Raw genomic sequence first — 72,089 nt, forward strand, 5'->3', positions numbered from 1 at the left:
GGCTAGGAATAAAATTCTATGTTGACAGATATATTCCCTCTCTGTGAGATAAAATTCTCACTTCTGGCATGAATTGATGCCAAATAGTGCTGGCAAAAAAACTGTTGTTGTTAGTCTAAATGTCATTTATTTGTAAGAAAAATATATTTTTTCCCTGGCAGTTTTTTAGGTGATCTGTTTATAATTGATGATCTGGGGTGTAATTAAGTATCTAGTTGTGGATTTACATTTTTTCCCCTTTATTTTGCTTGTATTTGGAGAATAATTTCAGTTCTGGAAAGTTGTCACTAATTACCTCTCCAAACACCCCTTTTTCTGCCATTTCCTCCAGTCTGTTCTGGAATTCTTACTAGACCAATATTGGAGCATTCTGAACTAACCCACAATGTTTCTTAACTGATCTTCATACCTTTATATCCTTAACTGTCTATGATACCACATTCCAGTTTATTAATTTCCATTATGACCAGATCCAGTCTTCAGTTTATCCCACCTATTACATTATTTTTCATTTTAAAAATCATACTTTTATTTTCAAGAATTTAAACCTATTTTTTGTTTCATTTTTCTTTTTCACTGTTTTGTTTCATAAATTGTCATTCTTTTTGAAAGGAAGCATGTATACCTGCATTTCTTTGGAAATCCACAGCATAATTATTTAAAAAAATATTTTATTTATTTATTTGAGAGAGAAAGAGGGTGAGAGAGAGCATGAGCAGGGGGAAGACAGAAGGAGAGGGAGAGAGAGAGAAGCAGACTCCCCACTGAGCAGGGAGCCCCAACACAGGGCTTGATCCCAGGACCCTGGGGTTATGACTTGAGCCGAAGGCAGTCGTTTAACCAACTGAGCTACCCAGAAGCCCCTCCACAGCATATTCATTTTAAAGTTTTTGTCAGACTGTTCTACATGGAGTGAATGAATGAATTTCCAATTGTTTATTCTTCGTTATTTTTAGCATTAGTTTTTTTTCATATTCTGAAATTTGCATTTGCAGATTAATTTTAATTTAGATGGACCCTTCTATTCCTTTCTCTCTGCCAGTTTTCCTCTTTGCCCACCTCTCCCTGTGCTTGCACGTCTTACCCTTCCCTCTACCCAGCACACTGGACCGCCAACCGAGGACAGCAGGTTTTTAAAGGCAGTTCAGAGTGCACAGTGACATTAAAGGTTTGCAGATCCAGCCTCTGATTCAGCAGCAGTCTGCCTTAGCTCCAGACTGGAAGCTGTGCCTGCTCCCTTTGCAGCCTTCAGCCTGCAGAACTCCTCAAACCGGAACCCCATATAATCAGTCATTGGTAGCAGAAATTTTCCGCTTCCCAGCGTTAAGTCCTTGGCAACAAGCAGTGAGCCCGAATCCAGCCCCTGCTTACGGGGGGCCCTTGTTTCCTCTGCCCTGGAGGGGCCATCCTCACCACCCTTTTCGCTTCTGGACTCTGAGCTCAGAAAGCCTACCTTCAGTCTGGGATGCTAGATTACCCTATTGTATTTATCTTCCATTTCTGGTCTGAAAGAGTGTTTACCTTTATTTGGAATGAACAAGTTTCCTTCTCTCTTTTTAAAAAGTTCACTCACCGATGCTCTATTTTTGAAAAAATAAAACTTTTGACCTAGAATTTGTCACTCTTTCTTTAAAATAACCCTGTGAGGTAGATAGGCAGGGCTGGGAAAGTCTGAAATTATTAAAGGTGCTGTATTTTATTAATTTTTCAAGTAAGATATTACAGAAATCTGAGTAGTTTCCCATTATTTCAAAGCAAGTTTGACGAAGCATGAGGGCCAGAGCTCAGGTCTTTGTGTCCGCCTTTCAAACCGTGTTTTTTCTGCTGCATCTTTTCCATTTGTTTTGTTTTTGTTTTGCTCTCACTTTCTGCTATTTATAAAAATAAAATGAGGTAAGTGTTTATTTGAAAATAAATCTAATGTTTCTACTTTGAGAATGTATTGAATTACCACAGGCTTAAGACAGCTTGTACTCGCGTCTGATGGCTTAAACGGCTACAGATCCATTTTCTTCAGTCTCAAGGTCAGCCCTTAGAAAAAGCTGAAGCTCGTCACCCCAGTACTTCAGTTCACTGGATCACCACAGGAAACAACCTGAATGACTCCCTGACCCTTTTCCACAGCAGCCCTCAGAACGAGTATACGACAGGCTGTACTCTTGCTCATTCATTCATTCGATGAATAATTAATGAAAGCCCATTATGTGACTCTCTCCAGTTTGCCAGGGAGGACCCAGGGCTCTCTGTCCAGTCTGGCATTTTTCTCAGACAAAAACGTCCCAGTTGGGATAGTAGAGGATACAGTTCCCCTAAATAGTGTCTGTACTGGTCCTGGTGCAGTGACTGCCTGAGGGACTCAAACAGGCAAAACCTCCTGCCTCTCTCTCCCATCTCCAGCCACGTTTGTGCCACCATGAAAACTCCCCCACTATAAACGGAGAAGTCAAGTGGTTCTTAGCCAAACGATGGTTGGTTACTGCTTTTTCTACTCAAAGAGTGTAATGGGCATTCAGAGACTAATAAATTGTGTGTGTGAGCAGAAACTAACCCCTGCCACGAAGATCAAGAAATCAAGAGTGCCCAGTGATGGGACTGCTGCCGTGAGCCATGTCAACCCTCCAGCAGTGTCTCTAAGCCCTTTCCCTGCTTCAGCACTTGGTCTCTCATCTCTCTTTACTGGGTCCATGAAAGGGGAAAACCCTCAAAACAAACACATTGATCATTTCTCTAGTGGGTTTGGGGACTCTGGAAGAGAGATTATTTCTCAAAGTGTAGAAAATTTGGCATTCCATATTTAAGATGCAACAAATATACCCATATGTCAAGCCTTTCAGAGTAAGATAAGTACCAGGGCTCTTAGATTTTTCCAAGGTCCCCAGAAGGGTTAAAAAGTAAAGAAATGCCAACATAGTTTGAAATATCGTGATCTCTAAAATACAAAAATTGCAGGGTGAGCATCTTCCCTCCAACTCTTGAGTGTTAGGTCTTGGATTCCATATGTTTATATTTCTTTGAATATTTTGTTAATATCAGGAGTCTAAATGTGAAACACTTTTGGCACTTGGGCTTTCTATGCATGCGTGCACACGCACATACACATGCACACACACACACATGCACACACACACACACACACACACACTATGCACAAGGCCTCAGTTTTTAATGGCACATTTTAGGATAAAAGCAATGAAGTATTTTTTTTTTTCATTCTCTCCTCTTTTTGGAGCAAGAAATTATTTTTAGTAATTATTTACCCAAACATTAAGGTTGATTTAGAGCACAAAAGTATCCATACATGAATATTCATATGTAAAAAAAGGTATGTTACTTTATATACAAAATTTCCCATTGACTATTGGATTTTGGTATTCAAATTTCTAACCAAAGGGGGAGAAATGTGGATATCACTTTGGGTAGGGAAGATAAGGAAATCCTAGGAAAATAAGAAGCTAGGCAAGGCTAGTTGCAAAAGTGCAAAAGGTTCTCTTCAGAAACCAAGGCTCCCTCAAATGGGTGCAGACGTAGGCAGAATGTGTGTACTCCCCTGACCCTTCTTTAAAGGACAATGTCAGGTTCATTGGCATGGGGAGACCTTTCCAATTACAAGTGCATCCATACCATCTCTCCCACTTAATTTCTCAGGACAGTATTTGTGAAGAAGTATTGCCTGAAATAGTCTGCATGTGTGCCTGCTGATTTTGTAACCTTCAACAGATTAAAAGGCTTTGGAAACAACTCAGAATTGCCTCTGGTAATAGTCATGACTCCTAGCATCAGTTCATTTCCTCTTATACTTGTTTGTTGATGATCCATGTCAAAAATTTGGCAGAAAATATTGACCATACAGACAACTGCAAGCTGCCTTTTTTTTTTTTTTATTTTTTTATTTTACAAACTACTTGAGTTGATTCTAATGAAATGGGTGGAGAAGAAATAATCCAAGAAATGTTGCATCTATATTTACCTCTTGAGGTATGAACTGGTAAACAAGTAAAACAGCTTATGATGACATGCTGTCTTTCAGAGGCCACCAGGCCCACACCTGATTCATATCAAGGATGTCCAGGGATTTAGGATCTAGGCTGTTCACAACTTTAAAAGCATATAAGCAAAATCCAGTTTGGCTTTTTTTATTTTAAATGAAGCTTTGAAATGGCTGCATTAGCCAACATTACAACCAAGATCGATAGAAGGCAACTATTTTAGGGTAGTATGAAAAGTTTCATTGAAAGATGGCATGGGATAGAAACTCACATGGGAAGATCCTCGGGAACCCTGAAAGATACCTTTCATGATGATTCCACCTGGAAGAGATCTGTTCTTACGCTTAACCATGATTGCGCATTGTGTCTACCACTTGACTTGCACTTATTATCTTCTCAAACATATTACTCATACATCATATTACTAATTAAATCATGAGCCTGGAGGCTATAACACATGGTCCTGAATATGAAATTTTTCTATGTATGAGTTTAATGTTTGTTACTATTTTACCTGCAGAATAAGAGCAACTCAGACCCTAGAAGACCAAAGAAGGTTAGATCTTGTTGAGACCTTAGATATTGTGCAGTCAGGTGTCCTTCAAACTCTTTAAGTACCTGAACTTGAAGAAATATAGCTCAGGTGTGTAATGTACAAAAGAGATGTAAAAATGAACTGGAAGGGCAGTGCCTAGTAGACTGGATTTCAGTGCACCTTCCATTGCCTATGTCTTTCTCATTCTGACCATTTTTAAAGAACCTCTAGGACCCCATGAAGTAGTGTCTAAAATACACTGCTTTCTTTAATTGAAAGATAAAAAGAATTATAAGTCTGGTTGTCTTCAAAATTTTGAGATCACATATTCTTAACAGTAAAAACATTTGGGCATATGTCTCAGTGTGTATTTATATAGTATTATGGTATGCTTATAAAACATATACCCAAAATAAAAATGTATAAATAATTGACTTGAAAATATGAAAGTTACATTTTCCCCTTCCTACCGAAGTACATCATCTTGTTAGCCTTTATTTCCCATATGAAGAACACAGCCTACATCTGTCAGGGTTGACATTCCCAAAACTGCAATAAAACAAGTATTCATGGGTGCCTGGGTGGCTCAGTCTGTTAAGCATCTGACTCTTGATTTCTGCTCAGGTCAGGATCTTAGCATATTTGGATCGAGTCCTCCATGGGACTCTGTGCTCAGCCAGAGTCTGCTTGGGATTCTCTCTCTCCTTCTTCTTCTGCCCCTGCCTCCAATTCTGTGCACATGCTCCCTCTCTCATCACTCTCTAAAATAAATAAATAAAATCTTGAAAAAAAAAAAAAAAAAAAACAAGGATTCAAAATCTGGTCATTGACTTAGTGGTCCAGTGTTCTATTTACTCTTCAAATGTTCCACCAGTTCAGAGTTTGTCACTCTAGAACTGTGTTACCGAGTAATGTAAAATTTTCCTTAAAACAACAAAGTCCTTATCTTTCTCGTTATTGTGCAACAACAAAAAAACTAATTTACAAGCCAAATATGATCCAAACTACACAATAAATAAACACTGGAGATGCTGGCATGAATTGATTATGATGGATTTCGGTGCTTTGATACAACAGAATTATCAATTATATCAACTAGGAAAGATTTCGTATGTATATAACAGCAAACAAGATTTGTAAAGGTTTAGAAAAATAAGAGTTCATTTTTCTCACATAATCTACAGATAGGCAATTACTGCATTGATTTGGGGTTTCGACAATGTCAAGGATGCTGCATCAGGAAATCTTGTTGGTTTTTCCTTTATGGTTATAAGATACCTACTGTGGTTACTTTTATTTTTAATAACATTATTTCAACCACTGACTGATTTATGAACTTCCTTGTTTTAATAGTGCTAGCAATATACAAAACAAAAAAAAATTGTCTTGACAAAAAGTTATTTTCTGTGTATTTACAACTTTACCTTTTCTGCTAAATAATTGATTTGAGCTGATGCACACGAGACAGGCCCCACTGACACTTTTACTATTTCAAATGATTGATCAAATTTATTATTAACTCAAGACCGAACAGCCTGAGAAATGGCACTGTTGAGATAGGAGTGTTGAAGACATACTCCTCCTTGTTCACAATATGCTATTGGGAATACTCTCAGCATAGAATTTTTTTTTAAAGTATTTTTAGGGTCTGATGCTCTCTTTTGATGTCAGTAAGAAACTAAATAAATGTTCCAGAACCAGTGCATGGCTGTATATAGATAGGTTGGATAGGCATTGGAAAGAAGGGAAGGATGAAGAACATGGGAGTTCTCGGGAGCAACACCTCTGTAGGTAGGAAGTAAGAGGGGGAAGGTCATGGAGATAATTAGGGACCAGATCATGTGAAAACCACAAGCAATTTAAAAGACTTTGAATTTTATTCTCAGTGGAGTAAAGAGACTTTGAAGGGTTTTAAACATGTCAATAACATGACCTAAGATACATTTGGAGAAGTTAAGTAAATTGTCTAAGTTCACACAGCTTATGAGTTGGTGAAGTTGTGATTCAAACTCAGGTCTGTTCTACTCCAAAGTCTGAACTTTTAACAATCCATGCTCTAGAGTATTGCTTTACTTTTTTTTTTTAATTTTTTATTTTTTATAAACATATATTTTTATCCCTAGGGGTATAGGTCTGATGTTATTATCTAAATCAAATTCTAAACTCAAAGCTTGGGTTTGTGTCCAAGTTGATTTTTGCTTAAAGAGTCTGTTACACCGGCAACAACATATTTTGACTCCCTGAAGTATATTATTTTTTTTTCTTTTTTTTTTTTTTTAAAGATTTTATTTATTTATTTGACAGAGAGAGATTACAAGCAGGCAGAGAGAGAGAGGAGGAAGCAGGCTCCCTGCTGAGCAGAGAGCCCGATGCGGGACTCGATCCCAGGACCCCGAGATCATGACCTGAGCCGAAGGCAGCGGCTTAACCCACTGAGCCACCCAGGCGCCCACCCCTGAAGTATATTATGAAATATGAAGATACAGAAAAGAAAGATAAAATGGAAAACGATCCTCTATTAGAAAAAAGATATCAAAAGCTTCACTACATTGGAGACATTTAAGCAAAATGACATTCAAGAGGAATTCAGACAGTGATTTATGTTAGTTGAATCTATACACTATGAATTAGAATGTGAATTTTTACATCAAAATAATTCTGATTTTTCTTTCAAAATTTTGTCTGAAATAAAAATTAAGCTGAACATACTGCATACCTAATTTCTTTATGAATTTTTCATATATCTCTCTTCTAGATTGCTTCAAGGCATGTGATTAGTTAGGTTGAAATCCATGTGAAAGGCTCCTGTTGTATTTTCCTCCTGATTGGAAAAAAAACCTCATGAGATAAATTATCCCATGTTCATTCTACAGTTTGTAGTCTTGAGAAGACTAGATAGTTCAAAGCAAGCCTCATTCTGTTCTGAGATTCTTCCATTACTTATTTATTTATTCTGAGGTCATATTATTGCATTCTTCTTTTCCTCTATCTTCTGAGGGAGCTAAGATAAAATAGTTTTATGGAGGAAAGTAACTATCTTGAAAAAAGTTGCACATTTATTTATTCAGTCAAATGATTTCTTGTATTGATGATCCCCAATTTTCAGTGCCTCTTTATTTTTTCTGTGACATAAAGGAAATAACACTTCCTAAGTGGATAAGATAGTACATCAAGGTTATATAAGCCATTGTTTTATGTTTCCTTTAAAAAGTGACAAATTTGCTTAATAACTGCTGAATTTATACTTCCTCCTATCCTGACCTGCATTTGGCCAATACTTTATGTCAGTATTTGTATTTTGCCTTGAGAACCATGCCAGTCTAGGAAAGAACAAAGATATTTTATTGTCATAAGAGTTTTCATTTAGTGTATTGGGGACAATTCTTCATGCCAGTAAAGACAATTCTACAGTATTGTAATTTTGAACAACTTCAAAATATCTCATTGTATGAATGTTTAAATTCACTTAGATAAATCCCTATTGTTACACATTTAAGCTGTTTTCTATTTTTCATTATGATTTAAAAATGTTGTAAAGAACACAATTGTAACTAACTTCATTAACAAATATTCAACAATTTATTTTCTCACACACAGTTGAAGCAATCTTTTCCAAAGACAAACTACTTATATTTAAAACTCCTTAAAGCTTTGGAAGGACACCTTAGCTGTTTGAGAGAAAGAGCAAAACCCTGAAAAAAGAGAGAACTTTGGTGCTTTTTGTCCCTTCTTGCTTCAGTGACCACAGTCCCCCTTCTCTTGCCATTCTAGTTACAATGATGTCCTGTCTGTTCCTTGTATTCATCATGTCTCTTCCTACCACAGGATCTTTGCACCTATTACTTCTCTGATTGAACCTTGCTTTCTTCACTCTTCTGGTTAACATGGGTTCATCATTCAGCTTTCAGCTTAAATGGCCCTACCAGAGAAAATCCATTGTTGATATCTTAACATTAAATACCCCTGTTAACACATTCATACCTCCCTTACATAGCACTTGCTACAGTTGCCACACGTTTGTATAATTTTTGATATATCTCCACCACTAAACTACCTTTTTGAGGGCAGGGACTTACTGAAATCCAGCAGCTTGCAAATTGACTGACACAAGTGTATGTGTTGTGTGAGTGTGTGTGTTTGTGCATATAAATATTTATCAAATATATATTATGTTCCAGGTCCTACATTAACTGATATATCTACATGAATTTTCTTAAGCGTGTTCTTATAATACATTTTTAGAAGTGGAAGCTATTTAGTCAAAGGCTGTGCACATTTTTATAGTTTTAATACACGTCAATTTGTTTTCAGGAAATGTGCCCAGTTGAAATCCTAAGACCAGTGTGTCAGGGTGATAACACTTTTCCTTGAGTGCCCAAAGTACTTATAATTGTCATCTGCTATGATTTTCATTTTTTTCTAGTAAGAAAGAGTATTTATATTTATTAATCATTTGTTCCTACTCTGTGATTTCTTAGATTTAAACCCTTAAACAACATCTTACAAATAGAAACATATATTCCTGTTCCACAATTTTCTTGGAGATCTTTCTTGGAGATCTGCAATACTTTTTCAAATTTTGTGTTTTTATCTGGATAAAACTATAAAAAAAGAAATGATACAGGTATATTCTAGCCACCTGTAGAACCACCATAAAATCAAGTCTTACCAAGTAATTTTAGTACAAGTGCTTGTACTATGATTAAAAAAAAAAAAAAGGAACCACTTAACACAACTTTACTTATAAATAGTGAGAAGAGAACAAAAGCAGACTTAATAATGAAGTGATGTTTTCATACCAAATGAAGGCCAAATGATGCCATGCTGTGCTTTATGAATACTAATGCCATAGTTATTTCAAAAGAGAACATTTCTGGAAGAACTCAAAAAACTTGCATAAGTACTATAGCATATTCTAAGAAGACATTTAGTTTCTGCAAAACAACATCAACTTTTATATTTAATTATTATGTTTGGCTTGAATTTTAGGTTTTTATAGGTATTTCATTGTCATTTAATTTAAAAATTCAGCTTTGTTAACATAGTATAAATAAGATTTCTATACTGAGTTTTATATTTGCTCTTATTTGCCAATATAGAATTAATTTTAATTAACATCAGGAGTCTTTTTATAAAAATGTTTTACTTTATTTTTTTAAGGATTTATGTATTTACTAGTGAGAGAGCACACACATGTACGTGCATGTGTGCGGGGCAGGGGGAGGAGCAGAGGAGGAGGGAGAGTGAAACTTAAGCAGACTCCCTACTGAAGGGGGAGTCCCATGTGTGGCTTGATCTCAGGACTCCGATTTCAGACCTGAGCTGAAACCAAGGGTCAGATACTTAACCAACTGCACTACCCAGGTGCCTCTAAAAATATTTTCCTTTTTAAAAAATGGCTTTATATTATTCAACAGTGTGACACACCATCATAGACCAATATGGTTTCAGTTGAAATCTACAACTCGCACTCACCTAAAGAACTGTGAAGAAGAAATAACTGCTGTGGTTAAGATGACCATAAAATGTATCTCTCAAACCACCAGCACACTACAGGTATAGTTACTTATGGAGATGTTAAATTACTCTGATGTACAGCTGGAACTACTGTAACATTGTGTGTCAACTACACCCAAATTAAAAAATTAACTACAACAAAAGAATCACTAGCACACTTTAGAGAGTGAAAGGAAATGCTGTTAAACGTCATGCCAGGACAATACATGTAAAACTCATCAGTCCTGTGCAGACTGTGTTGTTTGGTTACTCTAACTATATATTTGGCTTTGTAGTAACTTTTTGTCATATGATAAACTAAGGCAGGGAGAAATGTGAACTTAGCTAGTCCAGACCACCAGGCACAATCATTACAGAATTTTGGCCTTGAGATTTGGCTCACTGAATTAAAGGAAGAGAAGCAACAGGAGCATCTTCTGGAATAGTTATATCTAGAAATAACTAGAAAGCATGAAATGAATCATTATTGTAAAACCGAGTAAGCTGAGAAAAGAACAGGCAAAACTTGGTGTGAATTTTTTAAATAAATTAGACTCCAAGCACAGTTTACCAATCCCATTCCTTTCCCTATAAACAGGAATTGCTCAGATAGAACACACAGCAGACTAACTCATCTTCAGTTTGACTTTAAAATGTCAACTGTAAGTGATGGTAACTTCTAAATTCTTATCTCCGGACTCAACCCTCCCCTGAACTCTGGGATTGCATATACAACTTCCTACCTGTGTAGAAGACATCTCAAAATTAGTATATACTATTGTAGTCTGCTCGAACTTCATTAACACAGTATCATAGACTGAGTGGTTAAACAACAGAAAGTTATCCTCACAGTTCTGTGGGATGGGAAGCCCAAGAGCACGGTGTTGGCCAATTCAGTTCCTAGTGAGATCATTCTGGGCTTGCTACCTTCTTGTTGTTGTCTCCATGTGGTGGCATGAGACTGAGAGAGACAGAGAGACAGAAAAAGGACAGAGAGAAGAAGAATATGTGAGAGTTGGGGCACGTGGGTGGTTCAGTGGGTTAAAGCCTCTGCCTTTGGCTCAGGTCATAATCTCAGGGTCCTGGGATTGAGCCCCGCATCAGGCTCTCTGCTCGGCAGGGAGCCTTCTTCCTCCTCTCTCTGCCTGCCTCTCTGCCTACTTGTGATCTGTCTCTGCCAAAGAAATAAATAAAATCTTTTAAAAAATTGTTAAAAAAAAATAAAGAATATGTGAGAGCAAATAGTCTGCTACCTCTTCTTAGAAGTATGCCTAGTCCTACAGCACACAAGGTCCACATCCTTATAACCTCATCTAATCCCAATTCTATCCAAAAGGCCCATTTCCAAATACCATCATGTTGGGGGTTAGAGCTTCAAAATATGAATTTAAGGGGTACACGAACACTTTGTACATAGCATAAGCCGAACTTTTTAGATACCCTCCAACTTAAACAGGCTTCTCTCTGAGGCTTCCTCATTTCAATAAATGACACTTCATTTACAGATTGTTCAGATCCAACACTTGGAGTCCTTCTCGATCCCTCATTTTCTTCCACACGCACCAATCTAAAATTGCTTTTAGTGCTTACTACAAAAAATGCTTGTTCTGGATTATAATGTCCTCTGAGATCTGGGGTCTGGATAACTCTCTGATGTTCTCACCATTTCTAGCCATACTTTCTAGTTGCATTACATTTTATACTATATATATACATTTTATACTACATTAGTAGCATTACATTTTATACTATAACCAAAATTTCCATAATTGTTTCACTGTATTTAAGTGGATTTAATAGTCATATCCAAATATTTTTCTGTGTTTTCTCTAGTCATCTATTGATTGGCCAAATTCCATCATCCTGACAGTATCATTATGCTGTGAGCTCTTGCATATTTAGAAATGTAGGCTTTTGCCCTTATTCTTTTTTTTTTTTTTTTTTTTTTTTTTTTTTAAGGCTTCATTTATTTGACAGAGAGAGAGTAGGCTGAGAGAGAGGAGGAAGCAGGCTCCCGGCTGAGCAGAGAGTCTGATTCGGGGCTCGATCCCAGGACCCAGGGACCATGACCCGAGTTAAAGGCAGAGGCTTTAACCCACTGAGCCACCCAGGCACCCCTTTTGCCTTTGTTCTTAAGCAATGACTTGGCTCTACTTCATCTCTATCCGTGATGTATATCCCTGGACTCAGAGATACTCTCTCAAGCCATCCCTCCCCAGATCTTGCTGGCCACGTACAGGGAAATGATCAGGCCTGTTTACTTTAGCAGAATTCTGAAATTTGCACTAGCCCTCTAGAGGTATGTTTTCTACTTGGCATTCTCCTTTACATAGATCCAAATTTCAAATTGCAATCATTATCATTAGGTTTTGTGGCTGTCTCCTAGCTCACTGGAGATGGGTTAATAATTATTTTGTTCTTTGCAATGTTTGGCTGCTTTTAGAGAGAAGGAGGAATAGAAGTGCCTTTACTTTTTCATCTTTAACTGGAAGTTTGATTCAAAAGTTTTATAAATCAAAATATAAATCAAGACATCAAGACACTCATAGTGTAGTAAGAAGAAACCATTCTTTAAAAAAGCAATGCCTGCTTTGTATGCTATAGGGTGTAAGTAGGCAATAGCTTACCTATTTAATGTCTTCACCAGCTCTGATAAAAATTGTTTTTTAAGCAAAAATATACATTGAAGCAAAAGTTATGTTATATTACATTTAAAATTAGATGAGTTTGTTTTTATTTGCTAGGAATTTTTAAATTGAAATCAAAATAATTAAATGCTACTAAATACTCATAATAATGACAAAATTCTTAAGTTTGGCATTACCAGGCTTATGAGGATGTAGAACACAGGAAACTCTCATGTCACCATAGGCATGAATGCTACTCCCAGTATAGACACTAAAAAGTATTATTTTTATGTATAGAAAAAAACTAGTAAAAGGATTTTCATTATAACATTACTGGTAATCATTAAATTTTGGCAAACAACTAAATATACCTTAACCAAAAAATGGATAAATTGTAGTAGTAAATTAAACATTAGTGTATTAGATGTCAATAAAATGAACGAACTAAAACCACATGTATTAACACGGATTAATCTCAAAAATATAAATGAGTTAAATAGCAAGCTGAGGAAGGATAGGTATAGTGGGCTTTCATTTGCATAAAGTTTAAAAATGACATAAAACAATACTCAGTCTCTTATCAGGTATAGTTGGATCAGGAAATTAGAAGCCACATACATTGTAAGTATCAAGAATTTTGATACAAAAGCTTAGAGGCATACAAAAGAATTGAAAGGGTCAGGAGAATATAATTAGGAAATTCCCTGGTGACAATCTCAGTTGTAACAACAGAGCTGAGCTGGTAGTTTTCAAGAGGTTATTTACAAAGCATTGAAAGTCTCAGGAACCAAGGGAAGGTCCTGACTATCCCAGCAGGCACACCAATTCTCAAGAAGCCATTACTTGACGTTGCAATTGCCGACAACACTAAAGAAGGTGAGCTTGCCGGAAAGCTGTTGTAATCTTGTTTGCAATCTACCCAGTGTCTGTCTGAAAGCACCTCCAGAAAATCCTATCCCCCTTTCTTTTCTACCTTCCAAATATCACCAGAGTGCCACTCACTGGTAAACTATAACCCAAAGCCATGGGGAAAAGGGAACTCTAAAATATCTCTCTTTGTTTCTCCTCTGCATTGCAGAGTCCTCTAAAGACCTTGGAAGACCTTGGAAGGGATAGCAATGATGCCATATTGACAATGGTTCAGCCAAATATTCGTCCTGGATATGAATGATTATAATAACTTTAAGCTTGGGGATGATAAGCACTATATGCAGGAGATTGATTACTTGGGATCAGAAGATAGTCAAACCAAAAGCCAGGCAAGGTTAAGTGGAGAAGCTACCAGTCTTAACAAAGAATCTGATAGCAATAGCAGTTTCTAATGAATAGAGTTGTTAACTGAACAACCAGTTATTTCAAGCACATGTGTAAACACTGTAAATTGACTGGTTCACTTATCACCTAAGCCTAATTGGATTTGTTTTATGCTCTGAGTTGAGCCAAGTAAAAAAAGTTTTTGAATTGCCCAGATTCTCTGATAAAGAAAGGTACACAATCCTCTGTAGTCTGAACGGCTTTGCAACAATGACTCTATCCATAAGGTTTAAGATGATTTAACTTGCTTAAGAGGAGAGGGAGAGTAAACATGTAACTGAAAGGTCCAGTGTGTGCCCAGTGGGAGAACCACGTGGGGAACTTGCAGGCAGATATGCAGACTTTAGATTGAGTTTGAACAGGAAAGCCTGACACCTTCCAACTTCAAACTGATCAAAAGACTGAACTGATTTCACTTTTTCAAGTTTCTCGCGTATATACATATGCTTTTCTCAACTGAGGGGAAAGTTAAAAACAAGGAAATTTAAGGATCAGTGTAGTGCTGTCAGGCTGTGTGAAAATCCTATGAAGTCTTCCTTTCAATCACAAAAGAATATTTTTTACCTTTTTCTATCCTAGGTCAATTTCATCCAAATTTCTTCCTCCCAACCTGTTCTTGCTCGCCATAATTATCTCTGCTGTCTCACAGTGGTTTTATCTTGGCCTCTGACATTGAATACTTTCTTTCAAAAAGATAATATCTAGTTTCCTACAACTATAAAAACATTTAAAATCATTTTATATTTTAAACTTTTAAAACATGGATGTGTTTAACATGCTTAAAAAGACAGGTGCTTAAAATGTTTATGTTATAAATATGTACTGTTATTTATAAGTATATATCTATAAGATATTTAAGTATAAGTTTATAAGTATCTTCCAAAGATACTTCCAAGAGTATCTTTGTATTTCTAAGATCTAACTCATTAACATCTAAGAGCTACAAGTGACTAAATTATAGCATAAAAATGTTCAGAAGTGAAAATATAGCAATGATGTAACTGTTGCACTAATGCGAATGTCAAATAGATAGCAATGCAAAAAAGAAAAAAAAATCTGTTCAAAAGCTAGAAGTCAGCCATGTAAGGTGGATAAAAAACTGGAAATCTTTAATAGAAGGCAAGAGGAGCGAATCATCGAAAGGAGCAGATCACAGCTACAGATGCCAACAGAAGAGCCAGGAATGAGAAAACAAAAAGTGAGGGAGGAATTCCTATGGCTGTCCAACAGCAAACATATGCCCATTTTTCCTTGATCAGTTGAAAACGGTCACAGAAATTATGGAACTAGACAGTTGCCATGTTTTTTTTATTTTGTTTTTTGTTTTGTTTTGTTTTCAAAAGAGTTTGTGATTGTAGTTTGCAGCAAATGAGAAACAGACAGGGAAAAAGATCTAGCTGTGGATTTTTCCTCAGAGTTGACAGTCAACATCTGGGGAGATTAAGAGATGTAAACCAGCTTATCTAATTAAAACCTTCAATAACTTGCACAGTTTACTTAGTAATAACTAAGCTGGGATTTAAGTTTAAAAAGTGTTCTCACGTTAAAACCCTTCTAAACAAAGTACTTGAACATGGGCACTTGACTAGAATATCATAATGAACAATTAAAGTGCAATGTGTGTGTTTATTTATTAAAAAGCATGTTCTCTCTCTATTCCATTGAAAACCAACAGAGAAAGATGCTGTAGGCCCAGTTGAACTAAACAGATTGACATGAGACACAATATATATTAATAGTATAAGCTTAAATCCACTTTAAAATTGGACGTGCTCAACCTCACAAAAGTTCCCAGCTGCCTCAGTGTCCCCATATACTTCGAGTATTCCCCAGCGATGACACAAGGAGATGGGAAGTAAATATTATCTTAATTAACAATAGCCATGTTCTATCTAAGGCAATTCAGAATGATTTTTTTTTAATTTTTATTTAATTCTAGTTAGTTAACATACAATGCAATATTAGTTTCAGGTGTAGAATTCAATGATTGATCACTTACGTGCTCGTCATAGCACGTGCCCTCCTTAATACCCATCCCCCCTCTAGCCCATTCCCCACCTCCACCCATCAACCAGAATAAATTTTATTTAAGAAAAGAATAAACTTTATATTGCTTTTTGATATTCAAACAGACCTATCTGTTTTGAAGATAGAACTCAAAAGGTAAGCTCAGGTCATACATTTAATGTGGCTCTTTTGAACTGTGGTTCAAGAGTCAGATGTTCCAGGGACACTTTTTCTCTTATCATCTGTAGTCTGCGATGTTATAATAAAGGAAACAAGGGCGCCCCAAAGTTAGATGGCTCCTGTGATTCATTCCTTAGTCTGCAGCCTCCTCAGTGCCCGTGGTGTCAGATAAGCTGCAAGAAGGCTGGTTAGGTTCAGCTCTGAAGTAGGAACACAACGGCCAGAACACGAGTGGTTATGCTGAAAACAGTCTGACCCAGAGAGCATGTCAATCTCTCAGACAATCTACCTAATTTTTCAGTCAGAGAGGGGTGTTACAGAGTTGTGGGAGCTTTAAAGTTCATCTGTGCTAACTGAACTTCCAAGTTATTTTTTTCCATTTAGCTCTTGTTTTAAAAGTTGTACTTCATGGGGTGCCTGGGTGGCTCAGTTGGTTAAGTGACTGCCTTCAGCTCAGGTCATGATCCCAGGGTCCTGGGATCGAGCCCCGCATTGGGCTCCCTGCTCAATGAGAAACCTGCTTCTCCCTCTCCTGCTCCCCTCACTCATTGTGTTTCTTTCTCTGTCAAATAGATAAATAAAATCTTTAAAAAAAAAAAAAAAAAGAAAGTAATAAAGAAAGAAAAAAGAAGGGCACCTGTGTGGCTCAGTGGGTTAAAGCCTCTGCCTTCTACTCAGGTCATGATTTCAGGGTCCTGAGATCCAGCCCCACATTGAGCTCTCTCCTTGGCAGGGAGCCTGCCTCCTTCTCTCTCTCTGCCTGCCTCTCTGTCTACCTGTGATTTCTGTCAAATAAATAAATAAAATCTTTTAAAAAAGAAAAGAAAAGAAAGTTGTACTTTATGTCCCACGATTTTTCTCACAGTAAGTTGAATAATGCTTACTCACTCATTCTTGTAAATACTTAATGTGTGAATTCTATATATGCAGCACTGTTTTAGGCATAAAGGTACAGCACTGAACAAATTTAATTTTTAATAGTCCTCTCATGTAGCTTTTATTCTAGTTGGAGAAGAAAAACAGTAAACAAACAAATGGTCCACATAATTTCAGGTAGCAGTAAGTGATTTTGAATCAATAATGGAATAGAGAGTACTTGAGGGTTGGAGGGGAACATAGGTAAGAGATTCTAAGTCTAGGCTTTTGAGAGGTGATAGTGTTTGAATTAAATTCTGAGGAAGAGAAAGAGGGCAGCTATGCAAGGATTTGGGGCAAGAGTATTGCATGCAGAGAGAATGGCAGGTGCAAAGGCCTCAGGGCAGGAATAAGATTATGGTCTGCAGGAAAAGCAAGAAGGCCAGTGTTTCTGGAGCACAGTAAGCTTGGAAAGTGTAGTGTAAGATAAAATTAAAGATGTAGGCTAATAACGTAGAACCGTAAGACTATGTTATAAGAAAATGGAAGTCATTGAAGGATTTTTAAACAGGGGAACAGCAGAATTTCCTGCTGGATGCTGACAAAGAACAATCTGGGCAAGCAAGACTAGAATCGGGGAGACGGGCTGGGGGTAGTTGAGGTGAGAGAAGATGGTAGTCAATCAGAAGTTGAGAGAGGGATGCAGGGAAGGGGACAGATTTGTGAGACATGTATTTTGAAGGTAGGATTTTATAACTAGTGTATAAGATGTGATGGTATGTTGTGGAAAAAGGATTACATCAAACTCAGAACTTACAGACTGATTGCTGAATGAATTACTCACAGGGAACTAAAAAATCAAATATGATTGGGAATACAGTGTGAGAACTGACAATTCTGTTCGGATATGTTAGGTTTGATATTTTTATTAGAACCCATAACGGGTAAATATGAGTCTGGAGTTTGAGGGTAGAATCAAGGCCTGGGGTGCAGGGGTAGTCATCAGCAGATAGGTGTTCTTTAAAACTGTCGAACCAAATGAGATCACCTAGGATGGGGACATAGATAGAAAACAGAACAAGAACAAAGACTGAAGCTTGAACATGTTGACATTTAGAGGCTGAAAAGAATATAGGCCAGCAAAGGAGAGTAAGAAGCAGCAGCCAGTGATGCAAAATAAAAATCAGGACGTTTGAATATTAACAAATTATGTGCCTCTTTTTTTGAAATACATACAGACTCTCACTTCTCAATATATCAGCTGTTTCCACCTTTGTCCAAACCGCCTCCATCTCTTGCCTGAATTGCCAGAATAGCTTCCTGCTTTTTCTACTCTTTCTCCTCAAGAAGCCAGATGATTCTATAAATACAAGCAGTGATGTCATCCACAACTCTGTTCAAAACCTTGCTTTGGGTCCCATCTCATATGAAGGTTAAAGTCAACCTATTTCCATGCTCCCAAGGCCTTTGGCAATTTGCACCATTATTGTTCTGATCCTGTCTCTTTCCCTTACCCACTCTGCTTGTGTCACACTGGCCCCATCACCGTGCCCCAGGCACACACACCTGGACCTCCCCTGCTTCAGCCCTGCTTCAGTGCTTTGCAATGGCTGCTCCTCTGCCAGCAATGCTCTTGCCCCATAAATTATCATATTTTCTTTTTTCTTTTTTTTTTTTTTAGCTTTTATTTACTTATTTTTCAGAGAGAGAGAACACAAGCAGGGTGAATGACAGGCAGAGTGAGAGGGAGAAATAGACTTCCCGCTGAGCCAGGAGCCTGAGGCAGGACTCAGTCCCAGGACCCTGGGATCCTGGCTTAAGCTGAAGGCGGCACTTTATCGAATGAGCTATGCAGGCATCCCAAGTTATCATATTTTCTTACCTCCTTCGGGTTCTTTGCTTGAATATCACCCTCCTAGTGAGATCTTCCCTGAACATCCTGTTTAAAATGGCAACCCCTGAGGTGCATGGGTGGCTCAGTCATTTAAACATCTGCCTCAAGCTCAGGTCATGATCCCAGGGTTCTGGGATCAAGTCCTGTGTCAGGATCCCTGCTCAGTGGGAAGCCTGCTTCTTCCCCTCCCTCTCCCATCGCCCCTCCCCCCACTTTGTTGTGTGAGCTCTCTCTCTCTCTCAAATAAATAAAATCTTTAAAAAATAAAATTAAAATGGCAACCACCTTCCCAATTCTTCTTAACTGCCTTCCTTGCTTCATTTTTCCATAGCATGTAGCAATATCTCCTGCACCATAAATTTTATTCATTTATTTACATTATTGTTGCCTGAGTTCTCCATGTGGGCAGGATTTTTTTTTTTTTTTTTTAAATTTGGACTTGCAACAATTCCTGGTCCACCAGTAGTCAATAAATAATGGCTACATAGGACCCCACAGATTAAAGAATTGTGAAAAGGAAAGATTCAACTTTACTGAATATGCTGAGAGATTGGTTGAGTTGCTGTTATTTGGCAAGACAGAGGCCACTGATGATCTTGACTAAAGTCATTTCATGGAGTGGTGTAGATAGAAGGCCACTGGAACTTGTTAAAGAAAACCTAGAGATGAAGAAGACCATAGTCTGGATATATTTACAACTTTGAAATAATTTCTCTTTAAAAGACAACAGAGAATGATGTGGTAGCTAGGAGGTATGAGACGAGGATGTGTGTTTTCTAGTAGGAAGGTCTAGAAGAGAGAACCAGCTGATGACGCAAACAGCAGCAGAGTTTAATTCTGGGATTGAAATATTTGAAAGACAAATTTCATTAAGTTCATCAGAGCTAACATTTCAATGTTTTCCTAATATTACCATAATGTATCTTTCTACTCAATAATTAAGGAATTAATTCTCAGAGTTCTCACAGCTCTGTTTTTATTTGTATCTTTAGAGAAAGCCTTTTTCTGAATATAACTTCAAAGAGACAAGTAACAGTCAAGTATCAGTGGCTAATTAAAACAAAATGTGGAAAGGGCTTTAATGTTTATAATTTGAATTATCTCATTCTATGTACTCTTATACCTGCAATCCTTACAAAAGCCTTTGATCAAAAATTGGCAAAATTCTGAAGGTCTTATGATTCTTTCATTTACCTATTTCTTTCTCAAATAAGTAACTTTTAGAACTTAGCTGTGTCTACCAATTCTATTTACTAAAAGTTAGTTTCAATATCTTCACCTGGATTCCTTGGAAAGAAAGACATTGATTTAATTCTTATTGTTATGGAGCTTAAAATTGTATTGAGGAGACATCATATCTTATATATAAAATTTTACACACAAAATACTAGTAGAGATGCAAGTTGCAAGTTATTATAGCCTATGCTAAAAGAAAATACACTTAGGTGGTGACAAGAGTGACATGAGGATAATCCTTGAACCTATTCAGCATTCGTATATCAACAATACCCAAATCCAGATCTATAGTCTGTAGGGCGACCAACTCAGTTTTCCCAGGACTTTCCTGACTTTATCATGGAAACCTCGCTGGGGGAAAAAGAAACATAATCCAGGCAAATAGGAAGACTGGCCATATTTACAGCCTGCTCTATAACCTAATTTAACTGGGCATCTTCACAACACAGCCCACAGATGTCTTGCTCTCAAGAGCACCAAAAACACATTTATCCTTACTTCCTACAAAACTGATCTTTTTTTTTTTTTAAAGATTTTATTTATTTAACAGAGAGAGATCACAAGTAGGCACAGAAAGAGAGATAGAGAGAGAGAGAGGAGGAAGCAGGCTCCCTGCCAAGCAGAGAGCCCAATGCGGGACTCAATCCCAGAACTCTGAGATCATGACCTGAGCTGAAGGCAGAGGCTTAACCCACTGAGCCACCTAGCTGCCCCAAAACTGATCTTCTGCTTGTATTCTTTACCTAAGTAAATTCTACCATCATTTACCCTGAAGATCATGCTAGACACTAGGTCTCTATTCTTTTTTATTTTTTTTAACATATTCTTTTTTTTTTTAATTTTAAACTCAATTCATTAACATATAATGTATTATTAGTTTCAGAAATAGAAGTCAGTGATTCATCAGTCCTATATAATATCTAGTGCTCACTATGTCACGTGCGCTCCTTAATGTCCATCACCCAGTTACCCCCATCTCCACACCTCTCTCCCCTCCAGCAGCCCTCAGTGTGTTTCCTATGATTAAGAGTCTTTTATGGTTTGTCTCCCTCTATGATTCTGTCTTGTTTTATTTTTTCCTCTCTTCTCCTATGACCCTACGTTTTGTTACTTAAATTCCACATATGAGTGAGATCATATGATAATTGTCTTTCTCTGATTGATTTATTTTGCTTAGCATAATACCCTCTAGTTCCAGCCACATCATTGCAAATGGAAAGGTTTCTTTTTTTTCAATAGCTGAGTAGTATCCCATTTTATATATATATAAACTGCATCTTCTTTATCCATGCATCTGTAGATGGACATCTAGGCTCTTTCCATAGTTTGGCTATTGTGGACATTGCTGCTATAAACATTTGGGTGCAGGTGCCCCTTCGGATCACTACATTTATATCTTTTAGGTATATACCCAGTAGTGCAATTGCTGGGTCATAGAGTAGCTCTATTTTCAACTTTTTTGAGGAAACTCCGTACTGTTTTCCAGAGTGGCTGTACCAGCTCATATTCCCACCAGCAGCACTGGAGGGTTCCCCTTTCTCCACATCCTTGCCAACGTCTGTTGTTTCCTGACTTCTTAATTTTAGCCTTTCTGACTGGTGTGAGGTGGTATCTCGTGTGTGTGTGTGTGTGTGTGTGTTAAGATTTTATTTATTATTTGACAGAGAGATCACAAGTAGGCAGAGGCAGGCAGAGAGAGAGGAGGAAGCAGGCTCCCTGCTGAGCAGAGAGCCCGATGTGGGGCTCGATTCCAGGACCCTGGGATCATGACCTGAGCTAAAAGCAGAGGCTTTAACCCACTGAGCCACCCAGACAGCCCTCATTGTGGTTTTGATTTATATTTCTCTGATGCCAAATGTTGGTGAGCATTTTTTCATGTGTTTGTTGGTAATTTGTATGTCTTCTTTGGAGAAATGCCTTTTCATGTTTTCTGCCCATTTCTTGATCGGATGATTTGTTCTTTGGGTATTGAGTTTGATAAGTTCTTCAAAGATTTTGGATACTAGCCCTTTATCTGGTAAGACATTTGCAATATCTTCTTCCATTATGTAGGATGTCTTTTGGTTTTGCCAACTCTTTCCTTTGCTGTGCAAAACTTTTACCTGATAAAGTCCCGGTAGTTCATTTTTGCCTTTGGTTCCCTTGCCTTTAGAGATGGGTCTTGTAAGAAGTTGCTGTGGCCGAGGTCAAAAAGGTTGCTGTCTGTGTTCTTCTCTAGGATTTTGATGGATTCCTGTCTCATGTTTAGGTCTTTTATCCATTTTGAGTCTATTTTTGTGTATGGTGTAAGGAAATGATCCAGTTTCATTCTTCTGCATGTGGCTGTCTGATCTTTCCAGCACCATTTGTTAAAAAGACTGTCCTCTTTCCATTGGATATTCTTTGCTGCTTTGTTGTCAATTAGTTGACCATAGAGTTGAAGGTCCATTTCTGGGCTCTCCATTCTGTTCCATTGACCAGGCCTTTATTCTTAAATTTCTTTATCTCATGTCTTATGTGACCTTAATTTAATCTCTGTTAATTTCATCTCTTCAGGACATGGATCCTTGTTCCAAATTCCTTTTCAGTCTACCTTTAACCTCTCTACACATTGTTATTGAAACATCTAACTGGATTCCTCTTTTCATTCTTGTCCAATTTAATCTATTTCTACACTAACCTCAGAACAGTTATTTTGTAAATTACTAATTTAATCATTTTGCCCCTTTAATATATACTTTTTGCTGCTTCTTCTCTTCATTAACAGTATGAATTCCACACTCTTCAACATGTGGCATATTATCTTTCTTTGCGGGTTTGTTCACACAGTCATTTTGTCTCTGGAACATTGTAAGCCAGTCAAAAATCAAACAAATAAAAACTAACAAAAATAAATAAATTAGCTCTCAAACTATGAATAGACATGGAGGAATCTCAAATGCATATTACTAAACAAAAGAATCTGAAAAGATTCCCACTATCTGACATTCTGGAAAAGGAAAAACTGTGCAGACAGTATAAAGATCAGTGATTGCCAGTGGGTGAGAGAGGATGGATGAATATACAGAGCACAGAGTATTTTTAGGACAGTGAAACTTCTCTTTATGATACTATAATGTTGGAGACGTGTCGTGATAAATTGTCCAAACCCAAAGAATGTACAATGAATCCAAATGTAAACTACAGACTTCGTGGATAATGATGTGTCAGTGTGTGTTCATCAACTGTAACAAACGTTCCACACTAATAGGTTATGCTGATAGTGGGGGAAGCCTATGCATGTGTGATCATAGGGGATATATGTGAAATCTCTGGATGTTTTGGTCAATTTTCCTGTGAACCTTAAACTGCTCTAAAAATAAAGTCCACTAAAATAATTTCTATTTCTACCAATACAAAAGGAATTCATCTAACTACAAAAGTAATATGTAAACAGAATAATATAAAATATAATATAAATATAATATTTAGATATATAATAATATAAAAATTTTCCAAAAATTAACAAAGACTGTTTTTAATACTTTTTGCTTACTACCATAAACCTAATCTCAGTCATTGTGACCTAATTCTTATGACTGGGCTTGTTGTTTTTTCCTTCTGCAATACAATGTAAAATATAAACACCCAATCATACCAAAATCCAGTTTGGACTGGTACCCAGATTCACTATTGCCAAGCCCACATCACACTCATGAACTAGAAAGATTCCTCATATACTCTGAGAAGGACATCTTTCAGAAAAGTCTGTGCATTTTTAGTAACTCTAGAAAAGATTAATAATTTTCCCCCAGTACTTTTATCTGCTTATTTCTCATTTCAAGAATCTCGGGACAGCAACTGCTAGAATAAAGACTCTATTTCCCAGCCTCTATGCAGCTGCATTTGGCCTTTTGACTAGGTTTTGGCCAATGGGAGTTAAGAGGGTGTGTAGTGTTTAGCTTCTGAGAAGTGTTCTCTTTCCCTTTTCTCCCTACTGTATTGGACTGTTGAAAGACTACAGCAACTGACTTTACTTGAGGTTGGTGAAATAAGCCAATAAAGATTGATGCTTGACAGTTATATCAGCAACATGGCTGAATAAGACATTCTTCATCCATGTCCACACCCCCACCTGAACAACAATTTGGCATTCAACCATGAACAAAAATGCTTTTGAGAGCTGTGGGATATAGCACCATATGCTACAAAACACAGAAGTCTCACCCACATGAGCACTGGGTGATATATATACACACCTGTCCTGGTTATAAATCCTGCAATGGCTCATAAACCCACTTCAGCACCTCTTGGACATGGTGCAGAAGTCCCAAGAGAACACTGTCTCAGAAAATCACCTGCAGCTGAAAAGACCTTATGGAAGCCCAGGTTTCCTGCAACTAAGTTCCAGTGCATCATTGAAGCAAAAACAATACAACTCCCAATGCATTGGAGAGGGTGAGAATAGCTTGATATTACTTGTACCACTGCTCCCCTATGGCAGCATAGCTCAAGGCCAAGAGAGATCTTCTTGGCCCATGATTTCTCCTGTGAGAGTATGAGGACTGCCTAGTCCTTGGCTTTTCCACCTGTGCAGGACAATGCCAAAGAGGCTCATTTCAATATTTCTCTAAACCAGAGTACATAATAGGGTATTACATGACTGGAGGGCAGGAAGAGTTGGGGCAAGGAAAGAAGATAGGATTCTCAGAAGACATTAAAGGGATGTAGATTCTCCTAACTGCATCTTTATCAAGAAGCCCACTCACAAGCCACTGGGATGGCTTACCCACAAATCTCCTTAGCTGGACCAATGGACACCCCCAACATTGAGTACACTTTACCCACACACCGCCCACCCTGTTGCTGGGTCCCTGTGCGCTTTCCTGACAGTGAAGGTGATGGCAAGTTTAGGCATACAGCTGGTAAGCAGGCACAAAAAGCCTGCCCAAATTTGTCGGGCAAGGAAGAATTAACATTGTTAAAATGTCCATATCACTGAAAGCCATCTATAGATCTAATATTATTACTATCAAAATTTGAATGACATTTTTCACAGCATTAGAAAAAAATCTTAAATTTGTATAAAACTATAAAAGATTCCAAATAACGAAAGCAATTCTGAGAAAAATGAACAAAACTGGAAACATTGCCCTTCATGATTTCAAACTACATTACAGGGGTATAGTAATTAAAACAGTATGGTACTGGCATAAACCTAGACATATAGACCAATGGAAAAGAATTGAGATACCAAAAGTAAACTCTCTCATGTATGGTAAATTAATATTTGACAAGGGGACCAAGAATAGTCTCTTGGTCTATTTCCACAGGGAAAGGATAGTCTCTTCAATACATGGTGTTAGTGAGACTGGTTAATTGCATGCAGAAGAATGAAATTGAACCCCCATCTTATGCCACTCAAGAAAATGAAAAAGAAAAGAAAGAAAGAAAAGAGAAATGAAAGAAAAGAAAATGAAAAAAGAAAAGAGGTAAGTAATGATGACGATGTGGAGAAAAGAGAACCCTGTGCACTGTTGGTTGAAATGTAAATTTGGCGATGTGGAGAAAAGAGAACTCTGTGCACTGTTGGTTGAAATGTAAATTTCCCACTATGGGAAAACAGTCTGAAGAGTTCTCAAAAAAAAGAAAAATAGAAATAAAAATACCATTTGAGTTAGCAATCCCATTTCTGGGTATGTCTCCAATGGAAATAAAACCGGGATCTCAATGAGATGTCCGCATGCTCATGTCTTAGGGCAGTATTCACAACAGCCAAAATATGGAAACAACGTAAGTGTTTATCTACAGATGAATAGATAAAGAAGATAGGGTATAAATATATGCAATGGAGAATTTATCAGCCAAGGGAAAGAAAAAAATCCTGCTATCTCTGACAAGAGAGATGAATTTTGAGGATGTTACGTTAAGTGAAATAAGTGAGACAGACAAGGACAAATACTATGTGATCTCACTTGAATGTGGAATCTGAAAAGGCCAAACTCATTAAAACAGAGAGTAAAATGATGGTTACCAGGGGCTTGGGTGGGAGCAAGGAGATGTTGGTTAAAGGGTAATAACTTCTAGTTATAAGACAAATACATTCTGGAGATGTAATATACAGCATGGTGATTATAATTAATAATATTGTGTTATATACTTGAAAATTGTTTAGAGTGTATATTTTACATGTTCTCACCACAAAATATAAAGGGTATTTATGTGAGGGGTTGGAGGTGTTAAATAATCATATTCTAGTCACAAGTTATGTATAACAAATCTTCATATTGTATCTCTTAAACTGACACAAAGTTACACGCCAATTCCATCTCAACGAAACTGGCAAAAATAGACTGATGATTGGTTAACAAAATGTGGTGTATACATGCTATGCAGTATTTTTCAGTCTTGAAAAGGAAGGAGATTTTGGCATGTGGTACAACACGGATGAACCTTGATAACATAGTACTGAATGAAATAAGCCCATCAAAAAGGGACAAATTTGTATGATTCCACTTACAGAGATACTAGGGTAGTCAAAATCATAGTGACAGTAGCTAGAATGGTGGCTATTAGGGGTTTAGGAGTGGGGTAATGGAGAACTATTATTTAAGCACTACAGAATCTCAGTTTTATAAGATGAAAAGAATTACATGGATGGATGGTAGCAAAACAATACAGAGTATGAATGTACTCTGATTGGTACCCTTAAAAATGGCTAAGATGGTCAATTTTATGCTATATGTATTTTATCACAGTTTATAAAAAAAAAAAATTTAGAAGGAAGGAAACAAACAAAAGCCCCCGATGATTAATTACCATACCAAGTATAACCTGCCTATGTTTATGTGACATTGAGATAAATTTCTCTAATGTTTGATGCACTATTTGCCCCCCCCACACAGGGTCACTATACTTTTTTACCATTCCCAACTGATTTAGAAATTCTGGCCATTCATCTTCCTGCTCAAAATTTATAAGTAACCATTAACTCCAGTACATTATTAAGTGTTTATGATGAGACAAAATGACTCTAAGTTCAATTTCTCAGGAGTAGCTTCTCTCCAGAATGATCTAGAAATGAGAATGCATAATATAATAAAAACTTCAAAAATTCTAATTATGACATAAAAGTAGAAATATGACTCTGTAGCTCCCAATTTCTGCTTTCAATCTTATTAGCATTGTGGGGAACTTGAAGGAAACCCCTGCTCATCAGAAGCTTCATTTTTTCATATCCACAGCCCACTGAAATGAATTTTGTCTTCAAGAATACTATGGACATATTGCTTATAAAGACAAACTGTTGTTGTTCAAATCATAAAGTTGGAAGTTATCTCTATAAAAAATACGTTCACTATGGTTTTTTTTTTTTTTTTTTCTGTAGACCATCTAAGATGTGGGAAAGAGAGTGTGGAGATGAATTTGGGGGATTGAGAACATATGTTTCAAATTTATCTTCCACAGTAGGAACAAAAGGTCTTTCAAGCCAGGGGCCAAGATGGGTGGAGTCCTATTCACAGAGAAGACTCCTCTTTGGTATGTCTGAGAACTGTGACTTTTCCTGTCACACGGAGGCATCCCAAGACAGATAGCTTTTACTTTCTAGTTCTATGAGAAGTGACACTTTTATTTTTGGCTGATGATGCTCAACATTTCAGAATATCCTGAACCTGCTCTGTTTCTGTGTCCTCTGTACACCTACACATTCTACATACACTTTCCACCACAAAAACTTAGAACTTAGACAGAATCATCCAGCCAACTACATTCCTTTCCTTCCTCTGCTTCCTGTCTCCCACCTGCTTTCTAAGTGGAAAGGGACAGGAAGAATAGATAACAAAAAGTGGCTCAGAGATGCCTTGAATTTTCCTACCTCCCCTCAAATTAAAGCAGTTTGAAGGTAAGGAACCTAAATTATGGTTTCGAAATTCACATGGCATACCTGTATAAAATTGGTACATTTTCAGTGAGATGTGATGTCAGGATCTGACTCTTGCTCAAGAATAACCAAGTCCATGTGAATCCAGCCAAGACCAAATGAAAAATTTTATTAATACTCTGGGTTAAAATGTTAAAATACTCATAAAAAAGTTTCACAAAGAACGAAACAATTGAAGTAGGACACATATCCCCATGAGTTTTATAAAGGATATTCAGTGTCTCCTAATAGCTTGAAACACTGTGCCAGTTCACAAAACTCTTAAAAACCAGAGAAATAATATTTTACTTTTGGAGATCCCATGACAAGGGCTTTACCAAGTCCTCTGTGGTAATCAGGGAAATTTGCATGACTGAAATAACAAATGTGCTGGGCCTAAATAGATGACGTTTTAGGCAAAGAGATAAATAAAAGATACTTTAGAATGAAGGTATTCATTTCATAAATTCACAGAAATGTGAATGCACATGTGATGAATAGTGAAATTGTATTTCCCATAATTTCCAACCCTTCCCCAGGTTAATTTCTTTCCTATCTGTATAAGTTAAAAATGGATTGGGCTGCAAATAAGACAACTCTTACTTACAGTCAATTAAACAAATAAATATGTCTTTTATAGCATAATGTCTGGAGATCAATGGTTTTTAGATTTTGTTCTGTCCTGCTTTACCATTTTTTGGTATACTGATTTTCCTTTAAAAGATGGCTGTTATATGTTCAGACATTGTCTATATCCAAGTCAGAAGGAAGATAGATAATGCTTTGCCAGTCAGTGTAAGGGAAGACTAAGTTGTCCTCAACCCCCTTAGAGTCCCTGGCTGGGTCTGAAAATCAAACCAACAAAGACAGATCGATGGAAGAAATGGATACAAATTAATTTATATGAGTTTTATGTGATATGGGAGCCTTCATAAGGAAATGAAGATAGGAAAAAGCAATGAAACTTGGGTGTTTTTTTTTATCCTAGCTTTGATAGAGTGTGGACAGTCCTGTATAAATGTGATAAATCAAGGAGTTTGAATTAGGTGTGGTAACCAGGGAAAAACTTAGCAAGGCCCATTTGTTCAGATTCTTCTGGCATCCTTTTGTCTTCAGAGATGAGGATGTTTCTTTTCTACGGGTTTTGGGTGGGCACCTCTCTTCTGAGGGTTTTATGACCTAATTTAGGGGAGACAGGTGAGTGGAAAATCAGAGTGATCCTCCTGCTTCTGCCATTCTTTCAATCCCCTTCAGCAGCCAAATCTGTAGCAATGTATCAGAACACAATATATTTTCCCAAATTCCCCCAGCAGATTTTACTTACTTATCATTGGTCAGAGCTGGGACCCACAGAATCCCCACTGCATAGAAGGCTGTGAAATTAGAGAATGAAATGTTTATATTTGGCTTGAGATGATGACTATTCGTCTTCTAAGCTTGGCAAGTAGCTGTCCTTAACCACATGACAAAAAAAAAAAAAAAAAAAAATTCTGTTAGTAAAGAGGAGGAAGTAATATCTGCCATATTAGCCCATATCTGCTTATTCTTGTCTCTATATCTATATCTGTGTTACTTCTCTAGGATTAGCTATCTTTTTTTTTTTTTTTAAATCTCCCTTACTCTTCAAAGGCAGATGACAGTACCACCTCCTCTGCAAGACTTTCCTATAAAGTCTATTCCTAATGGACTAGTACTCTTTTCCAAGCACATCACATAAAGCTGCCATTAATTACATCCTGTCTTCAATAGCTTGCTAAATTCTATGTATATAAAATTTCTCTCCTCAATACAAATGCAAATATTTTTAAAGGAGATAGTAACTGCAACTTATACTTTTCCCTTCAATGCCCAGAACAGTACTGGGCACAAACAACATATAATAATTAATAAAAATTGTTGGTCCATTTCAGTTTTGTTTCATGAATATTTAGATTCTTAGAATGGGTTAACTCATCCTTCCTTAGTAACAAAATTCACTGAAAAAAGGAGGTTTAATCAGCATGGTGGGTATTTATTGTCCACTCCACGTTCTTAAGCACAGGAAAAGTCTTTTTTCTCCCACTTGGGTTTGGATGGTACTTTCTCCCACTATCTGATTCCTAGAAGGATCACAGATCCAAAGCATGAACAGTCATCCATTGGACTCATGTACTGATCCAGCAATGGGCATCCGATCCAAGCCCAGCCAATACAATTTAGTTAAGATATTTTAAAACAAACTATTAAGAAAGAGAAGCATTCTCTTACTTTGGAATTGAAACCGGAGGGATAGAGGGATAGTGGCCAAAAAAAATTCCTCCATGGAAGAATTTCTGTTTTCAGAAGAAGGATTTGTTGTATTTTGTTTTGTTTTGTTTCCCCCCCCCCCCCATTTTTCTGCATTAGCATTCTCAGCAGATAAGAATAAGTTCAACTCAGAGGAGCACAGAGCCAGAGGAAGAAAAGAAAAAGAATTGCATCCTGACAATACCATTTGTATTCCGGGACCTAGTCAAACCTGAAGTCTGACTATTTCTTTTTGACAACAAATTCTCATTTGACAGTAAATCCCCTTTTTGGATTTAACACCACTTCTGTCTGCATTTCTATCACTTGCAAATGATCATGACATTTAGCTTGATGCTTTTCCTATTTCACTAGGAAGTCTCTCATTGGTTCTGACAACTCTACACAGTCTGCCAGTATGGAAACAGCACTGTTCTCAGAGTCAAAAAACTTACTATAATTTGGGGTCTGCCACTTTCAAGCCACGTGACCTTAGACAAATGTGTTGGACTGGGGGTTGTCAAGTTGGCACTTCCACTCTCATATGAGGATGGGAATTACATTTTCCACAACTCCCTCTCCTGCTTGGTTTTGGGTTAAGAGTTAACCTGGAAAGGAATTTGCATGATATTGGAAGGTAAAAGTGGAGAAGAAGACATTACCTTTAGAAGGCTGTGAGGGGTCAGACATGGTGGGGGACAGATAAAAAGGTTCTCAGTGGGCCCCACCTTGGCCTGGCTGTCCCCTTGCTCTGTGTTCAGCTCGTCTCTTTGCCTGCTGGCCCGACCAACCCACCACTACATACTTGGCTGTGAGATTACAGAAGCAACATATTCCTTAGAGGGACCAATTTCCAGAGAACACGTCTCAAATTTTCCTGTAAGCTCTCCTGGGCCAATGCTTCATTTGGACCTGGTAATTAACTGAACCTCTGAACTCTGCCCCCCTCCCTCCTTTACAGACCTGTGCTCAAAGACTGCCCCCCACATTTGGAAAAGATCTGATTTCTATACTCAATCCCTGATTCCCAAAGTATTTTTAGTGGTTCTGTTTTCTTTACCTATCTAATAGGGCCAGTTACTCTTTTAAGCCTTGGTTGCTTTGCCCGTAAGAAATGGGTTGTCCTGCCTGACTCACACAGCTGTAGTGAGAATCCAGTGGTAATGAGGCTGCTGTGCAAACTGTAACTAGGTGGCATTATTACAGCCAGATTGTTGGGAGCAAGTGCCTTGGCTCCTGCCTGCAGGACTTCACTACCCTTCTCTCTGGGACAAACAAACCCTCAAAAGACAAGAGAAAGAACGCAGTTTCTAATGTCAAGCAAGTGTTTGCCTTCGAAAAATAAATAAATAAATAGGCAGTTGCCGTTATATTCTCTTTCAAGAGTGTGTCTATTTCTTGATCCTTTCAATTTTTTTCTCCTTCTTTTTATTCCTAGAAAGAATATTAAGGTTTCCTTATTAGTCACTGATTAACATTAAAATATACGTTTCCCCCTATTATTCCGACTAGATCCTACAACTCCACCTCCTTCCATTTCAAACCTTTTTATTCTATGCCTATTTCTTTGCATGGAAGATACAGAAAGAATGAATTGTTGAAAACTTCAGTGAAACAAACAGCTATTTAAAATATTTTTTGAGATTGATCTGCAGACTCAATCTTGCCCTTTTTATCTCTACAAAGCCCTTCTATATAGCTAATTGAAGATTACACATTATATATATTTGTTCATGCAACATGTATATTTAAGCCACTTCCCTTTTTTGTTTAAAAATATATATTTATTCAAATGTAAATAACATTGTATATATTTAAAATAGATATATTTTTAGATTTAAGATATGCATAAAAGCTAGTCCCCAGTTTTATTTCTTAACGAGGCTCTTTGATTAGTTGAGGAACCTTAGACTGAACAGCAATGTTACAGAGAAAGATATATTTTAACTTGAGCTTTTGCTTAGGATTGAGAACTGCTCTTCTGAGGCAAGCACCCCTTTTCCCTTGTAAGAAAGTATAAAATGGGCATTCTACAGTGAATGCGCCCTTCCTACGCAGTGATTTCCATCAATGTATAATTAAAAGTGGATTTCCTTTTCCTTTTTGGTTGGTGGGAGGGAGGGGCTGGTAAACCTGGTTAAAGAAGGGAGAACAAAGAGAACTTTCATGAGTTCCCCTGCAAACAGTCTATCAGTTACAATTCCTAGTGTTCCAATAGCTGCACCATTCTAAAGAAGTTCTGGAATAAAAAAAGTCAAGCAGGGGGTCCAAGGAAAATTCCACCGGCATGCCAACTAAGGGAAAGAAAGAAAAAGGCAGGGGGAAAAACCCTATCTTTTGTTGTAAAAAGAACTAATGAAGCTGCTGTTAGAACTGTCCACAGCGACACAACAAGGCTATCCACCCACACGCACTGTGAAGGTGTCAGTCATCCGCCGTAATGGGAAAAGGAAACGCTGTGAAGCAGAGGAGGTGGTGGCACACACGGCTTTTAGGGCTGGACTTGGGAACTCGCAGTGAGGGCACGCTTTGGCCTGCGTTAGCTCCCAGAAGTTAGTGCACAGACGCCTAAGGTTGTCTACGTAGGTCTTAAGGAAGAGATGGACTGGTGGGGGGTAAAATCCCATTGTCATTATAAATTGCTAATTAAATAATTATCAATTAGTTGGCAGACAGAACTCATTCCAGTGTATTCCTCAGAGAGCCGTCAATAAAGGAAAACAGTAATTTGGGGGTTTTTCCCTCTACGATATTCTTGCCCAGAGGTGCTGAAGGGAGATAACATAGGATATATTCTATGTTAGATGTTTCACCTAAGCTATTATGCATTATTGATCAAAGATAAGCACTGATTATAGCAGGCAAACATGCATTTCCATTATTCTAGTTACATGGTATTAATTTCACCATATTAACTAATCGACTGGCTCGCTTTTTCAGTGAACAAGACATTATACTATTTATTTTCCAGTAAAGAAAAAAACCCCAACACTGAATTTTCTAAGCTATCACACAGAAAGTATTTTGTAAAACAAAATGTCGACCGATATTATTTCTTAAATCACAGACTGTGTCTCTGCATTTTTAACTGTGAAACTTTTATTTTAAAACTTCCTATCTATCTAATCTATCTGCTCTAGATGGATCTATCTAATCTATCTATATCCCTTGTTATGAATTTAGGACTTCAGGATAAGCATTGTACCATCCTCAAATTTTGCAAATGAAAAATCATGTTTGGTTTTCAGGGAATGAGATTTTTTCCCTCTACCTTTGTAGAGAAATATGAAGCTCCGAGCCTCCCCACTTGTCTTCTCTGTTAACTGGGAAGTTGAGAAGATTTTGAAGTGTTTAAAAACCTTAGTAAAGTCAGTAGCATGTTATGGAAAACAACTAATAAGTAAAATAAATTCATTTTTGTGGCCACTGAGAGACATTTTTCTTTGTACCAAGATATCTTCTACTGACTGCAACTCTGCATAGAGGTCCCTTTTGTTATAAAAATAATAACATTTTAATATTTGACTTTAAAACCACTTATTTACTCATGACAGAGATCTTGATTACACAAACCCAGCTCTCATCATATTCAGTTAATTACCTCACAACAGATAAAAAGTGTCTCTTATCACCGCCTGAATAGTTTACTTTTGGAGACTTGGAATCAATTGACATCTCAAAATCTTAAAAGAGCTTCATTATGGCAAGGTCCTTAATTTGATTTACTGTAAGGAATACTTAATGGTTAAAGGTCCTTACTGTGTTGTTTTATTGAATTCTTGTTCATGGTTCAGGATTGATCCACTTCAGCCTTTCAGCAGGGAGCAGTTTTCCAGGGAGGCCCAGCAGGACTCCAGATCAATAAGGTTAATAGATGTGGGCCACGCAGTTAGTGGTGAGATGGCTGGCATTTCTGATGCCCATGAACACAAGTTCTGATGTCACTTCTGCACTGGCAGCAATGCCATTCTGATTACCTGGTGAATACAGTGCTCACATGTTAGCAGGACAGTGAGTGGCCCATTAATATGAATTATCTTAGGGGGATAAATTAAAAAAAATTTTTTTTTAACTGTCCTTTAAATCACTGGTCTCCATGACTTCTGAAACATCAGCTACTCCCTTGATGTAGAAAACTGTAGTGTTTAGATCTTCCTTGTGCTTCAGCACCTCCAGCAACCAGATTACAACTCTATCCAACAAGAGGGCATTTTGTGTAGGGAAAAAAAAAATGTTTCTCTTATGAAAGGAAACTCATGTGAAGAAGGGGTGTTTAGAGAACAAAATCTGAAAGAGGCAACTCGATCTAGAAAATTCCATGGCTATGCAATAGCCATGCTATATAAAATAGCATAAAATATAAACTAGTTAACCAAAGAATTGAGAATCGAGTTATGTCTCTGCTGTTTTCTAGTAAGTGTTCTTTTTAAGAAGTCAATAGAAAGTCAGCAACCCCTTCCAATGTCTATCAAAATGTACCATTTGTAGACATGCCACAGGGACTAAAGCAACTGACTCTTCGAGGAAATAGATTCGTCTCTTCCAGTGCTTCCCATAAATAAGTATGCCAATAAATAAGCAAATGTAACAGAGGCGTATTAGTGAGTAGTAATGTGGAAAATCTGTCTACCTGCCCTTTAGGAAAAAGTTTGACAGTGCATATTATTTCAAATAATGGATGCTGATTTTACCGTACAAATTAAGGAATCATCCTTGCCATCCTATAGTTCATTGAAGGGTCTGTTTCACTGTTTTCTACTTTTTCAAATCTTTCTTTCCTTCTCTCTCTTCCTTCCTCCCTTCCATCCCCTTCCTCCCTCCCTTCCTTCTTTCCTTTCTTCCTTCCTTTTAAAAACAACAAGCCAAACCCAATGGACAATCTAAAGTCTGTAATGCTTCAAGAATTTCCTTGACAAACTCTATGGTGTTCATATATCCATCCTGGATAGATCCAAATTTTGTTTCTTCGTTGGCTGATTTGCCATACTCCTAAAATAAAGATTTATTATTGGTTAATTTGGAAACATCAGATAATAGATATCATTCTGCTCAGACAAATTTTGCCAGAGTGTACGTTAGCCCAGTAACGCAGCAGATTGAATTACAGTATTCTTTTTATTGTCTCCCATACTCATTAAACCTGTTAAATAGTAAAACATATTAGGTTAACTTGAAAATGCTTCAAGTCTGAAGGAAACTAGATTTTCTTTAAATTGCACTGGGAGATTCTCTGTTAATTGAGTTGTAATCAGTTAGTATTGATCGTTAGCCCTTTCTTTTATGATGAGGATGTTAATGATGATGATGGTGATGATGATGCTGTAATGTGCTCTGTTAATCTGAAGAGCATTCGTTTTTATGCCAAATGTATATAGGTTTATGTTGTCATAATCAAGAAAAAGGCAGGAACGAACATTCTGGGTTTTTTAACTAATATAAAAGGAGGAATTTTCTTACTCTTGCATTACCTTTTCCATTTTCACGTTTGAAATGCTAGCCAAGCCTGACCTGAAATTGAAATTGTTTGCTGAGGATAAATACCATTCCTTTTTTTTTTTTTTTTTAATGTTTATTATACTTAACTTCTAGGAGGAAAGCAATTCTTTTGCCAGTTGCACATTTTTAAAAATCATGGCTAATTTGAATAAATTAACATATTTTGTCATCAAAAATTAATTCTAAAAAAGAAACGATAACTAGGAAAGGGATTTAATTGTGTATTTTATAAGAAGAGAGAGAGGAAAAAAAAACTTTGTTATTCACAGGGCAGCTCAGTTAATTTGATGTGCTTTGATGTAAATTTGGGGGCTGCTTTAATTTCAAAACATATTTTTTCACTTAATAAGGGAGACAAAAGAAACTTTCAACCAGCATCTCCAGTTTGTTATCTCAGAATGTTTTGGCTTCTCAAATGTGAGAACACGATTGTTTTTATTTCCAGGAGGAGATAATAACACTGAAGCAATAAAAAAGAGTCAAGGCAGCTTGCACAGCACAGGAAGTTCACAGCCAGAGACTTAATTTCTCACACAATGTGCTGTGCAATGGGCCCATTAACATAGATGAATAGGCTCTTTAAGGGTTTTTTTTCCTTCTTCTTCTTCTTCCAGATATGCAGCTGCCGCTGAATGGTGATATGTTAATAAGGTACTCACTTGCCTATTCTTCAGGTACTCTGGCATTCTCTACCTAGGTAATCTCCATATAGGAAAAGCTATTAGGGGGTTGTATCTGCTACCACACCTTCAATTATATTAACACCTGCACTGATAATCCACGTAAGGTAAGCTAGTAGGGGGCCTATGGCCTTAGTCCAGCCCTTTTCTCCCTACAAAGTTACATCTGAGGAGGAGGGGGAAAGGAAGAAGCAGAAGGAAAAAAAAAAAAAAAAAAAAAAAAGGAAAGTCACTTTTATTACACATCAGTGGGAACCTTCTGAAAAAGCTTTCATGCCTAGGAAATTGTTATTTCTTCAAACAGCTGACAGCCTGCAGAGGAAACTCTTAATGGAAACCCAGCTCCTGCATTGTTATGCATGGCCCTCATGTAGATTCAGGGGGGTGGATTAAGTTAGCTTCCAAAGGGTCTATTGTGTGTAGCATTAATTTGCAGAGCTCTTGATATTTGAGTTTGAAGGTTTATAACCTCAGTGTTTACTTAGATGAACTACATCCTAGGTTTGTTTATTTCCGTCTGCAGTCTCTTATTTCCTAGTAAATGTTACATTTATATTTGTTAACAGCAAGAATGTTGTTATAAATCTGAAGGAAATAATTACACATGCTTACATTCATTCATTTTAAAGCTTTCATCCTGGTCCTCCAGGGTCACTCTTCACTGTTATGTCTATAAAAGATTAAACAGATAAATTCATTTTTCAAGAACGTTTATGTCACCCAGTTAAACAGCAGTGGGAAGAAGATATAGTTTGGAGTGAATGCTTAATTATAACCTACCCTGAAGTGGTAACTTCCTAGGAAATTATCGTAACTATCTCCTATCTTTCATAGAGCAATATTCTGAATACATGGCCCCCCAATTCTGTACCTTGCACTTCCAGATGAACAAATCTGCTGTAGAATTCATTGTCATTTTCTTGTGGCTGTTTGAATGGTTATTTGTAAAGAGTTAGTTGCAATTTTGGAATTATAAAATTAAAAACAAATATTTCCAAGTTGAGACTTGCAAATAACTCTGTGTGATGTTCTTGATATAAGAACTCTTCAAAAGTCTCATCTTCTGAGATTAAATTGCAAACTTACATTCAGAAACTTGTTCAACACCACCCCCTAACCCTACTCCCTCCTTTTCCTCCCTGGTTTGTATAGGCAGTTGCTAACATGAATTTAAAATACAATATGAATGGCTGGGAGGAAAAAAAGGCATGCCATTGGAACCTACTCTGGTCTTAATCTGGATTTAGGGGATCAATTGAATAGAAGTACATTATGCTTGAACAACTGATGTTTCTATTATTTTTAAACCTTTTTAATAGAAAACACCACCAATTGCATGTTGAATATTTTATTGCACATTTTCTGCTTTTGGTTAGATTTTTGATTTTTATAGATAATTTAAAATGTGTCTATTCATGGAAATACCCATGTTAGCATTTATATTTGAAAGGTCCTGTGATACAGTGGTGAGATACTCATTTTCTTAAACATCAGTGACCAGGAACCAGTACTGGCTCCAAGTACCTTGGGTTTGTCTTTGAACCTCTTCTGGATCTTACTTCTCCATCTGTAAAAATTAAAGTGGTGCTCTGATTTCTAAGGCCTCTAAACAATTAAGTCCTATGATTCCCATCAAAATATATTACTTCATTCTTACAGAGAGATCTCCTAATAAAGCTACCACACCTAGACAACCCCTTCTGCCAATAATTAGATTTTCCAATTTTCCAATCTTTATATAATCCTAGGGTTGTATATTTTTTACTATTCCTTGTAGCTGTCACTATTTTTTCAACTTCTATTCATTCTTCCTTTTTATTTCAAGGGAAAACTGCCGATCGGGCAACCGTTGTTAGAAAATCTCTGACAGACCCAGCCGAAAACATACTGGTTCACAGTAGTGAAAGCTGGAAGCAAACTTTTAAGATTTGATGACACTTAGCCTGGCAAGCAATGTGAAAGACGGGTCTTATTACCACTACATTGTTTGTTGTGTTTGTTTTCATCATGCCGTTCTCCAGGCTGTTTCTGTGTACCCTGAAAGGAATCCATCCAAAAATGGAATTTAATTGAATTAAATTTAATTAAATTTAAATTTAATTAAATTTAATTTAATATTTCTTGAGCCCCTCTCAGATGCTAGGCATGGTGTTACCTATTGAGGACACAGTTATATACAAGAAAGAAGTAGCTCCCGCCCTTGTGTGGATTAGTTTGGAAGTAGCACCATTAGACACGGAGACATGTAACAAGTACTATACTGAATGAATGAAGACAAACATTATGTGGGAATGAATGACTAAAGCATACCCTTAATGAATTCGTGTTTTGCCTAAGGCAGATAAGATAGATAGGTTCAGTTCAATTCCTTTTAACAGTAACTTACAGAATCTCTTCTATTTGCCAGGCATGTTGGTTAGCCTTGGAAATTTTTATATAGGGAAGTTGATATTTATTTATTTATTTATTTGATCTTTATTTATTTATTTATTTGATACGTATTTATTTATTTGGTATTTATTTAGGGAAGTTGATATTGCAAGGTAGGAACCATTATATGGATTAGACTCTTAAATACTTGGCAGTAGGCTTTCATTTCAAGTGCTATAATATTGTATGTGGAAGAGCTGGCCTGGAATGTCACTCATAAGGTTAATAAAGCACTCTATGGCTCAGGACATAGTGCCAGAAGGAAGAAGGAAAGAGAAGTCAATTTTTAGTGACTGCATTGTGATGAAAAAAGTGAAAATGACCATGATGCTGTCAGCGATCTGTTATATTGGGCTTAGGAAATACCAAATTCTGTCCTGAATATTCTGTGTGTTATGTAATTCAGGTTTTTTTTTTTCTTTATCTTTTTTTAAAATTAAATTAAATTAAATATTTTTTCAGTGTTCCAAGATTCATTGTTTATGCACCACACCCAGTGCTCCAAGCAATACATGCCCTCCATAATACCCACCACCAGACTCACCCACACCCCCAAACCCCTCTACTCTAAAACCCTCACTTTGTCTCTAAGAGTCCATTTTGTCTCCAGTCTCTCATGGTTTGTCTCCCCCCTTTGATTTCCACCAACTCACTTCTCCTCTCCATCTCCCAATGCCCACCGTGTTTTTGTTTTTATAAGTAGGCTCCATGTCCAGTATGGAGGCAACTGCAGGGCTTGAACTCATGATCCTAAGGCCAAGACCTGAGCTGAGATCAAGAGTCAGATGTTTAACTGATGAAGCCATCCAAGTACCCCAGTTTTTCTGATAGCTTTTGGAGGTGGGCATTATTATCCCCATTTTACAGATAAAGAAACTGAGGTTCAAAAAGTGACTTGCCTATACTGCAAAGGTAGCAAAGATAGAACTGATATTCAAAGTCAGATTTCCCTTACTACCCAGTCTTTCTTCTTACTCACTGCATTACCGTTACCCTATCCTTGTGGTCAAAGCCCTCTAGCTATTTGGGGTCTGCTAGTTGCTAACTTTGTTCTTTCTGCAATTCCTTAGGAGACACTGCATACAAACATTAATTGCAGCTTAGTACAAGAACAGCTTTCACAATTGCAGTCCATCAAAGAGAATTTTGTTAAGCTCTTGCTCAAAGTCTAGAAATGTAACTTCTGGATCAATTTTAGAGGCTTCTAATGGAATATCAAATATAAGTGTCTGCTTATTAAAAGTAAATATGTGTGCATGTGTGTGTGTGTGTATGTCTGTGTGTGCGTGGATTATTGCAAAAATAAGATGAAGGAGGTGGTAATGATTAAACAATGGGTTTACGGAACTTGCAAACTGACCTGTTTAGAGAATGACACCTGCATGTCATCATCATAGTAGAAAGTATGAGAGCTTCTAAATCTGAATGAACATAAAGGAACACATAATATTTTTATTCTCCAAAGGCAAATGTAATACAGGGAGGGAAGGATGAAGAAAAGCAGCTGCAAGCGGGCCAGGATTAAATGTCTGATCCACTACTTTGACAACTGTAAAAACATATTTGATCACTGATGTCATTACTGGAAAGCCTAATATCACTCTATGAGCTTGCCAACAACATGATCTCTTCATGCTTCTAGAATCACCATTCCCTGGTTATTTTACTAACAGGAACTTGCTATCACAATTTGTTTACATTTACAACCACGTTTTAGTAAATTGGTGTATGTACAAAGAAAATTTAGACCTAGTTTTAGTTAAAAATTTTGTGAAAGACAATAACTTGAGTTTAGAACTTCTTCTTTCTTTAAATCAATTAAAGCAATTAAATTTTGCTAAATTTAGTTTTGTAAAACTAATGTTAATGCTATTAAAAAGAAGACATAAGGAGTAATTTCTATGTATTCATTTCAGGTAAAAGTACATGCAAATAATGAAGTGAATATATAATTATGAAGTTTCACAAGTGAGCGTATTTTCCCCACAGAATTTCAAAACATACTTTTGATGTTTTGCCTCAGTATGATTTAGTTGAAAGAGAAGGTGATTTGGTGCCTAATAGTTCGGGGAACAAATACTTGCTATCACAGTTACTGTGTTGCCGGAAGGCGGTACCTTTCATCAGGCCCAGTACCGGATGGGGATGCGAATGCCTACATTTCAGGGTTCTAGCAAGAGTTCAAAGGAATATGTATGAAGCATACACACAGGGCTTGTGCTAAGTGTTGACTAAATTGGGGTCACATTTTAGTAATAACGAGGTGCCTGGGAAATGAAGACGCCAAGAGAAGAATGAAAAAGAAGGATATTAGTCAGAGCAAAGGCAATGCAACAGATGAAAAGATGATTTAAAATGGCCAGTAATGGTTGACAGAATAAAGATGTCAAAAGCCAAAATATTAAAAGCTAAAGACTCTCAATAGAAAAGTTCGTCCATATAGCACTAGTCTGACTTTTGGAATTGTGTTTTCACAAATAAGCACCATGTCCCAGAAGAGGAAGAAGAAAAAGGAGTGGGGGGAATATAAAGCTGTGGGGAAATTAAACAAAAACAAGAAAATTAGATTAAATGTGGAACTTTTGTCAAAGAGCAGCTGAACAATACAAAGAGAACAATATGATAAAACAAAAACCCTGGGAAGTCTTGAAAAGAAAACAAAAGAAAAACAAAGAAACATGGGAAAGGCAGGAAAACAGCACACACTGAGAATGCACAGTTGACATGTACATATGTTCCAGCCAACGAAACATGCGCAGCTCTGCTTTTAATTTTGACAGCAAAAGATATCTGCATTGAGCAGGTTTAGTCTAAGAAAAGGGCATCCACAATGTTAGAAAGCAATGCTTTTCCAATTCTCAAAACAGAAGTCTATGTTTAAGCGTGATATACGGGTCCATGTTTTGAGCGCTTATGGAATTCTAGGTTTGGGGCATAAAAAATCACTTGTTTCATTATAAATTTACCCATTTGGATGCCAGAAATGAAAACTCTGGGTTGTTTTTTTTTTTTTTTTCATCCACTCAATCAGAGAAGATACTTCTTTTTTTTTTTTCCAAATTGTAGTTCTATCAAAAGATAGAGATCTGATCTAGTTTAAAAATCTGTGTCATCTTGCTGAGTGGATGCAATGACAACAGCCACAAGAAGTTTCCAGCCAGACAAAAGGACACCTAAAAATTCTTTGGGGATCAATTCCTTCCCTTCCACAGCCAAGTAGCACACGTCTGTCTACTACAAATCTACCGGCAAATAGACTTGTTCCTGTTCACTTGTCCTTGCAATGAAGCATCTGCTAGCTGGTTTTTGTGTTTGTCTGTTTGACGGGTTGGGTTTTTCACTGTTGTTAGATTTTTGCACAAATGCTCCAATTCAAAACATCATCCTATCGCCTTTTTTTAGTCGCTAATTCCTCTTGTCCCTGTGGCTACATCTCTAGGATCTCATTAACAAACTAGTTCTGTGCGCCCTTAACACTGAGGGCCCTCGTCTGCAGCGGGAGGCAGCTCTCTGCTCAGCCTGCAGTGCCGAGTGACACAGCCCGGCGACATAGTCACCGAGCACTAACTTCTATTAAATGCAGGCAGACTGTGAAAACCCTATTGGAACTGCGTCAGGACATGAGAGAAGCAAAGGTAATTCTTCTGTTTCTACATCCTTTTTTTTTTTTTTTTCCAAGAATCAAGTATTTCCATCCGGAAGAGACAAGTGTGCAAAAGGGGAGGGGGTCTGTTCAGTGTCAAAACTGATAAGCAGGGAAGTAAATTGATCAATCAGCTAGGAAATCAGTTGCAAACACGGAAAGAGAAGAGCCTCTGATAGTTGGGGTTTGTTTAAATGAAGGTCTCATGCCAGATGAATGCAGTGGTTTAGGATCTAGGGAGAAGGGGAGTGTGCTAGTGAGGGTTTTCTTCCTGAGAAGTAAACTGTGGGCTAATATCTGGTCATGAGAGTTTTTGTCTTTCTAAATTCTCTAAGCTGGAGAGGACTTTAGAGATCAGCCAGTTTGTCATGAATGATCATATCAAATACTTTTCTTTTTTCAAAGGGATAGCTGCAAAGTTTTGGACAAGGCCTCTGCAGGCAACTGGAAGCAGAGTGTGTACCCAGGTGGTGGGTCTCGTCTGTGGCAATATATTTTTCTGTCTGTCCAATTGAATATGGTTGTAAAGGGAATAAAACCCATGTAATCTCCAGCAGTGACAATTTAATCAGTTGTAGAAGGGGAAGAAGCAGAGAACCCTCATTTTCATATTTGCATATTTGATTTTTGCGTTGGGGAATAGAGGTTAATGTTTCTCTATTACTTCCCATGCAATTTTAATATTTAACTCTTCTATGCGGAAATTTTTGCCGTGATAGAAAATAGTGAGTCAGATGGGTCTAAGAGGAAAGTTCCATGTCAGCAATAAAGGGCTCGATGCAGCATGCTTTTGTCACATTTTTCCCCTACACAGAAGCTATATGCCAAACGTGGCTTGCATGCTCCCAGTCTCGGCACGTGATGCATACGCTATTACCATTCAGACATCCACCCTGAAAATGAAGGCAACTGTTTGGAGAACAATACAAAATGATGAGGACTCTATCATAATATGCTCCCCCTTTGGGTTAATATTTCCTAAACTCTTAATACTTGCATCTCTTTCTGAGGAAGTAGGGTTTCTAAAATACCTGATATACAGAGGGGTCATTTTTATGAGGTTAGAGAGGAGCAATAAAATATAGTTAAATTAATAAAATTTCATTGTTTTATACAATTAACAGAATATTATCACCCATGATAACAGATTATGGGACAGATTTTAAGAGAAATAAGATGCAAGTAATTTGAAATCATCATCAATTACCCTTGTGTGACTCCCATGAGTATATTAAAAATCTATTCAAAATGGCGTTGGATTTGAATTACTAGAACATGGAAAGCTTTTTTATGCATCAATGCATGTTAGCGTCCATTTTTGTGTAAGCCCCAAAAGCATGTTGGGTAATTTAAAAGAAGGGGGGATAGTATTCTACTTGCTTAACGATTTAGAATTTCTTTATAAAAAGTGGACTCTGAAGCCAACATTTCACTAGAGAGAGAAGGAATAATGATATGGGTTCTATATAATTTTATAAAAAGAGAAAAAAGCACGAAGCAAAAGTTTTGAAATGTTATAGGCATTAAAGTTAATCTAGAGATTTATTCACATATATGTGCACATGTATGTGTGTATATATCCATACATGTACATGCATTTGATTATCAACAATTGGGCCATAGTTACAGGTGTGTTGATAATTGTTGGTAATTGAATCGTTGATAATCAAATTCTGTGAGAGGGAACTAAATTTGGAATTCTGAAAAGATAAGCCTTACCATTTTATTAAAAAGTAGAAGTAGATTTTCTAATTTACAAACATGAAAAGTGCACCAGTGGGGTATACAGATATGTAGAATCATGAGATGACAGGTACGAGATGCTCTGGGGGTGCGCACAGCTTCACATTAAATTCAAACACAGAATATGTCAAGTTTTAAATATGTTCTTCTTTATCTAAATCTGCATTCTGATGATCACCCTTTCAAAGAGGTTGCAAATATATAAATATGTGATCCAATGATTACATATTCAAATTAACCTGGTTTCTTTGAATATGGTCTAATGATTGAATGATCCCCCAAACACTGCAACTCCTTTGGGAAATATGCTCTTGCCTCAGCACATATTCTCGAGGCCTGGAGAGTACTAGGTCTGCCAAGGAGTGCCTTGAAGCATGGAAACCCTGCTCTACCTAAACATGAGTCCTAGGCTTTAATCACAATGGCTAGGTTCACACTAAAGCAATTAACCATATGATTGCTTTCACAGGAGCCCAACCTCATCAGTATCTTTCCTTCGGGCAAAGTGACAAGGCTGGATATAAGTCAATGACTCAAGTGGATTTGATTGCGTAAGAGGTACAAGTCTCTGAATACACTGTTCCCAAATGCAGAGTAGAAATATTCATCTCATTCTACTTTTTGAAGTTGCCATTTCATAATCAACACTTTAAATGATTACAGTAAAATAATTGTTCTATTAAAGGATTAAGAGTTGACGAGTATAATCAGAAAGGTTAAGACCAAGTAATAATAATCTCTTTTATAGTTTGTTGTTCCGAGGTGTGTGTGTGTGTGTGTGTGTGTGTGTTTGGTTTGGGTTTGGGTTTTGGTTTGGGTTTGGTTTATTTGTTTTGTTCTTTTTTTGGCTGGGGGTTGAGAGTGAGCCATGCTAACTCGCAAAACCTTAAATAATAAACTTGATTTTGAAAGTCTGAAAGAGATAAAGATGCCTAAGGATTGTAGTTTGTAATTGAACAGGTAGCTTTAGATAAGGTTAGAAATGTGTGTGTGCCTATGTATGTGTACATGCACATACAGAAACATATATGTGTATGTACTTGTGTATTTTTTAGGCTTATTTAATCTTGTGACTTCACTAGTCATTTCTGAATTTGGTGATACATAAAATGTGAATTTGAAACTTTCTAGTACCCTTTTCTTGGTATCCTAGTGGGAAATTTCTGCTAGCATAACAGGATTTTTGTTTCCTATCTCTTAAAATGATTTCTCCAAAAGTGAGCTACTAGAGGATTTTCAAGTTTTCCTAGCTTAAAAGCCAAGTATGAATACAAGATCTGAACAACAGTTTTCCAGAGGGTTTGTCATTCATTTCTCCATGTTTGTAGATCATCCTAAATATTCCTCAAATGCAATTAAAATGCATCACACAACAAGGATTCCCTGTATTCTATTCTGGAATGCCAAGGTACTTATTTCTGTGAAAAATGTGTTGAAATCATGAGATCAATTCCCCCAAAGATTTTCTCAATTTGGAATCCAACAGATGATTTTATCACCTTCAGTGAAAGAGAGTCTGCCTATGGAATTTTAGGCCTGATGATGTTGGGAGCCTCTTAAGTTAAAGCACTTATACAAGTAAAATGGAGATTTTTTTTCTTTAAAGCATAAGGATGACTCGTCTTGAATCAGAGAAGACTTTATAAAAGTTGCTAAATCTTACTTTTAAGCACCATAATGCATTGTTTTCTCATGTCTACCTATTTAGATGAATGATCAGTTTATCCAGTGACTCACCAAAGTGTGTCCCAACCAAAGTCCACAATTATTTTGGCTCCTCGCATTCAAAGTGGAATGTTCTGAGAATCTGGATGATCTCTCGCTGAGTGTCTGGGCCACAAGGTAAAACACCTGAGTATCTGAGGGGAAAATGCTGAGGGGACCCAATTCTCTCACTGTCCCTGGGAGAATGAACCCCATGGAGATCAGAATATAACTGTCCTTGTAATCCCAGAGCCCATCCATCTATTTCTTTCTCCCTTTCTCTATTCTAAAAAAAAAAAAAAAAAAAAAAGTAAACATATGTAAATAAATCTAAGGAAAATAGTCATGAAAAACTTTTGGCAATATGGAGTATAATTGCAGCCTGTGGGAAGACTGATTAAAAGATAAATGTGCCCGCACCCTCCTCCCACTTGCTGCCGGTTGCATGCTTCCAAAAAGGCTGAATCTCCCCAGCCCAGTGCATACGCCTCACTCTCCTCCTCCAGCTATTCTTGGCTGTGGATTCCCCTGTGCTCTTTGTGCACTTTAAGTTTAATTTTGCATTTAAAAACTCAATTGGCTCATCTGTTAAGCATTAAGCAGCTCCCTTTTGAGCCACAGGGGGAGCCCTGGGAAAACCCACAGCTGCTGGTACATGGAAAATGGGTTTAAAAAAACAAAACCATTTTGAAACTTTAAAGCATTTTAGCAGCCGTGGATTTCCCAATCCTTACCCCCCAAATGGTTCATCTGTTTAACTTTTATCTGGTATTGGAAAACACAAACCAGAGCATTAAATAGCCCTCAGATGACTTTTTGTTTAATACAGAATGAAAGTAAAAGCTAAGCAAGCCATGTGCGAGGATCTTCTGGAGAGCTATGGCCTCGAATACCTGTAAAGATATTCTCCCTCCGGTTACAGGAGCGATTTTGAAATCCAGCCCTGCCCACTAGAACCACAACCTTTCTTCCCCTCCCTTATACAGCCCGGCCCTCCTTCAAAGAAAGTGGTGGAAGGGAGAGCCAGCTAATCCAAATCTCAACTGGAAAAGTTAATAGGCTGGGGATATTAATGAAAAGCTCAAGCAAGATTTTATGTTTCATAATGATTTATCATTGACTAAAAATTCATGTTTAATTACAGTTGGATGAGCTCTAGATAAACCTAGATTCTTCTTTTTTTCATCTCTCTCGTATTCTCCTAATTTACCCGAAGTCTCCCAATGGTAGGGCCCTAAGTCCCACAGTTAGATACCAGTTCCTTCGAATGATGGACCCTCTTAGCAAAATGAAAATATTTTTTGGAAGAGTGACAACTGCAAGCTTGTTATTTATTAATAATACCTAACAGAAGAACACTCACAAGGAAGTTGGAAAGATGAAAGAAATTATTCACCTAACTTCTCTGCATGGTTTTTTCCCTGATGAAAATCACTGACTTCTCATAAAGAATCTGCTTATTTTGTTTTTTAACCTACAGGAACTATGATATTCCAAATCAGATGAATAAATGAGGTTCAGAATATAATGCCTCCCAAGTCATTCCTTTGAATGGTCGACGTCAGATTCAGGAGTAAAATTATATAATTACTGATTCCTAGTCCAATTTTGGTCTTAGGATTTCTTCTTTGAGATATCGTTGTTGTTTGGGGTGGGGATGGAGTGGTTAGCTTATGAGGAACACGCTCACAGAACATTTTTTCACTGTGTACTTTTAAATTAATATTGTGTTTTTCAAAGTCCTCAATTTCAAATTTCTTTCATGTTATTTTCTTCTCCCCCCTTCTCTCTCTCTATCCAGTATGTCCATGAATATTTTTTTATGTATTAATAGGGCACTGTTAAGGAGTTGAATATATTCTATAGATCATCCAAACTTTATGATGCTCTGTGACAGGATTCTAAGTAAATTTGAAAGGCTGTATATTTAAAAAAAAAAAAGTAAAATAAACTTGTGGTGGAAAAGTAGTTACATAAAATATTAAGCCAGGCACATATACTGACAAATTCTGAAATTAAGAAGAAAGAATTTATAGCCTCTTCAATTTAAGAAGACCAGAAAAGATGTCCATTTTTCCTATCATCAAACTCAAATATTAAAGTTTCAAACTGAGGAGACTAATGACATTTGTATATGTTTTGGAGATGGGGACTACTTCTTTTTGGTATTAAATTTAAGTTTTTACCAGGGGGAATAAGTCTTTATTGAACACCTATTATGTGCCAGGCACAATGCTAAGTGATTAATGTGATTTTGTGTTCAGGGATAATGCCAGTGACCTATTTTCATATTATTTAATTAAAACTGTCCAACTTCTCCTTTTTGGTCCATATTCCTTGAGCTTCAGCTGCTGTTCCAGATTCAGAGAAGGGACATTCAAAAGTCATACACATATGAAATAATTGGAGTACTGTGTCTATTGGAGCTAAAAACTATAGTTTACAACCAGTTTGTACCATGAAATATAGAGCAAACAAGGACTATTCTCTGTAAGCAAATGAAGTCCTTCTTAATGTAGCTTAATGGTTTCTACCTGAAACCAAAAAGAGTATGAATTGTGGCTCATCTTAATGGGAAGGTAGAGCTAAACTCTTAACAGTGTTATCTAGACTTCCTTGTTCTCTTCAGCTTTCATTTTAGCTTTTCTCTAAATTCTGGCCACATTCTCTCTTCAGTTCCAAAAGCTTCCTTTGTATCATAAAGGTAGGGAGTGGAGTGAGGTTTTGGCATGTTTAAAGATTTTTTTTTATTTATTTGACAGACAGAGATCACGGGTAGGCAGAGAGGCAGGCAGAAAGAGGCGGAAGCAGGCTCTCTCTTGAGCAGAGAGCCTATGAGGGGTTCACTCCCAGGACCCTGGGATCATGACCTGGGCCAAAGGCAAAGGCTTTAACCCACTGAACCACCCAGGTGCCCCTAAGTTTTGGCATGTTTAGCAGCTCCAGAGGGAAGATGATCTTCGTCCTGGCATTCCTGTAAATAATCCTGGTGAAGGTTCTAAATGGCCTGGCTCAGGCAAGTGTGTCTGACTTCTGGCCCAGAGGCTGTGGTACTCTTCTTGTCGGGCCAGGGTCACCTGCATACTGCTATGAGTTGTGACTGACCTTTGTAAGAGTCAGTTGGTCAGAGTGAAAAGGCAATGGAAGCATGGAGAGGTTAAGTAATTTGCTCAAGGTGACACACCTAACATCTAGAATTCAAACTCAAGGGATTTTATTCCAGAATCTGTGCCAATGCACTTGATATTGATATTGTTACATAATATCTCTTTTGGTATAGCATGATCCTGGTATCTCTTTTTTCCATGTATTTTTTATGTGATTTTGGTCGGATGTTATTGTGATCACACAACATGTTTGAAGCTGCACCAACCACCTTGGACTTTTTAAGGGAAACTTTTTAGAAGTGTGGAAATCATTACTGTGCTGATCTGGTTGAATTCGCTATCCTGGAAACTACTACTTTATGTTTCTTGTCATAAGAAATACTACAATCCTCATTGTTCAACTACTTTGGTTAGATATCCTGTTATTTGTAGCTATAAATATTCTAACTGGCTCAAGACTCTCTTCCTCTGTAATACTTTCTTGAGCCCCTCTATTGTTTTCCTTCTCTTTCTACAGACTATATATCTTCAAATCCCGAAGAATGGTATAGTAGAAGAGTCTACGATTTTTCAGATTTAGGAGAGGACAATGGGAGAAGAAAGGAAGGACTTGGGAGAGGGTGAGAAGGATAGATCTTCAGGGATGATATGAGATTAGTAATTTCCTGTGGAATTTTGATGCCCCCTATGAGAATATTTCAAGAAGAAGGTGGGCCCTTCTCAGTTGACTGCTGTTAAAAGGAACACTGAAGGTGCCTGGGTGGCTCAGTGGGTTAAAACCTCTGCCTTCGGCTCAGGTCATGATCCCAGGGTTCTGGGATCAAGCCCCACATCAGGCTCTCTGCTCAGCAGGGAGCCTGCCTCCCACTCTCTCTTTCCCTGCCTCTCTGCCTACTTGTGATCTCTGTTTGTCAAATAAATAAATAAAATCTTAAAAAAAAAAAAAAAGAACCCTGAAAAGTGGCCTTTGGATTTGATGACTTTAGTAAGAGCTATTTGGTAGTATGATGCTGGTAGAAGCAGACTGGAATGGGTTTTAGAGGGAGAGGAAGGCGAGGAAATGGAGTGAGAATCGACCATCCACTGGAGAAGTTTGACTGTGGAGGAGAGAAGAGGGGGAGGCAGACGCTGTGGGTTCTATGGAGATGGGGCAAGAGTGGGTGTTGTTTTGAAATGGATGAGACTGGGCTGTGTTTAAAGGTTGATTATATAGGAGAGAAAAAATGTATTTTCCCACATGAAGGAACAGAGAACAGAATCAGAATCACAGGTGGAAGGATTGGCCTTAGACTATTTGAAGACTATTCTGGATTAAAACAGGAAAGAATAAGAGCAGGGAGTTAAATGGTATACTTGTTGCTTCCCAGATTTAGGAACATTAAGACTGTCACAGTTCATTTTGGTTACTTTGTGTTACTGTTATATTTTTTCCTTATACCTCTTCTTACATATTTGAGATTCCTTTGAAAATCCTCATTAGGATTAAAAAGAAATAACTGTCATTCTAATGTTTTTATATGACATGGAAAATAATAGTTCAACTAACTATTTGTTGTAATAATAAAGACCAGAAGCAAAACCAAAGGCCAGGATCCTGGAGTCTTTCATGTTGACCCTTGTTCTACTATGAACTTTAAAATCTGTTTTACATCAGACACTTCAGGAAATAAAATAGAACATGGGAAAGGAATATATTCTGCTAAGGTTGCCTAGGTCCAGGGGGATTGGTGATGTTTCCAAAGAGAAACAAACAGCAGTTGATGAGGATTTTCAGTAAAAATCCTTTGATGTCAGATAATTTTTAGAGAGAGAAAGATGCAGATTTTAACAAGTACTTATAAAACAAAATCCAGGTTAACCAAAGTTATATCTAAGAAGGAATGTTTCAGGGAAGTGAGTATAGGTAAAGCCATAGAGCATAAAAAAAAGTATTCATAAAGTCTTTTGTTAGAATTCATTATAAGCAATTTCTTCAGTCATATAAATTTTTTAATTAAGCATCCTTTAAAAAAAAAGTGTGGTAACTTGGAAGGAATAAGTTTTAATATGACAAGTTATTCAGAGCCTACTTGGAGGTGGATATTCTGTATTTTACTAAATTTTGAAATAAATATTGTCCTTTTGTCCATAAAACTATAGCTTTCCTAGTTTCTGTCTCCTCTTCCACTCCTATCATTTCTTTTAAAACCATTCATGGTGTGACGTTATCTACCTTTTTCTGACAAGGTTAGAAGTGCTGTTAATTGACGACTAGTTCCAGTAAATGTGGTATGGTAACAATTAGACTAATGCGTAAATAACTGTACAACTGCAACACCATGCTTATACAACCTGTCTTCATGAGCCAACATTGGACACATACTAGACAGAACTATTCCCTCATGAGATGCTACACTGGATGTAAGGGTCATAGTCGGGAGGTCAAGAGATGTGCTGAAAGTGACTTACTCCAAATAATAAATAGTCATTCAGTTTCCACAACCCTACTCTTTCCTTTTTAACTTGAGGAGATGGAGCTTGTGAAAAGGTGCACACATGCACACTGATTGTTACCCACCTGGTAAACACTGCTGCATTACTCAAGATTCATTTAGAGACTTATGCATTCTGTGGGGTCTTTCGGACTCTCCTTTCCTCCAGGAGAATTTATTTCTTCTTTCTTTACACTCCCAATCTGGGGAAAGGGGAAAAACAGAATGAATCTAAAATACTCCATTTGTTATTAATTAGTTAAATTATTTATTATACTTGGGTATAATTCTAAAATATATTTATAATCTGACTCTTGGGCAGGATAAGCCTGATTTCTTTACATTGCATTGTTATCACAATCAATGTTGTATTTGGAAAGAATTAATAAAAACAACAATCAAAAACTGAGTAGAATCTGACTGAATATTTTAAACTTGTGAATAAGACACAATTAAAGTCAACATAAAATAGACCTAGGCATTTTTTTAAAACTCAAAAATCATTTTGACTTTCTTAAAGTATACATCAGTTTTGTTTTCCTGAGTTATTTGAAATCTTTTACTAAGGGTAAAATAGGGAGAGAAAAGCAACAATATCTTAATAGTATTTTATTTTATTTCTTTAAATGGATTCAAATCTTTAAAAATTCTGATGCTGACCTGATTTTGAAAAATAATCATCTTTCACGTTAGAAAAATTTAAATTGCCAGTTTAAGCTTGTTAAAAATATTTTTATTGCATTCTTAGTAATTTCCCATGGAACGTTTCTAAAGGCTCAGCAAAACATTTACAATTTTATAAAACCCTTTAAATTAATTTACAACTTAGCTATGAGCTTCTTTTTGGGAGACTCAAAACAGTAGGTGACCTTATATCCATAATGTGTATGCTTAAATGTTTTATTACGATGAAATGAATTGGGATGGAATTACTTAACTGCAGACACCAGCATTTCATTTAACTGCAATCTGTTTGGCCCTTTACTTAAGCCAGTTTAATTCCATTTTATACAATCATAAGCTCACTTCTGTGTGTTCTGTTTTGTTTTATTTTCGACTGTGCCATAGCGTCAAGAACTGAATAGGAGAAAATGCTGATCAGATTTAGTAATTCTCATGGCATTTTATCCCATTGGATGTTTAAGATCAATGTTGCCTCATAGTCCTGCCCAGTTTCCACTCCATGGGCACCCAATCTCATGTCTTCTTAATCTATCTTTTTTTTTTTTTTTTTTAAATCTTAACTGTTGTTATGACAAACAACTGTGTGCAGGTGTAACCTGATAGCACATGGCAACAGCCACATATGTCTTCTACTTTCTGTCCCAGAGCATTTTACCCTTATTTTAGTTCTATTTGTTTTCTAATAAATGCTTTCAATCATGTTCACATGATGAGCCACGTAGTATTCTCATTGTTTCTACGTTTCTACGTAGAATTTACTTTTAGCTTTCATTTCCCAAGTTAACCTGGAGTTACTTAGAGAAGTCTTCTGATGTCTAAATAAATATTTGCCTTTATTTTTGCAGTTTGTTGCCTGAAATGTACCCAGAGTGATTTCTGATTTGGGGTCCTCACTGAGATTTCCCTTGTGTGAAAGGTTACATGGTCTTTTCAAATGACATTTCCATGGATACTGAACAACTTCTGTGTAACACAATGTTATATTGGAACTCTTTCTACCTCAGGTCTGGCTGACATCACAAACACTAAGAAGCAAGTATTCTTAGACTTTAGCATCACAATTCATACACTCACATTTCTACCATGAGGGGCTTATTCCAGTTATGTAACTCCTGCAAAGAAGGGCCTGGAATCAGCTTTGCAATTCTTGTCTACCTAGAGTCCCGCTCACGTCAACTGCAGACCCAGACTTCAACCAGATAGGTTAATAAAGAGAGGTGGGTGAGCAGCTTTTTCTGGAGAAAATTGTTGGTAGATGTTGAGTATCACCCACCCCTGGAAGTGGAAGATGAGAAATGCTTAAAATTTACATAAAGTCTAGTGTGGAAGAGACTTTCCTGAGACCACCCAGACAGCTTGGTATGTGTTTATCAGACACATTCCTGAGAAATTTCAAGAATGCAAATTGTGTGAAGCTCCTTGTGTCATCAGAGTAGAAAGCTAAAATGGATGGTAAGAAAACTCCCACTGACAGAGGGCCAAAAATGTGCATATCTCCTGGTTAAGGCTGCATGTGCGTGGAGTGCCCCGAAGCTGACACTGAGTGTTAGCTGACATTCATTCCACTGAGTGTTATAAATGTGAAAACTGATCAAAGGCAAGCTTTCCAAACTATTTACATTTTCTATGGGATTATTAACCTAAAAAGATATTAATATAAAATTATTCAATCAATTCAAATTAAGTCTTTCTATTAATGCCTATAGCACATTCATATTACTTTGAGTAGTACTTTGGTAAAAGTCCCTCTCTCCCTTGGGTGGTAGTCTTCTCTCCCCAACAGCAGTCTAAGCCATCACTGTGGATTGAGTCCTACACAATGACCCTTGTTAGTCAGAATGAGATCTGCATCTGTCTGGCCAGATTACTCTAGTGCCGGGAGAACTGAGGAACAAGTGGGGCCTTGCGGTGAGAGAAAAGTGCCTTTGAACTACAAAATGCCACATTCCCATCTGTAGCAAGGAACTCCTTTTCTCTAATTGGTTCCCCTAGGAGTATGGTTCTTGTTCAGACCCTTGGCTCTGATTGGTTATATGTAAACTCATCCTAATGTGTTAGTCCTTGATGCTATTAGCACAGGTATATTCTTTCTGCTACCCACACCCATACTACCATAACTTTTTATAGATATACCAATTAAACAATCTTCATTCACTGCTGCAGACAAGATACTGTGGTTGTGGTTAGACTTTAGCATCACAATTCATACACTCACATTCTTTAAACCCAACTAGGTGTGTATCCTAGGAAAAAATCAGCTGAGGTAATCTTAGGAATAGTTTGAGGTAACTGATATGGGGTTGGGTTCAATGATCTCTGTGGAAAGAGGCCAAAAATGTAGCAGGACCCAAGATTGGATCATCAGTCACACTCAAGAGGGTTTGCTCTTAATTGCATCAAGGGGCCCACTGATTGGTATCCCCAGAAGAACCTGCACAACATCCTTGAAAGAAATACTGAGATTCGATGTCTTCCATAGTCAGAGTCAACACCAATCAAGAAAGACTTTTTCTGTTCCTTCATTTTATTCCCTTCCCTGTTTCCACGTTGGAGGAGCCCAGTGAGTAAGAGGGAAAAGGAACAGAATCTCAAGCTAGGACAATACTACAGAAGTCAACTGTACTTCCTGCTTTCCCACTGCAGGCTTCACATCAAGACTGGAGACAGTTGGAGAAGAGGAAGAAGCGCTAACATTAAATAACGCCCTGAGTTTCATCTACTGCATAGGACTGGACAACTAGTTATTGAATTAAGTGTGCATTATGATTCAAAGGGTCTGAAGGACCTTTTAGTTTCTGAAAGTGATCAGAAAAATGATAGATTTCATGCCAGGAAAAAGGAAGACTAGCCCAACAGAGTGGTGGCTTGGGATGGAATTAGTTTCTTCTTAATTGTATCCTGAGTCTCACTTCCTCAGTGGTTGCCTTATAGATTTACAGGTCAATTTCCTTGTCATGCTATTCAAATAATTCCAACAGAGATTGGCAAACTACAGTCATGGGCCAAATCTCTATCATCTGTAGTTGTGAAGAGTAGAAGAATGTGCCATCCCAGAATAAGGCTGTAGGAGTTCAGGACATGCCATCCCAAAATATGCACTTTGGTATTTTGGTTATTTTGAACTGTGTGCATTTAAAATATACTACAGGCAGATAGAGATTTTCACTGTACTCCCCTTATTTGTTTAAAGATAAATCTTCCAAAAGGAACTTGATTGTCGTGGATTCACTCCCCAGGACTTTCACTGACTAGATAAGGTTTACTCTTATCCCAGGAGAGGAGACTAGAAGTTGACACCTAGCCCAGACAGTCTTGGACACAGATTTATCATACCTCCCAACTATTCTCCTTTAAAAATCACTTAACTCTTCCCTAAGAGGACCACATCCTGTTTCCTATTGAGAAGACATTTAATCCTGAATTTTAAGCTACCTCTGTGAAAATTACTCACTTTTCCTGGGTATCTCTGATGTACACATGAGAAGTTAATAAACATCTATTAGTTTTCCTCTTGTTAATCAAACTTTTTTATAGGGGTCTTGGCCAAGAACTCACAGGGGTAGAGGGAAAATTAGTTTTCCTCATCTACAGTTGAAAATAAAGTTTTATTAGAACACAGTCTAAAAAACTAAAAAAGAAAGAACACAGCCTTGCCCATTCAATTTTTGTATTATTTTTGTCCGCTTTCACATTACAACAGCAAAGTCGAGTTGTGTGACAAAGACCCCCTAACCTCAGGTCCAAAGTGTTTCCTACATGGCCCTTTTCTGAAAATGTTTGCCACCACTGATTTATATCTTTCTCAGTTTTAGTCACCAAATCACTTGACTTCTCCCACTATGTGAAATTGTTAATTTCCTTTGGTTTTTGTAACAGTTTATACTTTAAAAATTTCCAAAGCCTTGTGGAGGTTTCATGACCAATGTATTTTTTATGGGCCTCTGGCTTTATCGTGTTCAATATACCACCTTTTCCTTTTTAATGAATGTCACCTGAGATTCTCTTTTGTCCAATCTCAATAATTGGGTTACTGCTATCTTTGAGTTAATATTTGCCTAGTACTTCATTATTATGAATTGATTTTTAGTTTATTGCATTACTTCATAGATAGCTTTCTTTCTTTTTGAAAAAAAAAAAAAAACAAAATTATCTTTTTTAAATACTTTGACTTGGAGAATTTAAAGCATTTGTGTGTGTGTGTGTGTGTGTGTGTGAATTCTAATGCCTGAATTTTTCCTTACCATATTGTTGTGTATCACCCATACTCTTCTGCTTTGTTGTGGTGTTTTTCTTAATTTCTTTTAACTTGATCCATGAAACATATTTGTTCCTTTTTCTTTCTTTCATTTGTGGGTTGATGTTGTAAATCCTACTTCTCTGTGATTAGTGTATATTCCTAAAATCTTAATGTATACGTGTAAACTCATTTTTCTGCTATTATTTAGATTTAGCCATATTAACTTATTCCCTCCCACAGAATGGGAACCTTGCCTACCTTTCTTCATCCTCCTCTACCTGTCACTACTAAATGATGTGATAATTTGGAATAGTATGAGCAATATTATGAAGATGTTATTTTTAAATGGTATCCTCAGTTATTTAGATTCATTAATTCATTTTATGAAATTATTTTTCTCTATCCATCTTTTCCTAACATTTTCCCTTTTGAAAGTCATTACTTTTTTTTTTTTAAGATTTTATTTGTTTATTTGAGAGAAAGCACAAGTTGGGGGGAGACACAGAGGGACGGAAGAGAGAGAATCTCAAGCAGACTCTGTGCTGAGCACAAAGCCCAACATGGGACTCCATCCCAGGATCCCAAGATCATGACCTTATCAGAGTCAAATACTTAACTGATTGAGCCACACAGGTGCCTTGAGTGTTCATGATAATAAGCTCTGTGAAGCTTACTGTATGTATGAAGAATGTGTATTTCATTATGAAGAATATATATTTTGCATGTATGAAGAATATGTGTTTTGATCTTTCACTTGAATATCTCCCTATCTTAACCATGTTCCTTTAAACCTATTAAGTCCTCTCTGTACATATAGCCCATTAAAATTTCATCAGTGAAAAATTTAGTGTGCTGACTGGTTTCTCCCAAGATCTTGAATGTGACAGGTTTTATATCTTGAAAAATCAAAGAGCGTATATAATACAAACCATCTCTTATCATCATCTTAGGAAATTGTCTGAACACAAAAAATGCTCCCAAACTATAGATATATATTACAAATATATGTCATGCCCACACATATGCTTTATACACAGGAGGAAAAAGTGCTTGTACAGAAGTCCATCCCTTATCTGTGGTTTCACATTCCAAGGTTTCTGTTACCCATGGTCAGGAGTGGTCCAGAAATGGCTTATATTTTTCTGAAATATCATCAGAATATCAATAGTAGCCTAACACTATTTCCCACTGCCTATGCCATTCACCTCACTTCATCTCATCAGGTAGGCATTTTATCATCTAACATCATCATAAGAAATGTGAGTACAGGAACAATAAGATATTTTGAGAGATAGCAAAACACCACATTCATATAATTTTTATTATAGTATATTGTTATAAATATTTTCTTTTATTATTAGTTATTGTTGTTAATCTCTTACTGTGCCTAATTCATAAACTATCATTGGTAAGTGTAGGGAAAAAAAATTTATATGGGGTTCAGCATTATCTAAGACCCACTGGGGGTCTTAGAACATATCCCTCACCATTTAGGGGGGACTAATGTAGTCCTTATGCTAGTTGACAAAACCTATTACCCAGGTAATAAATTAACCATGAAAAGAAAGTTACCTAGATGAAGAAAAGTATAAAATTTCATAAATAAATAAACAAAAAAATTTTACTGATGAGCAAGGAACCTGACCATAACAAAACGTAAACCACTCCTAGACAGCATCAGTTTGGATGTGTTTGGTTGCAAATTATTATTAGCATCACCTATGATCTTGTTAGAAATGCATATTCTCGGGGTGTACCCCAGAACTACTGAATTAGAATCTTGAGAAGTGGGGCCCAGGAATCTATATTATAGACCTTCCAGGTGATTCTTAATCCACACTGAAGTTTAAGAAGCACAAGCGAAGGTGATTTATTGGTTTACAAACTGGAAGTGTAGTTAAGTTAAGTTTCATTCTCATTCTGCCTCCCTTTGGGGATTGCCAGGCACTGCCAACAATGTTAGGGTTTTAGATTTCCTTACCCACTTGAAGAAGAAAGAATGACTAGGTTACATATAGGGGCTCCTTTATAGAAATAAGGAAATTCCTTTCTCAAAAGCCCATTAAGTACTTTCTCCCTGTGCTTCATTGCCCAGGTTGTGCATAAATATGGGCCTGTCCATATATATGGCCATACTGTCCATAAATATGGGCCAGGAGATAGGATTATGCTGATCAATGGGTGGAACATGTCCTTATCTGAGAGACACAGAGGGATTCAGTATTTCTCCAACCTGATGTGATGTATGGGCCATGTGAGAATGCTTGAATTCAAATTAGAGATCATGCCATGAGAAGGAATAATAAATGATGGGAAACCAACCTTAGCATCAACTCAATATCATTAAAATGTCAATATTTCAAATGATTATATAAAATTAATTTTAAGTCTATCAGAATCCTTACTAAAAAAGATTGAATCTATTCTAAAACTTAATAGAAAATTGCCCAACATTTTTATTTATTTTTTTTTTAAGATTTATTTTATTTATTTGACACAGAGAGAGAGAGAGAGATCACAAGTAGGCAGAGCAGCAGGCAGAGAGAGAGGGGGAAGCAGGCTCCCTGCTGAGCAGAGAGCCCAATATGGGACTTGATCCCAGGACCCTGAGATCATGAACTGAGCCAAAGGCAGAGGCTTAACCCACTAAGCCACCCAGGCACCCTGCCCAAAATTTTTAAAAGTACATGGCTAATGAGGAAGGACCTACCCAACCAGATTTAAAATATAATGCAAAACTTCAAAAATCTATTCAGGTTGTCAATTTCTTCTGATTCAGTTTTGGAAGTTTATAGGTTTCCACAAATGCATCCATTTCGTCTAGGTTGCTTAACTTACTGGCACATAACTGTTGATAATTCTTTCTGATGATTGTTTCTATTTCCTTGGTCTTAGTTGAAATCTCTCCCTTTTCATTTATAATTTCATTAATTTGGGTCCTCTCTTTTTCCTTTTGGATTAGTTTGGCCAATGGTTTATCAATCTTATTGATTCTTTCAAAAAACCAGTTTTGTTGATGTGTTCTACTGTATCTCTAGTCTCTATCTCATTTATCTCTGCTCAAATCTTGATTATTTCCCTTCTTGTGTGTGGGGTTGGCTTAATTTTTTGTTGATTCTCCAGTTCTTTAAGGTGTAAAGTGAGCTGGTGTATTCTGGATTTTTCAGTTTTGTTGAGAGAGGCTTAAATGGCCGTGTATTTCCCCCTTAGGACCGCCTTTACCATATCCCATAGGTTTTGGACCAAAGAGTCTTCATCATTGGTTTCCATGAATTGTTCAAGTTCTTCTTTGATTTTCTAGCTGATCCAAACATTCTTTTTTTTTTTAATATTTTATTTTTATTTATTTGACAGACAGAGATCACAAGTAGGCAGAGAGGCAGGCAGAGAGAGAGGAGGAAGCAAGCTCCCCGCTGAGCAGAGAGCCTAATGCGGGGCTCAATCCCAGGACCCTGGGATCATGACCTGAGCCAAAGGCAGAGGCTTTAGCCCACTGAGCCACCCAGGGACCCCATGATCCAAACATTCTTAAGCAAGGTGGTTTTTAGCTTCCAAGTATTTGAATTCCTTCCAAACTTTTTCTTGTGGTTGAGTTCCAGTTTCAAAACATTGTTGTCCGAGAATATGCAGGGAATAATCTCAATCTTTTGGTATCAGTTGGGCCCTGATTTGTGACCTAGTATGTGGTCTATTCTGGAGAAAGTTCCATGTGCACTCGAGAAGAATGAGTATTCTGTTGTTTTGGGAGGAATGTTCTATATTTATCTATGAACTCCATCTGGTCCAATGTGTCATTTAAAGCTCTTGTTTTTTTACTGATTTTCTGCTTGGATGATCTATTACTAAGAGTGGTGTGTTAAGATCCCCTACTATTAATATTCATATCAATATGACTCTTTATCTTGATTAACAGTTGTCTTATGTAGTTGGCTGCTCCCATATTAGGGGCATACATATTTACAACTGTTAGAACTTCTTGGTGGATAGACCCTATAAGAATGATATAGTGTCCTTCTTTATCTCTAACTACAGTCTTTAGTTTAAAATCCTAATTTATCTGATATGAGAATTGCTATACCAGCTTTCTTTTGAGGCCCATTGGCATGAAAGATGCTTCTCTATCCCTTCACTTTCAGTCTGGATGTATCCTTAAGTTCAAAATGGGTCTCTTGTAGACAACATATGGATGGTTCTGTTGTTTTATCCAATCTGCAACCCTGTGCCATTATATGGGAGCATTTAGGCCACTTATGTTGAAAGTGATTATTGAAAGGATCAGAAGAATAAACATTGTTAAAATGCCTATACTGCCTAGAGCAATTTGTACTTTCAATGCCATCCCAATCAAAATTCTACCGGCATTTTTCAAAGAGCTAGAACAAACAATCCTAAAATTTGTATGGAACCAGAAGAGACCCGATATTGTTAAGGAAATTTTGAAAAAGAAAAACAAAACTGGGGGCATCATGTTGCCTGATTTCAAGCTTTACTACAAAGCTGTGATTGCCAAAACAGCATGGTACTGGCACAAAAACAGACACATAGACCAGGGGAACAGAGTAGAGAGCCCAGATATGGACCCTCAACTCTATGGTCAAATCTTCAAAAAAGCAGGAAAAAATATCCAGTGGAAAAAAGACAGTCTCTTCAATAAATGGTGCTGGGAAAATTGAACAGCTACATGTAGAAGAATGAAACTTGACCATTCTCTTACACTCTACACAAAGATAAACTCGAAATGGATAAAAGACCTCAATGTGAGGAAGGAAGTTATCAAAATCCTAGAGGAGAACATAGGCAGTAATCTCTTCAACATCAGACACAGCAACTTCTTTCAAGATATGTCTCCAAAGGCAAGGGAAACAAAAGCGAAAATGAACTTTTGGAACTTCATCAAGATCAAAAGCTTCTGCACAGCAAAGGAAATAGTCAGCAAAACAACGAGGTGACCCACAGAATGGGAGAAGATATTTGCAAATGACACTACAAAGTGCTGATACCCAAGATCTATAAAGAACTCCTCAAACTCAACACACACAAAACAAAGAATCATGTCAAAAAATGGGCAGAAGACATGAACAGACACTTCTCCAAAGAAGACATGCAAATGGCTAACAGACACATGAAAAAATGTTCATCATCATTAGCCATCAGGAATATTCAAATCAAAACCACATTGAGACACTACTTTACATCAGTTAGAATGGCCAAAATCAACAAGACAGTAAACAACATGTATTGGAGAGGATTTGGAGACAGGGGAACCCTCTTACACTGTTGGGAATGCAAGTTGGTGCAGCCACTTTGGAAAACAGTTTGGAGGTTCCTTAAGAAATTCAAAATAGAGCTTCCATATGACCCTGCAATTGCACGACCAGGTATTTACCCCAAAGATACTGATGTAGTGAAAAGAAAGGCCATCTGTATCCTAATGTTCATGGCAGCAATGGCTACAGTCTCCAAACTGTGGAAAGAACCAAGATGCCCTTCAACCGACAAATGGATAAAGAAGATATGGTCCATATATACGATGGAGTATTATGCCTCCATCAGAAAGGATGAATACCCAACTTTTGTGTCAACATGGATGGGAGTAGAAGAGATTATGCTGAGTGACATAAGTCAAGCAGAGAAAGTCAAGTATCATATGGTTTCACTTACTTGTGGAGCATAAGGAATAACACGGAGGACACTGGGAGATGGCATGGAAAAGTGAGTTGTGGGAAATTGGAAGGGGAGAAAAACCATGAAAGACTGTGGACTCTGAGAAAAAAACTGAGGGTTTTGGAGGGGAGATGGGTTGGGGGTTGGGTGAGCCTGGTGATGGGTATTATGGAGGGCATGTATTGGATTCAGAACTGGGTGTGGTGCATAAACAATGAATGCTGGAACACTGAAAAAAAATCAAACCAAATGAAAAAAAATGACTTAAATCAGAGAAAGACAATTATTATATGACCTCTCTGATATGAGGAATTTGAGAGGCAGGGCAGGGGGTTTTGGGGGGATAGGGAAGGAAAAAATGAAACAGGATGGGATCGGGAGGGAGACAAACCATAAGAGACTCTTAATCTCGTGAAACAAACTGAGGGTTGGTGGGTGATGGGAGGGTAGGGATAGGGTGGCTGGGTTATGGACATTAGAGAGGCTATGTTCTATGGTGAGTGCTGTGAAATGTATAAGCCTGATAATTCACAGACCTGTACCCTGGGACAAATAATTCATTATATGTTAATAAAAAATAATAATAATAAAAATATGACTAAAAAAACCTTCAAAAAACAAAATTGTATACCTAGAAAACTTGTTGAAATGAAAATAGACAATAGATTAATGAAACTGAGTAAAGATCCAAAATGCATAAATGGGAAGAACTTAATATATAATAAAGATGGTATTTCATTCTTATCATTTGATAAATACATTCAACATAATTAGCCACCCATCTGTATAAAAATATATTATTTTTGTTATACCATTTACAAAAATAAATTCTGGGTGGGTTAAAGATATAAATGTAAAAGATGTTCCATATTCACAAAATAATTGGGAAACTATTTGTATAACCATGTGGTTGTAAGAACCTCAGGAGCAATAAAGGAAACTTTATAGGAGAAGATTAAGAGATTTGATTACAAAGAAATGTGAACTTTCTACATGGAAAAATATACCACGAGAAAAGTCTAACAACAGATGAGACTGAGAATAAATATTTGTAATACATACAGAAGTAACAAGTAAATTGATAAGTACATAAAAACCCATAATATTTGTCAGTAATATAAACCATCAAGTCACAGAGGAGGGAATGTCAAGGGAAGAGAGATATTGATATATGAAAAGATGATTAATTTCACCAGCAGTCAGGAAAATGGGAAGAAATGGCAGTGACTGGGTACTTTGTTCAGTCCATGCATTTGGCAAAAAGTATGTGTGTGTGTTTAATATATAGTGCCCAGCATGATGAGAAGGTGGGGAAATGGGAATTCTTATACATGCTGGCAGAAGGATGAAATACTATGAATCCTTGGCAACAGAATTGATAGTAACTATTAAAATTAAATATATATTTACATATACTTATTATATTACATGCATATTTATATATACACATATACCCCCCCCCCAAAAAAAAACACATACATATATATCCTTTAACCAAGTAATCTCAGTTTAGGGAATGTATCAGATAGAAATAAAACCACAAATATATAAGGAAATATGTACAAAAATGTATACTGTAGCACTTTGTAAGTGGCAAAAATAAATCAGCAAACTATATTGTCAATTAATAGGAGACAGGTTGAATAAATTAAGGTACACTCGTGCTGGGAAATGCTACACAACCATAAAAAAGGAATGAGCTTATTCATTATTCAGTCCACAAACATTTAATATCTACCTATAGTGTTCATGTCCTGTTGTAAGCAGTGACATTAAAGCAAGTTCTACACAAAAGTGTACCTTTCATGTCTCATGTACTAGGGAGGAAGAGAAATAAACAAGAAAATAAAAAAGTAAGGTAATTTTAGAGAGTGATTGTATACTAAGGTTAAAGTAAAACAGGATGCTATGATAGGAAATGATAGATAGGGAGATCAGCTAAGACCCGAACAAACTGTGAAAACCCCATGAAGATAATGGAAAAGAATATTTTAGGCCGAATGAACATCTTTCTTGTAACACTATCAATGGATCCAGAGGGATGGTCAGATAATACTAAAAGAGAAAAATGACAGGAAAATATGGCCTAGTGTGATATGTTAAAGAAATTAGGAAATTTACTCTCTAGGTTGGTATTTATATGTTTTTTTAAGTGAGCATAGGGAAAACAAAAGAATAAATCATGTTAACATTAGCTAACACAGGTGATAACATTGGAGTGGGGAGGTGTGGATATAGTCTACTTTTTCTTAGTAGATGTCTGCTTTGGGTTCATAGCAGCAACTAGATTTTGATTTTATAGTTTTGAGGAAAAACTATAATCTAGGTATTCAAATTATTTTTTAAAAATTTAGCATGTAGGTAATTTCTACTTGGAGATTCCTTCCTTTAGTAATGAAAAATCTTCTTGTATCTTTTATTATTTCCTCCCCATTGCTCTCTCTAACGGTTCCTTATGGAACACCTGTAAATTGGTCATGCAGCCTGGCTACCCTGAATTGCAATTATTTCCAATTAATACTCAAGACTCCACTAGGGCTGATGCCTGCATACTGTCGTGTTGAATATAGGTTTTCAAAGCTTGAGCCACTTCCACCCCCGTAGCTGTCTTATGTAGATATTTTTGGCTATTGTTTCTTTGGCTTTCTCTCTTCAGAATTTTCCCTCGAAGTTTCTTCTAAGTACTCCCTCCTTCTCCTGATGTTACGTTTATCCCAATCAAGTTCTATGCCTCATTAGTTACATCCCATAATGTTAGAAGTGCTTTCAAGCAATGTTTTTCAGTGCCTTACCCCTGAAGTCACCACTATCTTGTAACTGCTTTCAAAGAACCAAAATGTCTTGGTCAGTTTAGACAGCTATAACGGAGTATTTTAGACCCATGGCCTATAAATGACAAATATTTCTTTCTCACAGTTCTGGAGAGCAGGAAGTCCAAGATCAAGGTACTGGCAAAGTCAGCATCAGGTGGGACCCCGCTCTCTGATTCATAGATGGCTGTCTTCATGCTACATCCTCACATGACAGGAGGGTCTAGGGAGCTCACTGGGGTCTCTTCTATCGGGTACTAACCCCATTCCTGAGTGCTCTACCCTCATGACCTAATTACAGCCCAAAGGCCCACCTCTTAATACCAACACTGCGGGTTAGGATTTCAGCATATGAGTTTGGAGGGAACGTTAACGTTCAATCCATATCACTGAATAAATTTTGTGCTGGGGATAGGTAGATGTTCAGTTTATCATCTTTATCCAACCTCCTGTTCCTTCTGCCACCTTAGAATTTACATGTCAGCCTTGCACAATAATTAAGGCTAAATGGGAGTACTTGCAAAACGACGTGGTTTTAGAACACAAATAATTCCTTACATTTCATGCATTCAGAGTATTTATACTAGTTCTCAGAGTTTCCTTCTATTGCAGTTTTTATTATCCTGCCTACAGTTTTCCTCTTAAAGGCATTGGTTTTGAACACGGGCAACCATGATTACTGAGGGCACAGCTCCTGTAGCTAGAATCTTGGGTCTTTCATTCCTACTTCAACCAGATCTACTTAGTTGTTATCCATTCAATATTGTGTGTATCTGTTTAAGATCCTGTCAACAAAAGAGATGATGATTTTAAAAAGAGTTAGAAAAGCACCTTAAGAAGGAAAACAAAAGCATTCATAATTCCTGGGTTATCTTTGGCTCACTCCCAATGTTCTTGATCTTTCCTCATTTCTATTTCTCCTATGACCTGCCTTCCAGATGCTTACAACTCCATGTGGTCCTCAGATTCTAAAACCCATTCAGACTCAGCTTTGCAATAGGTATGTCCCTAGCAATCCAAGATTACCTTTGTCTGCTCCCCCAACTAAAAATGGAAATTCCACTAGAGCATCAGATTTTATCAAAATGTTACTGAATTATCTGATTAAAAATTCACATACAGATATTAAAAGTGTATAGGAAATCCCCGGGAAGCAAGTTACCTTCTAAAATTGGATATTATCTTATCTCTTGTTGGCAGGCATGTCTGTGTCTACACAATCCATTCTTCTCCTCCCCTTGTCCAGTGACCTGACATATTCTTCCTATTGAAAAAGTAGGATGTATAACACTGCAAACTCTTTTTATGGGTCAAACTTAGTGATACTCAAATTAGTGAAGTTCTTGATGAAGTTTCTAGAGGTCTGTAACAAAATGAGAAAAATAAGGCCAGTCTAGCACATTTTCATAAAGCCGAATTGATTCAGTTTGTAGAACTGTAATTATTCTGTGAGATGGGTTCTGTCTTAATAAAATAATTATTGTAGTAAAAAATACAGTTGATCCTTGATCAACATGGGTTTGAATTGCATAGATCCATTTATATGCGGATTTTTTCAAGAAACAGTATGGTACTCTAAATGTATTTTTCTTATAATTTCTTACTAACATTTTCATTTTTCCAGTTTACTTTATTGTAAGAACACAATGTACAATACATATAACATACGAAGATGTGTTGTCGACTGTATTGCTGGTAAGGCTTTTTTTGGTCAATAGCAATTAGCAGTTAAGTTTTGGGGGAGTCAAAAGTTACAGCAGATTTTTGGCTGTGGCGAGTCAGTGCCTCTAACTCCTATGCCAAAATAGTGTAGGCTATATTCTTATTCTGACTGACTGACAAAACAGAATTTCCTGTTGTACAAATCCCAATTAAAAAAATAAATCCATAAAATACCAAAGCCTTTCAACACAATATATGCTAAGCTTTTAGGGGGAAAGACTTTGTCTTATTTTGCATCATATCCCTTCTGCAGAGCTTAGAGTCATACTACTGAGCCTACTATTTGAAGAATTGAGTTATGAGGTAAATAGAGTAAGCCAAAACTTTTCATGCTTTCCTTAGAGTTTATGCTGATCTGTATTTGCAGAAACCCTATTAAAGCTACATGTGATAAATTCTACTTCATATAAACCTCATGCTATAGTGTAGGTCTATGAGTACTCTATTTTTTCCCCATTTAGAATCTCAAGGGAGTTTATTCACATGGTCCCAGAGAAATCAGCAAGATGATCTAAGATTTCTGCCTCCCCATTTCCCCAGATTTTCATTTCCAAAAAAAAGTCCCTTATAGTATATTTAAAACTTTCTACCATCTTTCTAAAACAGGTTCCCAGCCATCAAAATTGTATGTCCTTTTACTCTAGCTGACTAGTTTCTTATCTATCTTTATATGTAAATTGTGCTAAATTTAACTAAGAAGACAAGGGGGTCTAATTTAAAATTCCTATGGCTCATTAGTCACATCCCATAGTGTTGGAAGTGTTTTAGGCAATGTTTTCCAGTCCTGGAAAAGTTGTAAATGTACAAGATAACATGTCTTGTTAGCAATGATTCTTTTCCCCTTGAGAAACTTAGCAAATGACCTGAAGAAATATATGTCATGTATATCTCACTCATTATTTTATTAGACTTTTGTGTTTTCTCAAGTTTAATAATAATATCCACGTAATTTAACTTTTGTCAATTGAGATTTCTTGGCTTTTCCTTCTAAAGGAAAATTTCGTTTTTTCGGTTAGAACTCTGACCCCATAGAATACACATTTTTCCCTTTTGAGATCATTTAAGTACTTGTTTTCTCTCCATTTCAGTTAGTTCTATCTTGCAACAATAGAACAAAAATTCTCACGTAGAGAACCCCTTTAATCTTGTTCTTCCTCTTTTCACCCTGTGCTCAGTCTGGTTGTCTGCTCCTCCTAGTGAATATAAGACTTCTCCCAGTTCCCCATGTTCCACCCCATGCAAGCACATGACAGTGATTATCCTTAATGTAGACTGTCATTTTAGGGGACGTGAACAGAACAAGACTGTGGATATTAAAATAGTGGCACATCTGTCTCACTTACTTATACCAATGCATTAATAAATGGCTAAAATATTTAGCAAAGGTCATTATCAGTGAACAAACTGTTGGATGTTCAAACATGTCTTTTTTGTCAGTTGCAGTTAAATAAAAATGCATGTATGAAAATTTTGTGTAGTTGACCTTTGATCATTAATGACAAAAGGGCAGGACTACAGCATAGATGGCCATGGAAAGCATGATCCCTCAGTGCCCTTAAAACACAGGCAAAAGACTTGAGAGTTGAGACCATGAGCTCAGTTGTCCTTCAGTGTCAAAGGACCTCCTACTATCTGGACCCAAACTCCACATCAGGCTCCCTATCACTCTCATGCCATTGCACATGCTATCCTTGAAATTACTGATAAATCTCTAAGGCCCTGTTATACTTTAACTTTTCTTTCCCTACATCAAAATGGTATGGCTTAGATCTACTCCCAAATAGAAATATCTATGCTGTCATTAACATTTATATCTGGCAGTGTAGCTTCATGGCTTCATGTGTCTTTCATTCTATCTAATATTCATTCATTCATTTATTTATTTATTTAAAGATTTTATTTATTTATTTGACAGACAGAGATCATAAGCAGGCAGAGAGGTAGGCAGATGGTGGGGGAAACAGTTTCCCTGCTAGGCAGAGAGCCTGATGTGGGGCTCAATCCCAGGATCCTGGGATCGTGACCTGAGCAGAAGGCAGAGGCTTTAACCCACTCAGCCACCCAGGTGCCCATCATTCTATCTAATATTTATTACCTGCCCATCGAACATGTTTATCACTACTTTTTATGTATACTTGACAAATTTTCTATCTTTAAATTCTGAGGTCTTACTGATGGCTTTTTAGAAATACCTGTGCTCATACCATCAAAAAGGTTTACTCCTGTACATGTTATGATGATAAGTATGATAATCCTTCAAAGTTATGAAAACCTCATACATTATATAAATAGTAAAGACAGCAAGTAAGTTCAGTCATGAGAATATCATGGAGCTAGTTTTCTTAACTAAATAATTTTTTCAGTTATATTGCTTTAGCAGTAGATGGTTGACGGTTTCCAATTTACAAAAATTATTTTTTTTCTTGAGTGAGAAATGTTAGAAGATAATTTTCTAACAAAATGATGAAATCATGATTATCATATGATATAAAAGGCACATGTGTCAAAGATTTTAACTCTTGATCGATGAGGGAGCAAAACTGATTTAAAGAAAACTCAAGTGCCACAGGCTCATTTCAAGATAACAAATACTAAAATGAATTTACAAATGGATGTAAAGTTAGGAAAATTAGGGATGCCTGAGGGCTTAGTCAGTTAAGCATTTGGCTTCTGCTCAGGTCATAATTCCTGAGGTCCTGGGATCGAGTCCCACATCGGGTTCTTTGCTCAGTGCAGAGCCTGCTTCTCCCTCTGTCCCTGTCCCTTCTTGTGCCTGCTCTCTCTCTCTCTCTCTCTCTGACAAATAAATAAATAAAATCTTTTTAAAAATTAAGAAAATTTGTCAGTATGCACAGGTCAGTATGCATGGGTCAAATGAATTCCATCAGACACATTTGTATCTTTAGAGACAGAAATTATTTGCAATATTATTATTTTTTTAGAAACTAATGTTTATCTCAACAAAGTTGTGAAATATTCTGGTCAAAGAAAAAATAAATTGTACCTTCCTATTGGATCAGTTAATCTCTGGAAGCTATGATGTTCCACTGAAAAGATACCCAGTAATTTCTTTTATCTATTTCAGTGGAAAAAATATCTAGTGATCTCTTTTATCCATAATTTTCCCCTCCTTTGTGATCTTAATAAACTCAAAGAAAGATTATTCTTGATCACAAAATAAAGATGGCTTGGCATGATTACTTGCATATATGCAGTAAGTCTTAATTTACTATGTATGCCTTCTCAAGATTATGTTGCAAAATCCAGACCCACGCAGTATTGAACAATCACAGAATTAACTTCTTTCTGCAAATTGTCATAAGGACTCTCAGACTGGATTTTAATTTTAAAGGCTTCTATTATGAGAGTGGCTTCCACATGAGAGTAGGAAACCAAGCCAAAAAACCTTCTTTATTCCAGACTTCACCTGCAGTATCTATACATTTCAATGAATTTTTCTTCTCTGCAAGTCCCCAAAATATCCTTAGGTGTTTTGGCATGCCAAGAAGTGAACTTTTTTACCATCTCTAACACTGGAACTCTATAAGCAATCTCACCGAGGTATCAGTATTAATCTTTCTAGGTAATCTTTATAGGTAAAGTCAATCATGGCTCCTTAAAAGTGGCTTGTCACACCTGATTAAATTATTTTCAACTCTAACACCCTATACGAGGACATACTTGCATAATTAATTTTCTTGGTATAAATAAGGACAGATTCTTACTGAGCCTAGGTAAATAATTGAATTAACATGAACAGTTAGAAGACTTAAGACCTTCTGGAGAGGGTCAATGGAAAATATTTTTGTAAGTTTCATTTTGGTTTATAAAAGCTGTCTATCAAGTTGTTATCCTTCACTGGATTTGGAGTTATGAGTCTCATGAAGTTGTTTAATTCGTGACTTAGCCCAGTCTGTAAGTTGTCTAAGCGATGCCATCAGAAGCTCTTATGCAAAGGTCTATTCTTTGAATTTAATAGTGTGAAGTCCCTGGTATAGTGCTTTTCTGGTGACCTGACACAGTCTTTGTTGAGGACAAAAACATTGGTAGTTTATAGTAGAGACAATCATCAGAGTAAAACAAAGACTGTAGAAGACAGAGACTTAATTGCTATTGTTAATCTATTACTGAAATTTTCAAGTGTGAAAGAATTAATGAGAGTTCGTAATAAGAATCTGCAAGAAAAAAAAAATGTGGATTGTTTTTGTGGCATGCAAAACATGATAATAAACTAATCATAGGGGTGCCTGGGTGGCTCAGTGGGTTAAAGCCTCTGCCTTCAGTTCAGGTCATGATCCCAGGGTCCTGGGATCGAGCCCCACATCGGGCTCTCTGCTCAGTGGGGAGCCTGCTTCCTCCTCTTTCTGCCTGCCTCTCTGTCTACTTGTGAGCTCTGTCTGTTAAATAAATAAAATCTTAAAAAAAAAAAACTAATCACAAAAATGATTGTAGATAAACTATCTCTAGAGGTAACTGATTGAGCCCATTTTCAAAAAGTCAATGTTACGCTTAATTTATAAAACAAATTAGGATAACTCTGGGACATTGTATACATAATACACAAAGAATATACTGGGTCTCTGAGGTAAAGGGATTCAGTGAGTAAGGAGGAAGTCTTAGACATCTGTGTTTTCATAAAACTATGAATAAGTCTGATATATATCTTTACTTAAGAGCCACTGACCTTGCAGATACTAGATCCAAACTAAAGAAGTATTTTGTGACCAAGTTAACAATTTAAATAATTAAAAAAATCATGGCCAATGACACTATATTGCTGTCTAATATCTTCAGGCAAATCACCAGAACTATGACAAATACAGGGAAAATCAATGAACTATTTCATGAGAGTTTTGATTAGTATTTCCCTGATCATAAAAGGTCATCAGTGACAGTAACAGTTTTGAGCCTCACTATTCATGGATTCTGTATTTATAAATTTTTCTGCTTGCCAAAATTTATTGTAATCTCAGAATTAACTCTTAAAGATGGGCAAGTCCTAGTTGAGGTCAAACAAGGAGATACTCTACCTTATTTTTTAGCTTTCATATTGTAAATGTACAATTTAATGCTACCTTTTTCATATTTTTTCATATTTTTCTGCTGTTTTATTGGTGATTTCACAGTCTAAAATGAACCTCTTATGGCAAAAAGGGAACGATAATAGTAACATGTTATAACTCATTAAATAAAATTAGATTTCATGAGTCCCTGAGAATAATGGCTACAGAAATAAATAAATAGAAAGAGAACAGAATATTGTTCCTTACAGTCAAGGCCTGGCTAATAAATATAAAAGGAACAATGGAATTAGGAATTATTTCACCACTGTCACTGTAAGCACCTATTAAGAAAAGAAAACTGTACAGTAAATCAAGGGTGGGGCAGGGAGGTTAGGATGAAGGTCACAATATTTACATAATC

General features: G+C 36.9%; 1 long non-coding RNA gene across 1 annotated transcript; it reads left to right on the forward strand.

Moving 5' to 3' along the window:
- The first annotated feature begins 42,371 nt into the window (after positions 1-42,371).
- Positions 42,372-47,728, forward strand: LOC309847848. Its single transcript, XR_014302670.1, has 4 exons — positions 42,372-42,515; positions 44,736-44,824; positions 45,975-46,108; positions 47,451-47,728. It is a non-coding gene; the product is annotated as an uncharacterized lncRNA (long non-coding RNA).
- Positions 47,729-72,089: the final 24,361 nt, after the last annotated feature.

This window comes from Mustela nivalis (genome assembly GCF_964662115.1).
Source record: "Mustela nivalis genome assembly, chromosome: 1".
In the NCBI taxonomy this organism is placed as follows: Eukaryota; Metazoa; Chordata; class Mammalia; order Carnivora; family Mustelidae; genus Mustela; species Mustela nivalis.